At 45.0% G+C, this 72089-nt stretch overlaps 1 protein-coding gene and 1 long non-coding RNA gene across 2 annotated transcripts; one reads left to right on the top strand and one right to left on the bottom strand.

Moving 5' to 3' along the window:
- Positions 1–40881: 40881 nt before the first annotated feature.
- LOC128348167 (uncharacterized) lies at positions 40882–44358 on the top strand. The gene is made up of 3 exons (XR_008317976.1): positions 40882–41152; positions 43577–43645; positions 44017–44358. It is a non-coding gene; the product is annotated as an uncharacterized LOC128348167 (long non-coding RNA).
- Positions 44359–52860: 8502 nt separating this feature from the next.
- On the bottom strand, positions 52861–65082 carry PGLYRP2 (peptidoglycan recognition protein 2). The gene is made up of 4 exons (XM_053303854.1): positions 64960–65082; positions 58471–59346; positions 55791–56001; positions 52861–53369 (listed from the first exon to the last, which is right to left on the bottom strand). Exons 1-4 carry the CDS (start codon positions 65027–65029, stop codon positions 53033–53035), a joined length of 1494 nt encoding a protein of 497 aa, XP_053159829.1. The 5' UTR covers positions 65030–65082; the 3' UTR covers positions 52861–53032.
- Positions 65083–72089: the final 7007 nt, after the last annotated feature.

The following is a 72089-nucleotide window of genomic DNA, read 5'->3' as shown; positions in this document are numbered from 1 at the left end:
AGACATTGTGTTAGGCAATGTTCTGAGTACTTTTTCATTTCACCCTTTGGCCAAAAGCTTGGGGCAATGTACATCCATCTCTTCCTGTGCTCCCCACTCATGATTTAACCTCACAACTGTCTCATAACGCAGGGAAAGTAGCAAGAGATTGCTCAAGTTTCCCCCATGGACCTTTAGTCTGGGTGAGGATTGGAAGCCAAGTCCTGATCAGATACTGACGCCTGGCACATCGGTTGGGATGCTTTGAATGCTGCAAGGTCAGGGCAAGATGGCAACCCTGAGGGAGGAGAAGACCAGTCATACTGTTCTCCCTGCTCAAACTGGGCCAGGGTTCCAATGCTTACTGTGGCTGATCAAGGCCTGCTTTGAACAGGGTTGGTGGGCCAGTCTGCTCTGGCTTTGGGGCCAGGAAGAGGAGGAGTCATTTTTTACGGCTTGCTCTTTCCCCACTGCATGAGGTGTGTGGCCCAATTTCATGGTGCCTGGGGAAACTAGAGCCTGGTATTTTGCCACATTTGGAAAACTTACTGTGTATCGTTCCGGTCACCAGATTACTAAAAGGGGATACTGTCGAACTGAAGAAGGTGTAGCAGAAGATGGAAACCGAAATGATAAAGGGGCTGATCCTGCTCTTCCCAAAGTTTGTTCTTCCACTGTAGAGTCTCTTCTCTCCTTCTTCTTAGCTTCTCCCAACCTCTGTAAGAGAGTCATTGAGAAATGTTAGACTGCCTTACATTTATTTACTAATTCGGCATCTGTTATGGAAGAAGCCCTACACAGATGGGGCATCATCCAACCAGTCAGGCCCAGTTACTCACCCCATCCTCACCACAGGACTCCTGCCGCCTTTGGTGATCTGCCTTCCTCTCCTTAAGCAGGTGCATTCGCCTCCATTCACTCTGTTGTCAATTTCTCAGGCCGGGCGTTCTCGCAATCCATGTGTGAAGAGTCTTGAATGCTAAAATGCTAAACATCATCTTCAACAAAGACACAACCTGCCAAAAGGCTTTTTGTGTCTGTGCAAGATAGCATGATTTGCACCTAGGCTGCAGCCACCTTTCTTGCTGACAAGGCAATCAAACTATTTCTTTAATCAAGACAGTTCTCAAAACCCTTGCATGACACAACCAATTTAAACATTTGCATGTGAAATGATTCCTTCCATGTTATCAATAGACAGAAAAACATCAGAAGCTTGAGCCCAGCATTCAAAATCAATGCTTTCCTTGAGTAAGGAATAAGGGTCCGAGATGGCCATGAGTGCACTAAACAAGAAGTCATCTCTTCATGGGTCACTCAACACGTGGGACACAGCGCATATAAAACACGCAACGTGATCCATTTGATTCAGACTTGATCAAGAGCATGAATAAAAGTGGGTGGTCAGTCGATCCAAATTTTACACTACACCCCTGGCTGAAAAATATGTCCACAAGGCCCTGACAGAATTTAAAGACACCAATTGTCTTGCCCAATTGAGCCATTGGAGATTCCAAGCTCATGGGACTCCAGTCCACTGGCTTAAAGCTGCCCAGACATGGAATTTTAAAAAAAGATGGTATCGTGCCCTATTCACTCTACGGGAACCTAGAGATTGTGTGCTCAGTCAAGCTGGGGGATGCAATTTAAAAATCGAGGCCCACACGGGCCCTAATCTTGCCCAATTCCTTTCAGAATTTAAAAACCCTAGAGGTCTTGCCCAATCAGAATACAAATGTCAATATCAAGCTGGGGGATGCAATTTAAAAATCGAGGCCCACACAGGCCTTGATCTTGCCCAATTCCATATACAATTTAAAAATCCTAGAGATCTTGCCCAATTCGATCAAGACAGAATTTAAAAACCCTAGAGGTCTTGCCCAATCAGAATGCAAATTTAAATGTCCAGACACACATTGTGGTCCGAACCTTGCCCAATCAGTCTGGGAATATCTCTTGTGCCATAACAGAGGCACCCCAAGATGTGTGCCCTACTGTTCAACATCTCCTGGCATCAATGAAAATTGTGGTGCTTTAACTGTCAAAAAGAGAGAATAAACCCAAGGTGGTATGCAAGCTTACTGGGGTATAACAACAACAACAACAACAACAACAACAACAACATGAAGCCTACCTTGTTTCCAGTTGTAGCTGTTCCTCAGAAGTAACTGTGAATGATACAGACATTGTGTTAGGCAATGTTCTGAGTACTTTTTCATTTCACCCTTTGGCCAAAAGCTTGGGGCAATGTACATCCATCTCTTCCTGTGCTTCCCACTCATGATTTAACCTCACAACTGTCTCATAACGCAGGGAAAGTAGCAAGAGATTGCTCAAGTTTCCCCCATGGACCTTTAGTCTGGGTGAGATTTGGAAGCCAAGTCCTGATCAGATACTGACGCCTGGCACATCGGTTGGGATGCTTTGAATGCTGCAAGGTCAGGGCAAGATGGCAACCCTGAGGGAGGAGAAGACCAGTCATACTGTTCTCCCTGCTCAAACTGGGCCAGGGTTCCAATGCTTACTGTGGCTGATCAAGGCCTGCTTTGAACAGGGTTGGTGGGCCAGTCTGCTCTGGCTTTGGGGCCAGGAAGAGGAGGAGTCATTTTTTACGGCTTGCTCTTTCCCCACTGCATGAGGTGTGTGGCCCAATTTCATGGTGCCTGGGGAAACTAGAGCCTGGTATTTTGCCACATTTGGAAAACTTACTGTGTATCGTTCCGGTCACCAGATTACTAAAAGGGGATACTGTCGAACTGAAGAAGGTGTAGCAGAAGATGGAAACCGAAATGATAAAGGGGCTGATCCTGCTCTTCCCAAAGTTTGTTCTTCCACTGTAGAGTCTCTTCTCTCCTTCTTCTTAGCTTCTCCCAACCTCTGTAAGAGAGTCATTGAGAAATGTTAGACTGCCTTACATTTATTTACTAATTCGGCATCTGTTATGGAAGAAGCCCTACACAGATGGGGCATCATCCAACCAGTCAGGCCCAGTTACTCACCCCATCCTCACCACAGGACTCCTGCCGCCTTTGGTGATCTGCCTTCCTCTCCTTAAGCAGGTGCATTCGCCTCCATTCACTCTGTTGTCAATTTCTCAGGCCGGGCGTTCTCGCAATCCATGTGTGAAGAGTCTTGAATGCTAAAATGCTAAACATCATCTTCAACAAAGACACAACCTGCCAAAAGGCTTTTTGTGTCTGTGCAAGATAGCATGATTTGCACCTAGGCTGCAGCCACCTTTCTTGCTGACAAGGCAATCAAACTATTTCTTTAATCAAGACAGTTCTCAAAACCCTTGCATGACACAACCAATTTAAACATTTGCATGTGAAATGATTCCTTCCATGTTATCAATAGACAGAAAAACATCAGAAGCTTGAGCCCAGCATTCAAAATCAATGCTTTCCTTGAGTAAGGAATAAGGGTCCGAGATGGCCATGAGTGCACTAAACAAGAAGTCATCTCTTCATGGGTCACTCAACACGTGGGACACAGCGCATATAAAACACGCAACGTGATCCATTTGATTCAGACTTGATCAAGAGCATGAATAAAAGTGGGTGGTCAGTCGATCCAAATTTTACACTACACCCCTGGCTGAAAAATATGTCCACAAGGCCCTGACAGAATTTAAAGACACCAATTGTCTTGCCCAATTGAGCCATTGGAGATTCCAAGCTCATGGGACTCCAGTCCACTGGCTTAAAGCTGCCCAGACATGGAATTTTAAAAAAAGATGGTATCGTGCCCTATTCACTCTACGGGAACCTAGAGATTGTGTGCTCAGTCAAGCTGGGGGATGCAATTTAAAAATCGAGGCCCACACAGGCCCTGATCTTGCCCAATTCCTTTCAGAATTTAAAAACCCTAGAGGTCTTGCCCAATCAGAATACAAATGTCAATATCAAGCTGGGGGATGCAATTTAAAAATCGAGGCCCACACAGGCCTTGATCTTGCCCAATTCCATATACAATTTAAAAATCCTAGAGATCTTGCCCAATTCGATCAAGACAGAATTTAAAAACCCTAGAGGTCTTGCCCAATCAGAATGCAAATTTAAATGTCCAGACACACATTGTGGTCCGAACCTTGCCCAATCAGTCTGGGAATATCTCTTGTGCCATAACAGAGGCACCCCAAGATGTGTGCCCTACTGTTCAACATCTCCTGGCATCAATGAAAATGTGGTGCTTTAACTGTCAAAAAGAGAGAATAAACCCAAGGTGGTATGCAAGCTTACTGGGGTATAACAACAACAACAACAACAACATGAAGCTGACCTTGTTTCCAGTTGTAGCTGTTCCTCAGAAGTAACTGTGAATGATGCAGACATTGTGTTAGGCAATGTTCTGAGTACTTTTTCATTTCACCCTTTGGCCAAAAGCTTGGGGCAATGTACATCCATCTCTTCCTGTGCTCCCCACTCATGATTTAACCTCACAACTGTCTCATAACGCAGGGAAAGTAGCAAGAGATTGCTCAAGTTTCCCCCATGGACCTTTAGTCTGGGTGAGGATTGGAAGCCAAGTCCTGATCAGATACTGACGCCTGGCACATCGGTTGGGATGCTTTGAATGCTGCAAGGTCAGGGCAAGATGGCAACCCTGAGGGAGGAGAAGACCAGTCATACTGTTCTCCCTGCTCAAACTGGGCCAGGGTTCCAATGCTTACTGTGGCTGATCAAGGCCTGCTTTGAACAGGGTTGGTGGGCCAGTCTGCTCTGGCTTTGGGGCCAGGAAGAGGAGGAGTCATTTTTTACGGCTTGCTCTTTCCCCACTGCATGAGGTGTGTGGCCCAATTTCATGGTGCCTGGGGAAACTAGAGCCTGGTATTTTGCCACATTTGGAAAACTTACTGTGTATCGTTCCGGTCACCAGATTACTAAAAGGGGATACTGTCGAACTGAAGAAGGTGTAGCAGAAGATGGAAACCGAAATGATAAAGGGGCTGATCCTGCTCTTCCCAAAGTTTGTTCTTCCACTGTAGAGTCTCTTCTCTCCTTCTTCTTAGCTTCTCCCAACCTCTGTAAGAGAGTCATTGAGAAATGTTAGACTGCCTTACATTTATTTACTAATTCGGCATCTGTTATGGAAGAAGCCCTACACAGATGGGGCATCATCCAACCAGTCAGGCCCAGTTACTCACCCCATCCTCACCACAGGACTCCTGCCGCCTTTGGTGATCTGCCTTCCTCTCCTTAAGCAGGTGCATTCGCCTCCATTCACTCTGTTGTCAATTTCTCAGGCCGGGCGTTCTCGCAATCCATGTGTGAAGAGTCTTGAATGCTAAAATGCTAAACATCATCTTCAACAAAGACACAACCTGCCAAAAGGCTTTTTGTGTCTGTGCAAGATAGCATGATTTGCACCTAGGCTGCAGCCACCTTTCTTGCTGACAAGGCAATCAAACTATTTCTTTAATCAAGACAGTTCTCAAAACCCTTGCATGACACAACCAATTTAAACATTTGCATGTGAAATGATTCCTTCCATGTTATCAATAGACAGAAAAACATCAGAAGCTTGAGCCCAGCATTCAAAATCAATGCTTTCCTTGAGTAAGGAATAAGGGTCCGAGATGGCCATGAGTGCACTAAACAAGAAGTCATCTCTTCATGGGTCACTCAACACGTGGGACACAGCGCATATAAAACACGCAACGTGATCCATTTGATTCAGACTTGATCAAGAGCATGAATAAAAGTGGGTGGTCAGTCGATCCAAATTTTACACTACACCCCTGGCTGAAAAATATGTCCACAAGGCCCTGACAGAATTTAAAGACACCAATTGTCTTGCCCAATTGAGCCATTGGAGATTCCAAGCTCATGGGACTCCAGTCCACTGGCTTAAAGCTGCCCAGACATGGAATTTTAAAAAAAGATGGTATCGTGCCCTATTCACTCTACGGGAACCTAGAGATTGTGTGCTCAGTCAAGCTGGGGGATGCAATTTAAAAATCGAGGCCCACACGGGCCCTAATCTTGCCCAATTCCTTTCAGAATTTAAAAACCCTAGAGGTCTTGCCCAATCAGAATACAAATGTCAATATCAAGCTGGGGGATGCAATTTAAAAATCGAGGCCCACACAGGCCTTGATCTTGCCCAATTCCATATACAATTTAAAAATCCTAGAGATCTTGCCCAATTCGATCAAGACAGAATTTAAAAACCCTAGAGGTCTTGCCCAATCAGAATGCAAATTTAAATGTCCAGACACACATTGTGGTCCGAACCTTGCCCAATCAGTCTGGGAATATCTCTTGTGCCATAACAGAGGCACCCCAAGATGTGTGCCCTACTGTTCAACATCTCCTGGCATCAATGAAAATTGTGGTGCTTTAACTGTCAAAAAGAGAGAATAAACCCAAGGTGGTATGCAAGCTTACTGGGGTATAACAACAACAACAACAACAACAACAACAACAACATGAAGCCTACCTTGTTTCCAGTTGTAGCTGTTCCTCAGAAGTAACTGTGAATGATACAGACATTGTGTTAGGCAATGTTCTGAGTACTTTTTCATTTCACCCTTTGGCCAAAAGCTTGGGGCAATGTACATCCATCTCTTCCTGTGCTTCCCACTCATGATTTAACCTCACAACTGTCTCATAACGCAGGGAAAGTAGCAAGAGATTGCTCAAGTTTCCCCCATGGACCTTTAGTCTGGGTGAGATTTGGAAGCCAAGTCCTGATCAGATACTGACGCCTGGCACATCGGTTGGGATGCTTTGAATGCTGCAAGGTCAGGGCAAGATGGCAACCCTGAGGGAGGAGAAGACCAGTCATACTGTTCTCCCTGCTCAAACTGGGCCAGGGTTCCAATGCTTACTGTGGCTGATCAAGGCCTGCTTTGAACAGGGTTGGTGGGCCAGTCTGCTCTGGCTTTGGGGCCAGGAAGAGGAGGAGTCATTTTTTACGGCTTGCTCTTTCCCCACTGCATGAGGTGTGTGGCCCAATTTCATGGTGCCTGGGGAAACTAGAGCCTGGTATTTTGCCACATTTGGAAAACTTACTGTGTATCGTTCCGGTCACCAGATTACTAAAAGGGGATACTGTCGAACTGAAGAAGGTGTAGCAGAAGATGGAAACCGAAATGATAAAGGGGCTGATCCTGCTCTTCCCAAAGTTTGTTCTTCCACTGTAGAGTCTCTTCTCTCCTTCTTCTTAGCTTCTCCCAACCTCTGTAAGAGAGTCATTGAGAAATGTTAGACTGCCTTACATTTATTTACTAATTCGGCATCTGTTATGGAAGAAGCCCTACACAGATGGGGCATCATCCAACCAGTCAGGCCCAGTTACTCACCCCATCCTCACCACAGGACTCCTGCCGCCTTTGGTGATCTGCCTTCCTCTCCTTAAGCAGGTGCATTCGCCTCCATTCACTCTGTTGTCAATTTCTCAGGCCGGGCGTTCTCGCAATCCATGTGTGAAGAGTCTTGAATGCTAAAATGCTAAACATCATCTTCAACAAAGACACAACCTGCCAAAAGGCTTTTTGTGTCTGTGCAAGATAGCATGATTTGCACCTAGGCTGCAGCCACCTTTCTTGCTGACAAGGCAATCAAACTATTTCTTTAATCAAGACAGTTCTCAAAACCCTTGCATGACACAACCAATTTAAACATTTGCATGTGAAATGATTCCTTCCATGTTATCAATAGACAGAAAAACATCAGAAGCTTGAGCCCAGCATTCAAAATCAATGCTTTCCTTGAGTAAGGAATAAGGGTCCGAGATGGCCATGAGTGCACTAAACAAGAAGTCATCTCTTCATGGGTCACTCAACACGTGGGACACAGCGCATATAAAACACGCAACGTGATCCATTTGATTCAGACTTGATCAAGAGCATGAATAAAAGTGGGTGGTCAGTCGATCCAAATTTTACACTACACCCCTGGCTGAAAAATATGTCCACAAGGCCCTGACAGAATTTAAAGACACCAATTGTCTTGCCCGATTGAGCCATTGGAGATTCCAAGCTCATGGGACTCCAGTCCACTGGCTTAAAGCTGCCCAGACATGGAATTTTAAAAAAAGATGGTATCGTGCCCTATTCACTCTACGGGAACCTAGAGATTGTGTGCTCAGTCAAGCTGGGGGATGCAATTTAAAAATCGAGGCCCACACAGGCCCTGATCTTGCCCAATTCCTTTCAGAATTTAAAAACCCTAGAGGTCTTGCCCAATCAGAATACAAATGTCAATATCAAGCTGGGGGATGCAATTTAAAAATCGAGGCCCACACAGGCCTTGATCTTGCCCAATTCCATATACAATTTAAAAATCCTAGAGATCTTGCCCAATTCGATCAAGACAGAATTTAAAAACCCTAGAGGTCTTGCCCAATCAGAATGCAAATTTAAATGTCCAGACACACATTGTGGTCCGAACCTTGCCCAATCAGTCTGGGAATATCTCTTGTGCCATAACAGAGGCACCCCAAGATGTGTGCCCTACTGTTCAACATCTCCTGGCATCAATGAAAATTGTGGTGCTTTAACTGTCAAAAAGAGAGAATAAACCCAAGGTGGTATGGAAGCTTACTGGGGTATAACAACAACAACAACAACAACAACAACAACATGAAGCTGACCTTGTTTCCAGTTGTAGCTGTTCCTCAGAAGTAACTGTGAATGATACAGACATTGTGTTAGGCAATGTTCTGAGTACTTTTTCATTTCACCCTTTGGCCAAAAGCTTGGGGCAATGTACATCCATCTCTTCCTGTGCTCCCCACTCATGATTTAACCTCACAACTGTCTCATAACGCAGGGAAAGTAGCAAGAGATTGCTCAAGTTTCCCCCATGGACCTTTAGTCTGGGTGAGGATTGGAAGCCAAGTCCTGATCAGATACTGACGCCTGGCACATCGGTTGGGATGCTTTGAATGCTGCAAGGTCAGGGCAAGATGGCAACCCTGAGGGAGGAGAAGACCAGTCATACTGTTCTCCCTGCTCAAACTGGGCCAGGGTTCCAATGCTTACTGTGGCTGATCAAGGCCTGCTTTGAACAGGGTTGGTGGGCCAGTCTGCTCTGGCTTTGGGGCCAGGAAGAGGAGGAGTCATTTTTTACGGCTTGCTCTTTCCCCACTGCATGAGGTGTGTGGCCCAATTTCATGGTGCCTGGGGAAACTAGAGCCTGGTATTTTGCCACATTTGGAAAACTTACTGTGTATCGTTCCGGTCACCAGATTACTAAAAGGGGATACTGTCGAACTGAAGAAGGTGTAGCAGAAGATGGAAACCGAAATGATAAAGGGGCTGATCCTGCTCTTCCCAAAGTTTGTTCTTCCACTGTAGAGTCTCTTCTCTCCTTCTTCTTAGCTTCTCCCAACCTCTGTAAGAGAGTCATTGAGAAATGTTAGACTGCCTTACATTTATTTACTAATTCGGCATCTGTTATGGAAGAAGCCCTACACAGATGGGGCATCATCCAACCAGTCAGGCCCAGTTACTCACCCCATCCTCACCACAGGACTCCTGCCGCCTTTGGTGATCTGCCTTCCTCTCCTTAAGCAGGTGCATTCGCCTCCATTCACTCTGTTGTCAATTTCTCAGGCCGGGCGTTCTCGCAATCCATGTGTGAAGAGTCTTGAATGCTAAAATGCTAAACATCATCTTCAACAAAGACACAACCTTCCAAAAGGCTTTTTGTGTCTGTGCAAGATAGCATGATTTGCACCTAGGCTGCAGCCACCTTTCTTGCTGACAAGGCAATCAAACTATTTCTTTAATCAAGACAGTTCTCAAAACCCTTGCATGACACAACCAATTTAAACATTTGCATGTGAAATGATTCCTTCCATGTTATCAATAGACAGAAAAACATCAGAAGCTTGAGCCCAGCATTCAAAATCAATGCTTTCCTTGAGTAAGGAATAAGGGTCCGAGATGGCCATGAGTGCACTAAACAAGAAGTCATCTCTTCATGGGTCACTCAACACGTGGGACACAGCGCATATAAAACACGCAACGTGATCCATTTGATTCAGACTTGATCAAGAGCATGAATAAAAGTGGGTGGTCAGTCGATCCAAATTTTACACTACACCCCTGGCTGAAAAATATGTCCACAAGGCCCTGACAGAATTTAAAGACACCAATTGTCTTGCCCAATTGAGCCATTGGAGATTCCAAGCTCATGGGACTCCAGTCCACTGGCTTAAAGCTGCCCAGACATGGAATTTTAAAAAAAGATGGTATCGTGCCCTATTCACTCTACGGGAACCTAGAGATTGTGTGCTCAGTCAAGCTGGGGGATGCAATTTAAAAATCGAGGCCCACACAGGCCCTGATCTTGCCCAATTCCTTTCAGAATTTAAAAACCCTAGAGGTCTTGCCCAATCAGAATACAAATGTCAATATCAAGCTGGGGGATGCAATTTAAAAATCGAGGCCCACACAGGCCTTGATCTTGCCCAATTCCATATACAATTTAAAAATCCTAGAGATCTTGCCCAATTCGATCAAGACAGAATTTAAAAACCCTAGAGGTCTTGCCCAATCAGAATGCAAATTTAAATGTCCAGACACACATTGTGGTCCGAACCTTGCCCAATCAGTCTGGGAATATCTCTTGTGCCATAACAGAGGCACCCCAAGATGTGTGCCCTACTGTTCAACATCTCCTGGCATCAATGAAAATTGTGGTGCTTTAACTGTCAAAAAGAGAGAATAAACCCAAGGTGGTATGCAAGCTTACTGGGGTATAACAACAACAACAACAACAACAACAACAACAACAACATGAAGCTGACCTTGTTTCCAGTTGTAGCTGTTCCTCAGAAGTAACTGTGAATGATGCAGACATTGTGTTAGGCAATGTTCTGAGTACTTTTTCATTTCACCCTTTGGCCAAAAGCTTGGGGCAATGTACATCCATCTCTTCCTGTGCTCCCCACTCATGATTTAACCTCACAACTGTCTCATAACGCAGGGAAAGTAGCAAGAGATTGCTCAAGTTTCCCCCATGGACCTTTAGTCTGGGTGAGGATTGGAAGCCAAGTCCTGATCAGATACTGACGCCTGGCACATCGGTTGGGATGCTTTGAATGCTGCAAGGTCAGGGCAAGATGGCAACCCTGAGGGAGGAGAAGACCAGTCATACTGTTCTCCCTGCTCAAACTGGGCCAGGGTTCCAATGCTTACTGTGGCTGATCAAGGCCTGCTTTGAACAGGGTTGGTGGGCCAGTCTGCTCTGGCTTTGGGGCCAGGAAGAGGAGGAGTCATTTTTTACGGCTTGCTCTTTCCCCACTGCATGAGGTGTGTGGCCCAATTTCATGGTGCCTGGGGAAACTAGAGCCTGGTATTTTGCCACATTTGGAAAACTTACTGTGTATCGTTCCGGTCACCAGATTACTAAAAGGGGATACTGTCGAACTGAAGAAGGTGTAGCAGAAGATGGAAACCGAAATGATAAAGGGGCTGATCCTGCTCTTCCCAAAGTTTGTTCTTCCACTGTAGAGTCTCTTCTCTCCTTCTTCTTAGCTTCTCCCAACCTCTGTAAGAGAGTCATTGAGAAATGTTAGACTGCCTTACATTTATTTACTAATTCGGCATCTGTTATGGAAGAAGCCCTACACAGATGGGGCATCATCCAACCAGTCAGGCCCAGTTACTCACCCCATCCTCACCACAGGACTCCTGCCGCCTTTGGTGATCTGCCTTCCTCTCCTTAAGCAGGTGCATTCGCCTCCATTCACTCTGTTGTCAATTTCTCAGGCCGGGCGTTCTCGCAATCCATGTGTGAAGAGTCTTGAATGCTAAAATGCTAAACATCATCTTCAACAAAGACACAACCTGCCAAAAGGCTTTTTGTGTCTGTGCAAGATAGCATGATTTGCACCTAGGCTGCAGCCACCTTTCTTGCTGACAAGGCAATCAAACTATTTCTTTAATCAAGACAGTTCTCAAAACCCTTGCATGACACAACCAATTTAAACATTTGCATGTGAAATGATTCCTTCCATGTTATCAATAGACAGAAAAACATCAGAAGCTTGAGCCCAGCATTCAAAATCAATGCTTTCCTTGAGTAAGGAATAAGGGTCCGAGATGGCCATGAGTGCACTAAACAAGAAGTCATCTCTTCATGGGTCACTCAACACGTGGGACACAGCGCATATAAAACACGCAACGTGATCCATTTGATTCAGACTTGATCAAGAGCATGAATAAAAGTGGGTGGTCAGTCGATCCAAATTTTACACTACACCCCTGGCTGAAAAATATGTCCACAAGGCCCTGACAGAATTTAAAGACACCAATTGTCTTGCCCAATTGAGCCATTGGAGATTCCAAGCTCATGGGACTCCAGTCCACTGGCTTAAAGCTGCCCAGACATGGAATTTTAAAAAAAGATGGTATCGTGCCCTATTCACTCTACGGGAACCTAGAGATTGTGTGCTCAGTCAAGCTGGGGGATGCAATTTAAAAATCGAGGCCCACACAGGCCCTGATCTTGCCCAATTCCTTTCAGAATTTAAAAACCCTAGAGGTCTTGCCCAATCAGAATACAAATGTCAATATCAAGCTGGGGGATGCAATTTAAAAATCGAGGCCCACACAGGCCTTGATCTTGCCCAATTCCATATACAATTTAAAAATCCTAGAGATCTTGCCCAATTCGATCAAGACAGAATTTAAAAACCCTAGAGGTCTTGCCCAATCAGAATGCAAATTTAAATGTCCAGACACACATTGTGGTCCGAACCTTGCCCAATCAGTCTGGGAATATCTCTTGTGCCATAACAGAGGCACCCCAAGATGTGTGCCCTACTGTTCAACATCTCCTGGCATCAATGAAAATTGTGGTGCTTTAACTGTCAAAAAGAGAGAATAAACCCAAGGTGGTATGCAAGCTTACTGGGGTATAACAACAACAACAACAACAACAACAACAACAACAACAACAACATGAAGCTGACCTTGTTTCCAGTTGTAGCTGTTCCTCAGAAGTAACTGTGAATGATACAGACATTGTGTTAGGCAATGTTCTGAGTACTTTTTCATTTCACCCTTTGGCCAAAAGCTTGGGGCAATGTACATCCATCTCTTCCTGTGCTTCCCACTCATGATTTAACCTCACAACTGTCTCATAACGCAGGGAAAGTAGCAAGAGATTGCTCAAGTTTCCCCCATGGACCTTTAGTCTGGGTGAGATTTGGAAGCCAAGTCCTGATCAGATACTGACGCCTGGCACATCGGTTGGGATGCTTTGAATGCTGCAAGGTCAGGGCAAGATGGCAACCCTGAGGGAGGAGAAGACCAGTCATACTGTTCTCCCTGCTCAAACTGGGCCAGGGTTCCAATGCTTACTGTGGCTGATGAAGGCCTGCTTTGAACAGGGTTGGTGGGCCAGTCTGCTCTGGCTTTGGGGCCAGGAAGAGGAGGAGTCATTTTTTACGGCTTGCTCTTTCCCCACTGCATGAGGTGTGTGGCCCAATTTCATGGTGCCTGGGGAAACTAGAGCCTGGTATTTTGCCACATTTGGAAAACTTACTGTGTATCGTTCCGGTCACCAGATTACTAAAAGGGGATACTGTCGAACTGAAGAAGGTGTAGCAGAAGATGGAAACCGAAATGATAAAGGGGCTGATCCTGCTCTTCCCAAAGTTTGTTCTTCCACTGTAGAGTCTCTTCTCTCCTTCTTCTTAGCTTCTCCCAACCTCTGTAAGAGAGTCATTGAGAAATGTTAGACTGCCTTACATTTATTTACTAATTCGGCATCTGTTATGGAAGAAGCCCTACACAGATGGGGCATCATCCAACCAGTCAGGCCCAGTTACTCACCCCATCCTCACCACAGGACTCCTGCCGCCTTTGGTGATCTGCCTTCCTCTCCTTAAGCAGGTGCATTCGCCTCCATTCACTCTGTTGTCAATTTCTCAGGCCGGGCGTTCTCGCAATCCATGTGTGAAGAGTCTTGAACGCTAAAATGCTAAACATCATCTTCAACAAAGACACAACCTGCCAAAAGGCTTTTTGTGTCTGTGCAAGATAGCATGATTTGCACCTAGGCTGCAGCCACCTTTCTTGCTGACAAGGCAATCAAACTATTTCTTTAATCAAGACAGTTCTCAAAACCCTTGCATGACACAACCAATTTAAACATTTGCATGTGAAATGATTCCTTCCATGTTATCAATAGACAGAAAAACATCAGAAGCTTGAGCCCAGCATTCAAAATCAATGCTTTCCTTGAGTAAGGAATAAGGGTCCGAGATGGCCATGAGTGCACTAAACAAGAAGTCATCTCTTCATGGGTCACTCAACACGTGGGACACAGCGCATATAAAACACGCAACGTGATCCATTTGATTCAGACTTGATCAAGAGCATGAATAAAAGTGGGTGGTCAGTCGATCCAAATTTTACACTACACCCCTGGCTGAAAAATATGTCCACAAGGCCCTGACAGAATTTAAAGACACCAATTGTCTTGCCCAATTGAGCCATTGGAGATTCCAAGCTCATGGGACTCCAGTCCACTGGCTTAAAGCTGCCCAGACATGGAATTTTAAAAAAAGATGGTATCGTGCCCTATTCACTCTACGGGAACCTAGAGATTGTGTGCTCAGTCAAGCTGGGGGATGCAATTTAAAAATCGAGGCCCACACAGGCCCTGATCTTGCCCAATTCCTTTCAGAATTTAAAAACCCTAGAGGTCTTGCCCAATCAGAATACAAATGTCAATATCAAGCTGGGGGATGCAATTTAAAAATCGAGGCCCACACAGGCCTTGATCTTGCCCAATTCCATATACAATTTAAAAATCCTAGAGATCTTGCCCAATTCGATCAAGACAGAATTTAAAAACCCTAGAGGTCTTGCCCAATCAGAATGCAAATTTAAATGTCCAGACACACATTGTGGTCCGAACCTTGCCCAATCAGTCTGGGAATATCTCTTGTGCCATAACAGAGGCACCCCAAGATGTGTGCCCTACTGTTTAACATCTCCTGGCATCAATGAAAATTGTGGTGCTTTAACTGTCAAAAAGAGAGAATAAACCCAAGGTGGTATGCAAGCTTACTGGGGTATAACAACAACAACAACAACAACAACAACAACAACATGAAGCTGACCTTGTTTCCAGTTGTAGCTGTTCCTCAGAAGTAACTGTGAATGATACAGACATTGTGTTAGGCAATGTTCTGAGTACTTTTTCATTTCACCCTTTGGCCAAAAGCTTGGGGCAATGTACATCCATCTCTTCCTGTGCTCCCCACTCATGATTTAACCTCACAACTGTCTCATAACGCAGGGAAAGTAGCAAGAGATTGCTCAAGTTTCCCCCATGGACCTTTAGTCTGGGTGAGATTTGGAAGCCAAGTCCTGATCAGATACTGACGCCTGGCACATCGGTTGGGATGCTTTGAATGCTGCAAGGTCAGGGCAAGATGGCAACCCTGAGGGAGGAGAAGACCAGTCATACTGTTCTCCCTGCTCAAACTGGGCCAGGGTTCCAATGCTTACTGTGGCTGATCAAGGCCTGCTTTGAACAGGGTTGGTGGGCCAGTCTGCTCTGGCTTTGGGGCCAGGAAGAGGAGGAGTCATTTTTTACGGCTTGCTCTTTCCCCACTGCATGAGGTGTGTGGCCCAATTTCATGGTGCCTGGGGAAACTAGAGCCTGGTATTTTGCCACATTTGGAAAACTTACTGTGTATCGTTCCGGTCACCAGATTACTAAAAGGGGATACTGTCGAACTGAAGAAGGTGTAGCAGAAGATGGAAACCGAAATGATAAAGGGGCTGATCCTGCTCTTCCCAAAGTTTGTTCTTCCACTGTAGAGTCTCTTCTCTCCTTCTTCTTAGCTTCTCCCAACCTCTGTAAGAGAGTCATTGAGAAATGTTAGACTGCCTTACATTTATTTACTAATTCGGCATCTGTTATGGAAGAAGCCCTACACAGATGGGGCATCATCCAACCAGTCAGGCCCAGTTACTCACCCCATCCTCACCACAGGACTCCTGCCGCCTTTGGTGATCTGCCTTCCTCTCCTTAAGCAGGTGCATTCGCCTCCATTCACTCTGTTGTCAATTTCTCAGGCCGGGCGTTCTCGCAATCCATGTGTGAAGAGTCTTGAATGCTAAAATGCTAAACATCATCTTCAACAAAGACACAACCTGCCAAAAGGCTTTTTGTGTCTGTGCAAGATAGCATGATTTGCACCTAGGCTGCAGCCACCTTTCTTGCTGACAAGGCAATCAAACTATTTCTTTAATCAAGACAGTTCTCAAAACCCTTGCATGACACAACCAATTTAAACATTTGCATGTGAAATGATTCCTTCCATGTTATCAATAGACAGAAAAACATCAGAAGCTTGAGCCCAGCATTCAAAATCAATGCTTTCCTTGAGTAAGGAATAAGGGTCCGAGATGGCCATGAGTGCACTAAACAAGAAGTCATCTCTTCATGGGTCACTCAACACGTGGGACACAGCGCATATAAAACACGCAACGTGATCCATTTGATTCAGACTTGATCAAGAGCATGAATAAAAGTGGGTGGTCAGTCGATCCAAATTTTACACTACACCCCTGGCTGAAAAATATGTCCACAAGGCCCTGACAGAATTTAAAGACACCAATTGTCTTGCCCGATTGAGCCATTGGAGATTCCAAGCTCATGGGACTCCAGTCCACTGGCTTAAAGCTGCCCAGACATGGAATTTTAAAAAAAGATGGTATCGTGCCCTATTCACTCTACGGGAACCTAGAGATTGTGTGCTCAGTCAAGCTGGGGGATGCAATTTAAAAATCGAGGCCCACACAGGCCCTGATCTTGCCCAATTCCTTTCAGAATTTAAAAACCCTAGAGGTCTTGCCCAATCAGAATACAAATGTCAATATCAAGCTGGGGGATGCAATTTAAAAATCGAGGCCCACACAGGCCTTGATCTTGCCCAATTCCATATACAATTTAAAAATCCTAGAGATCTTGCCCAATTCGATCAAGACAGAATTTAAAAACCCTAGAGGTCTTGCCCAATCAGAATGCAAATTTAAATGTCCAGACACACATTGTGGTCCGAACCTTGCCCAATCAGTCTGGGAATATCTCTTGTGCCATAACAGAGGCACCCCAAGATGTGTGCCCTACTGTTCAACATCTCCTGGCATCAATGAAAATTGTGGTGCTTTAACTGTCAAAAAGAGAGAATAAACCCAAGGTGGTATGGAAGCTTACTGGGGTATAACAACAACAACAACAACAACAACAACAACATGAAGCTGACCTTGTTTCCAGTTGTAGCTGTTCCTCAGAAGTAACTGTGAATGATACAGACATTGTGTTAGGCAATGTTCTGAGTACTTTTTCATTTCACCCTTTGGCCAAAAGCTTGGGGCAATGTACATCCATCTCTTCCTGTGCTCCCCACTCATGATTTAACCTCACAACTGTCTCATAACGCAGGGAAAGTAGCAAGAGATTGCTCAAGTTTCCCCCATGGACCTTTAGTCTGGGTGAGGATTGGAAGCCAAGTCCTGATCAGATACTGACGCCTGGCACATCGGTTGGGATGCTTTGAATGCTGCAAGGTCAGGGCAAGATGGCAACCCTGAGGGAGGAGAAGACCAGTCATACTGTTCTCCCTGCTCAAACTGGGCCAGGGTTCCAATGCTTACTGTGGCTGATCAAGGCCTGCTTTGAACAGGGTTGGTGGGCCAGTCTGCTCTGGCTTTGGGGCCAGGAAGAGGAGGAGTCATTTTTTACGGCTTGCTCTTTCCCCACTGCATGAGGTGTGTGGCCCAATTTCATGGTGCCTGGGGAAACTAGAGCCTGGTATTTTGCCACATTTGGAAAACTTACTGTGTATCGTTCCGGTCACCAGATTACTAAAAGGGGATACTGTCGAACTGAAGAAGGTGTAGCAGAAGATGGAAACCGAAATGATAAAGGGGCTGATCCTGCTCTTCCCAAAGTTTGTTCTTCCACTGTAGAGTCTCTTCTCTCCTTCTTCTTAGCTTCTCCCAACCTCTGTAAGAGAGTCATTGAGAAATGTTAGACTGCCTTACATTTATTTACTAATTCGGCATCTGTTATGGAAGAAGCCCTACACAGATGGGGCATCATCCAACCAGTCAGGCCCAGTTACTCACCCCATCCTCACCACAGGACTCCTGCCGCCTTTGGTGATCTGCCTTCCTCTCCTTAAGCAGGTGCATTCGCCTCCATTCACTCTGTTGTCAATTTCTCAGGCCGGGCGTTCTCGCAATCCATGTGTGAAGAGTCTTGAATGCTAAAATGCTAAACATCATCTTCAACAAAGACACAACCTGCCAAAAGGCTTTTTGTGTCTGTGCAAGATAGCATGATTTGCACCTAGGCTGCAGCCACCTTTCTTGCTGACAAGGCAATCAAACTATTTCTTTAATCAAGACAGTTCTCAAAACCCTTGCATGACACAACCAATTTAAACATTTGCATGTGAAATGATTCCTTCCATGTTATCAATAGACAGAAAAACATCAGAAGCTTGAGCCCAGCATTCAAAATCAATGCTTTCCTTGAGTAAGGAATAAGGGTCCGAGATGGCCATGAGTGCACTAAACAAGAAGTCATCTCTTCATGGGTCACTCAACACGTGGGACACAGCGCATATAAAACACGCAACGTGATCCATTTGATTCAGACTTGATCAAGAGCATGAATAAAAGTGGGTGGTCAGTCGATCCAAATTTTACACTACACCCCTGGCTGAAAAATATGTCCACAAGGCCCTGACAGAATTTAAAGACACCAATTGTCTTGCCCAATTGAGCCATTGGAGATTCCAAGCTCATGGGACTCCAGTCCACTGGCTTAAAGCTGCCCAGACATGGAATTTTAAAAAAAGATGGTATCGTGCCCTATTCACTCTACGGGAACCTAGAGATTGTGTGCTCAGTCAAGCTGGGGGATGCAATTTAAAAATCGAGGCCCACACAGGCCCTGATCTTGCCCAATTCCTTTCAGAATTTAAAAACCCTAGAGGTCTTGCCCAATCAGAATACAAATGTCAATATCAAGCTGGGGGATGCAATTTAAAAATCGAGGCCCACACAGGCCTTGATCTTGCCCAATTCCATATACAATTTAAAAATCCTAGAGATCTTGCCCAATTCGATCAAGACAGAATTTAAAAACCCTAGAGGTCTTGCCCAATCAGAATGCAAATTTAAATGTCCAGACACACATTGTGGTCCGAACCTTGCCCAATCAGTCTGGGAATATCTCTTGTGCCATAACAGAGGCACCCCAAGATGTGTGCCCTACTGTTCAACATCTCCTGGCATCAATGAAAATTGTGGTGCTTTAACTGTCAAAAAGAGAGAATAAACCCAAGGTGGTATGCAAGCTTACTGGTGTATAACAACAACAACAACAACAACAACATGAAGCTGACCTTGTTTCCAGTTGTAGCTGTTCCTCAGAAGTAACTGTGAATGATACAGACATTGTGTTAGGCAATGTTCTGAGTACTTTTTCATTTCACCCTTTGGCCAAAAGCTTGGGGCAATGTACATCCATCTCTTCCTGTGCTCCCCACTCATGATTTAACCTCACAACTGTCTCATAACGCAGGGAAAGTAGCAAGAGATTGCTCAAGTTTCCCCCATGGACCTTTAGTCTGGGTGAGATTTGGAAGCCAAGTCCTGATCAGATACTGACGCCTGGCACATCGGTTGGGATGCTTTGAATGCTGCAAGGTCAGGGCAAGATGGCAACCCTGAGGGAGGAGAAGACCAGTCATACTGTTCTCCCTGCTCAAACTGGGCCAGGGTTCCAATGCTTACTGTGGCTGATCAAGGCCTGCTTTGAACAGGGTTGGTGGGCCAGTCTGCTCTGGCTTTGGGGCCAGGAAGAGGAGGAGTCATTTTTTACGGCTTGCTCTTTCCCCACTGCATGAGGTGTGTGGCCCAATTTCATGGTGCCTGGGGAAACTAGAGCCTGGTATTTTGCCACATTTGGAAAACTTACTGTGTATCGTTCCGGTCACCAGATTACTAAAAGGGGATACTGTCGAACTGAAGAAGGTGTAGCAGAAGATGGAAACCGAAATGATAAAGGGGCTGATCCTGCTCTTCCCAAAGTTTGTTCTTCCACTGTAGAGTCTCTTCTCTCCTTCTTCTTAGCTTCTCCCAACCTCTGTAAGAGAGTCATTGAGAAATGTTAGACTGCCTTACATTTATTTACCAATTCGGCATCTGTTATGGAAGAAGCCCTACACAGATGGGGCATCATCCAACCAGTCAGGCCCAGTTACTCACCCCATCCTCACCACAGGACTCCTGCCGCCTTTGGTGATCTGCCTTCCTCTCCTTAAGCAGGTGCATTCGCCTCCATTCACTCTGTTGTCAATTTCTCAGGCCGGGCGTTCTCGCAATCCATGTGTGAAGAGTCTTGAATGCTAAAATGCTAAACATCATCTTCAACAAAGACACAACCTGCCAAAAGGCTTTTTGTGTCTGTGCAAGATAGCATGATTTGCACCTAGGCTGCAGCCACCTTTCTTGCTGACAAGGCAATCAAACTATTTCTTTAATCAAGACAGTTCTCAAAACCCTTGCATGACACAACCAATTTAAACATTTGCATGTGAAATGATTCCTTCCATGTTATCAATAGACAGAAAAACATCAGAAGCTTGAGCCCAGCATTCAAAATCAATGCTTTCCTTGAGTAAGGAATAAGGGTCCGAGATGGCCATGAGTGCACTAAACAAGAAGTCATCTCTTCATGGGTCACTCAACACGTGGGACACAGCGCATATAAAACACGCAACGTGATCCATTTGATTCAGACTTGATCAAGAGCATGAATAAAAGTGGGTGGTCAGTCGATCCAAATTTTACACTACACCCCTGGCTGAAAAATATGTCCACAAGGCCCTGACAGAATTTAAAGACACCAATTGTCTTGCCCGATTGAGCCATTGGAGATTCCAAGCTCATGGGACTCCAGTCCACTGGCTTAAAGCTGCCCAGACATGGAATTTTAAAAAAAGATGGTATCGTGCCCTATTCACTCTACGGGAACCTAGAGATTGTGTGCTCAGTCAAGCTGGGGGATGCAATTTAAAAATCGAGGCCCACACAGGCCCTGATCTTGCCCAATTCCTTTCAGAATTTAAAAACCCTAGAGGTCTTGCCCAATCAGAATACAAATGTCAATATCAAGCTGGGGGATGCAATTTAAAAATCGAGGCCCACACAGGCCTTGATCTTGCCCAATTCCATATACAATTTAAAAATCCTAGAGATCTTGCCCAATTCGATCAAGACAGAATTTAAAAACCCTAGAGGTCTTGCCCAATCAGAATGCAAATTTAAATGTCCAGACACACATTGTGGTCCGAACCTTGCCCAATCAGTCTGGGAATATCTCTTGTGCCATAACAGAGGCACCCCAAGATGTGTGCCCTACTGTTCAACATCTCCTGGCATCAATGAAAATTGTGGTGCTTTAACTGTCAAAAAGAGAGAATAAACCCAAGGTGGTATGGAAGCTTACTGGGGTATAACAACAACAACAACAACAACAACAACAACATGAAGCTGACCTTGTTTCCAGTTGTAGCTGTTCCTCAGAAGTAACTGTGAATGATACAGACATTGTGTTAGGCAATGTTCTGAGTACTTTTTCATTTCACCCTTTGGCCAAAAGCTTGGGGCAATGTACATCCATCTCTTCCTGTGCTCCCCACTCATGATTTAACCTCACAACTGTCTCATAACGCAGGGAAAGTAGCAAGAGATTGCTCAAGTTTCCCCCATGGACCTTTAGTCTGGGTGAGGATTGGAAGCCAAGTCCTGATCAGATACTGACGCCTGGCACATCGGTTGGGATGCTTTGAATGCTGCAAGGTCAGGGCAAGATGGCAACCCTGAGGGAGGAGAAGACCAGTCATACTGTTCTCCCTGCTCAAACTGGGCCAGGGTTCCAATGCTTACTGTGGCTGATCAAGGCCTGCTTTGAACAGGGTTGGTGGGCCAGTCTGCTCTGGCTTTGGGGCCAGGAAGAGGAGGAGTCATTTTTTACGGCTTGCTCTTTCCCCACTGCATGAGGTGTGTGGCCCAATTTCATGGTGCCTGGGGAAACTAGAGCCTGGTATTTTGCCACATTTGGAAAACTTACTGTGTATCGTTCCGGTCACCAGATTACTAAAAGGGGATACTGTCGAACTGAAGAAGGTGTAGCAGAAGATGGAAACCGAAATGATAAAGGGGCTGATCCTGCTCTTCCCAAAGTTTGTTCTTCCACTGTAGAGTCTCTTCTCTCCTTCTTCTTAGCTTCTCCCAACCTCTGTAAGAGAGTCATTGAGAAATGTTAGACTGCCTTACATTTATTTACTAATTCGGCATCTGTTATGGAAGAAGCCCTACACAGATGGGGCATCATCCAACCAGTCAGGCCCAGTTACTCACCCCATCCTCACCACAGGACTCCTGCCGCCTTTGGTGATCTGCCTTCCTCTCCTTAAGCAGGTGCATTCGCCTCCATTCACTCTGTTGTCAATTTCTCAGGCCGGGCGTTCTCGCAATCCATGTGTGAAGAGTCTTGAATGCTAAAATGCTAAACATCATCTTCAACAAAGACACAACCTGCCAAAAGGCTTTTTGTGTCTGTGCAAGATAGCATGATTTGCACCTAGGCTGCAGCCACCTTTCTTGCTGACAAGGCAATCAAACTATTTCTTTAATCAAGACAGTTCTCAAAACCCTTGCATGACACAACCAATTTAAACATTTGCATGTGAAATGATTCCTTCCATGTTATCAATAGACAGAAAAACATCAGAAGCTTGAGCCCAGCATTCAAAATCAATGCTTTCCTTGAGTAAGGAATAAGGGTCCGAGATGGCCATGAGTGCACTAAACAAGAAGTCATCTCTTCATGGGTCACTCAACACGTGGGACACAGCGCATATAAAACACGCAACGTGATCCATTTGATTCAGACTTGATCAAGAGCATGAATAAAAGTGGGTGGTCAGTCGATCCAAATTTTACACTACACCCCTGGCTGAAAAATATGTCCACAAGGCCCTGACAGAATTTAAAGACACCAATTGTCTTGCCCGATTGAGCCATTGGAGATTCCAAGCTCATGGGACTCCAGTCCACTGGCTTAAAGCTGCCCAGACATGGAATTTTAAAAAAAGATGGTATCGTGCCCTATTCACTCTACGGGAACCTAGAGATTGTGTGCTCAGTCAAGCTGGGGGATGCAATTTAAAAATCGAGGCCCACACAGGCCCTGATCTTGCCCAATTCCTTTCAGAATTTAAAAACCCTAGAGGTCTTGCCCAATCAGAATACAAATGTCAATATCAAGCTGGGGGATGCAATTTAAAAATCGAGGCCCACACAGGCCTTGATCTTGCCCAATTCCATATACAATTTAAAAATCCTAGAGATCTTGCCCAATTCGATCAAGACAGAATTTAAAAACCCTAGAGGTCTTGCCCAATCAGAATGCAAATTTAAATGTCCAGACACACATTGTGGTCCGAACCTTGCCCAATCAGTCTGGGAATATCTCTTGTGCCATAACAGAGGCACCCCAAGATGTGTGCCCTACTGTTCAACATCTCCTGGCATCAATGAAAATTGTGGTGCTTTAACTGTCAAAAAGAGAGAATAAACCCAAGGTGGTATGCAAGCTTACTGGGGTATAACAACAACAACAACAACAACAACAACAACAACATGAAGCTGACCTTGTTTCCAGTTGTAGCTGTTCCTCAGAAGTAACTGTGAATGATACAGACATTGTGTTAGGCAATGTTCTGAGTACTTTTTCATTTCACCCTTTGGCCAAAAGCTTGGGGCAATGTACATCCATCTCTTCCTGTGCTCCCCACTCATGATTTAACCTCACAACTGTCTCATAACGCAGGGAAAGTAGCAAGAGATTGCTCAAGTTTCCCCCATGGACCTTTAGTCTGGGTGAGGATTGGAAGCCAAGTCCTGATCAGATACTGACGCCTGGCACATCGGTTGGGATGCTTTGAATGCTGCAAGGTCAGGGCAAGATGGCAACCCTGAGGGAGGAGAAGACCAGTCATACTGTTCTCCCTGCTCAAACTGGGCCAGGGTTCCAATGCTTACTGTGGCTGATCAAGGCCTGCTTTGAACAGGGTTGGTGGGCCAGTCTGCTCTGGCTTTGGGGCCAGGAAGAGGAGGAGTCATTTTTTACGGCTTGCTCTTTCCCCACTGCATGAGGTGTGTGGCCCAATTTCATGGTGCCTGGGGAAACTAGAGCCTGGTATTTTGCCACATTTGGAAAACTTACTGTGTATCGTTCCGGTCACCAGATTACTAAAAGGGGATACTGTCGAACTGAAGAAGGTGTAGCAGAAGATGGAAACCGAAATGATAAAGGGGCTGATCCTGCTCTTCCCAAAGTTTGTTCTTCCACTGTAGAGTCTCTTCTCTCCTTCTTCTTAGCTTCTCCCAACCTCTGTAAGAGAGTCATTGAGAAATGTTAGACTGCCTTACATTTATTTACTAATTCGGCATCTGTTATGGAAGAAGCCCTACACAGATGGGGCATCATCCAACCAGTCAGGCCCAGTTACTCACCCCATCCTCACCACAGGACTCCTGCCGCCTTTGGTGATCTGTCTTCCTCTCCTTAAGCAGGTGCATTCGCCTCCATTCACTCTGTTGTCAATTTCTCAGGCCGGGCGTTCTCGCAATCCATGTGTGAAGAGTCTTGAATGCTAAAATGCTAAACATCATCTTCAACAAAGACACAACCTGCCAAAAGGCTTTTTGTGTCTGTGCAAGATAGCATGATTTGCACCTAGGCTGCAGCCACCTTTCTTGCTGACAAGGCAATCAAACTATTTCTTTAATCAAGACAGTTCTCAAAACCCTTGCATGACACAACCAATTTAAACATTTGCATGTGAAATGATTCCTTCCATGTTATCAATAGACAGAAAAACATCAGAAGCTTGAGCCCAGCATTCAAAATCAATGCTTTCCTTGAGTAAGGAATAAGGGTCCGAGATGGCCATGAGTGCACTAAACAAGAAGTCATCTCTTCATGGGTCACTCAACACGTGGGACACAGCGCATATAAAACACGCAACGTGATCCATTTGATTCAGACTTGATCAAGAGCATGAATAAAAGTGGGTGGTCAGTCGATCCAAATTTTACACTACACCCCTGGCTGAAAAATATGTCCACAAGGCCCTGACAGAATTTAAAGACACCAATTGTCTTGCCCAATTGAGCCATTGGAGATTCCAAGCTCATGGGACTCCAGTCCACTGGCTTAAAGCTGCCCAGACATGGAATTTTAAAAAAAGATGGTATCGTGCCCTATTCACTCTACGGGAACCTAGAGATTGTGTGCTCAGTCAAGCTGGGGGATGCAATTTAAAAATCGAGGCCCACACAGGCCCTGATCTTGCCCAATTCCTTTCAGAATTTAAAAACCCTAGAGGTCTTGCCCAATCAGAATACAAATGTCAATATCAAGCTGGGGGATGCAATTTAAAAATCGAGGCCCACACAGGCCTTGATCTTGCCCAATTCCATATACAATTTAAAAATCCTAGAGATCTTGCCCAATTCGATCAAGACAGAATTTAAAAACCCTAGAGGTCTTGCCCAATCAGAATGCAAATTTAAATGTCCAGACACACATTGTGGTCCGAACCTTGCCCAATCAGTCTGGGAATATCTCTTGTGCCATAACAGAGGCACCCCAAGATGTGTGCCCTACTGTTCAACATCTCCTGGCATCAATGAAAATTGTGGTGCTTTAACTGTCAAAAAGAGAGAATAAACCCAAGGTGGTATGGAAGCTTACTGGGGTATAACAACAACAACAACAACAACAACAACAACAACAACAACATGAAGCTGACCTTGTTTCCAGTTGTAGCTGTTCCTCAGAAGTAACTGTGAATGATGCAGACATTGTGTTAGGCAATGTTCTGAGTACTTTTTCATTTCACCCTTTGGCCAAAAGCTTGGGGCAATGTACATCCATCTCTTCCTGTGCTCCCCACTCATGATTTAACCTCACAACTGTCTCATAACGCAGGGAAAGTAGCAAGAGATTGCTCAAGTTTCCCCCATGGACCTTTAGTCTGGGTGAGATTTGGAAGCCAAGTCCTGATCAGATACTGACGCCTGGCACATCGGTTGGGATGCTTTGAATGCTGCAAGGTCAGGGCAAGATGGCAACCCTGAGGGAGGAGAAGACCAGTCATACTGTTCTCCCTGCTCAAACTGGGCCAGGGTTCCAATGCTTACTGTGGCTGATCAAGGCCTGCTTTGAACAGGGTTGGTGGGCCAGTCTGCTCTGGCTTTGGGGCCAGGAAGAGGAGGAGTCATTTTTTACGGCTTGCTCTTTCCCCACTGCATGAGGTGTGTGGCCCAATTTCATGGTGCCTGGGGAAACTAGAGCCTGGTATTTTGCCACATTTGGAAAACTTACTGTGTATCGTTCCGGTCACCAGATTACTAAAAGGGGATACTGTCGAACTGAAGAAGGTGTAGCAGAAGATGGAAACCGAAATGATAAAGGGGCTGATCCTGCTCTTCCCAAAGTTTGTTCTTCCACTGTAGAGTCTCTTCTCTCCTTCTTCTTAGCTTCTCCCAACCTCTGTAAGAGAGTCATTGAGAAATGTTAGACTGCCTTACATTTATTTACTAATTCGGCATCTGTTATGGAAGAAGCCCTACACAGATGGGGCATCATCCAACCAGTCAGGCCCAGTTACTCACCCCATCCTCACCACAGGACTCCTGCCGCCTTTGGTGATCTGCCTTCCTCTCCTTAAGCAGGTGCATTCGCCTCCATTCACTCTGTTGTCAATTTCTCAGGCCGGGCGTTCTCGCAATCCATGTGTGAAGAGTCTTGAATGCTAAAATGCTAAACATCATCTTCAACAAAGACACAACCTGCCAAAAGGCTTTTTGTGTCTGTGCAAGATAGCATGATTTGCACCTAGGCTGCAGCCACCTTTCTTGCTGACAAGGCAATCAAACTATTTCTTTAATCAAGACAGTTCTCAAAACCCTTGCATGACACAACCAATTTAAACATTTGCATGTGAAATGATTCCTTCCATGTTATCAATAGACAGAAAAACATCAGAAGCTTGAGCCCAGCATTCAAAATCAATGCTTTCCTTGAGTAAGGAATAAGGGTCCGAGATGGCCATGAGTGCACTAAACAAGAAGTCATCTCTTCATGGGTCACTCAACACGTGGGACACAGCGCATATAAAACACGCAACGTGATCCATTTGATTCAGACTTGATCAAGAGCATGAATAAAAGTGGGTGGTCAGTCGATCCAAATTTTACACTACACCCCTGGCTGAAAAATATGTCCACAAGGCCCTGACAGAATTTAAAGACACCAATTGTCTTGCCCAATTGAGCCATTGGAGATTCCAAGCTCATGGGACTCCAGTCCACTGGCTTAAAGCTGCCCAGACATGGAATTTTAAAAAAAGATGGTATCGTGCCCTATTCACTCTACGGGAACCTAGAGATTGTGTGCTCAGTCAAGCTGGGGGATGCAATTTAAAAATCGAGGCCCACACAGGCCCTGATCTTGCCCAATTCCTTTCAGAATTTAAAAACCCTAGAGGTCTTGCCCAATCAGAATACAAATGTCAATATCAAGCTGGGGGATGCAATTTAAAAATCGAGGCCCACACAGGCCTTGATCTTGCCCAATTCCATATACAATTTAAAAATCCTAGAGATCTTGCCCAATTCGATCAAGACAGAATTTAAAAACCCTAGAGGTCTTGCCCAATCAGAATGCAAATTTAAATGTCCAGACACACATTGTGGTCCGAACCTTGCCCAATCAGTCTGGGAATATCTCTTGTGCCATAACAGAGGCACCCCAAGATGTGTGCCCTACTGTTCAACATCTCCTGGCATCAATGAAAATGTGGTGCTTTAACTGTCAAAAAGAGAGAATAAACCCAAGGTGGTATGCAAGCTTACTGGGGTATAACAACAACAACAACAACAACATGAAGCTGACCTTGTTTCCAGTTGTAGCTGTTCCTCAGAAGTAACTGTGAATGATACAGACATTGTGTTAGGCAATGTTCTGAGTACTTTTTCATTTCACCCTTTGGCCAAAAGCTTGGGGCAATGTACATCCATCTCTTCCTGTGCTCCCCACTCATGATTTAACCTCACAACTGTCTCATAACGCAGGGAAAGTAGCAAGAGATTGCTCAAGTTTCCCCCATGGACCTTTAGTCTGGGTGAGATTTGGAAGCCAAGTCCTGATCAGATACTGACGCCTGGCACATCGGTTGGGATGCTTTGAATGCTGCAAGGTCAGGGCAAGATGGCAACCCTGAGGGAGGAGAAGACCAGTCATACTGTTCTCCCTGCTCAAACTGGGCCAGGGTTCCAATGCTTACTGTGGCTGATCAAGGCCTGCTTTGAACAGGGTTGGTGGGCCAGTCTGCTCTGGCTTTGGGGCCAGGAAGAGGAGGAGTCATTTTTTACGGCTTGCTCTTTCCCCACTGCATGAGGTGTGTGGCCCAATTTCATGGTGCCTGGGGAAACTAGAGCCTGGTATTTTGCCACATTTGGAAAACTTACTGTGTATCGTTCCGGTCACCAGATTACTAAAAGGGGATACTGTCGAACTGAAGAAGGTGTAGCAGAAGATGGAAACCGAAATGATAAAGGGGCTGATCCTGCTCTTCCCAAAGTTTGTTCTTCCACTGTAGAGTCTCTTCTCTCCTTCTTCTTAGCTTCTCCCAACCTCTGTAAGAGAGTCATTGAGAAATGGTAGACTGCCTTACATTTATTTACTAATTCGGCATCTGTTATGGAAGAAGCCCTACACAGATGGGGCATCATCCAACCAGTCAGGCCCAGTTACTCACCCCATCCTCACCACAGGACTCCTGCCGCCTTTGGTGATCTGCCTTCCTCTCCTTAAGCAGGTGCATTCGCCTCCATTCACTCTGTTGTCAATTTCTCAGGCCGGGCGTTCTCGCAATCCATGTGTGAAGAGTCTTGAACGCTAAAATGCTAAACATCATCTTCAACAAAGACACAACCTGCCAAAAGGCTTTTTGTGTCTGTGCAAGATAGCATGATTTGCACCTAGGCTGCAGCCACCTTTCTTGCTGACAAGGCAATCAAACTATTTCTTTAATCAAGACAGTTCTCAAAACCCTTGCATGACACAACCAATTTAAACATTTGCATGTGAAATGATTCCTTCCATGTTATCAATAGACAGAAAAACATCAGAAGCTTGAGCCCAGCATTCAAAATCAATGCTTTCCTTGAGTAAGGAATAAGGGTCCGAGATGGCCATGAGTGCACTAAACAAGAAGTCATCTCTTCATGGGTCACTCAACACGTGGGACACAGCGCATATAAAACACGCAACGTGATCCATTTGATTCAGACTTGATCAAGAGCATGAATAAAAGTGGGTGGTCAGTCGATCCAAATTTTACACTACACCCCTGGCTGAAAAATATGTCCACAAGGCCCTGACAGAATTTAAAGACACCAATTGTCTTGCCCAATTGAGCCATTGGAGATTCCAAGCTCATGGGACTCCAGTCCACTGGCTTAAAGCTGCCCAGACATGGAATTTTAAAAAAAGATGGTATCGTGCCCTATTCACTCTACGGGAACCTAGAGATTGTGTGCTCAGTCAAGCTGGGGGATGCAATTTAAAAATCGAGGCCCACACAGGCCCTGATCTTGCCCAATTCCTTTCAGAATTTAAAAACCCTAGAGGTCTTGCCCAATCAGAATACAAATGTCAATATCAAGCTGGGGGATGCAATTTAAAAATCGAGGCCCACACAGGCCTTGATCTTGCCCAATTCCATATACAATTTAAAAATCCTAGAGATCTTGCCCAATTCGATCAAGACAGAATTTAAAAACCCTAGAGGTCTTGCCCAATCAGAATGCAAATTTAAATGTCCAGACACACATTGTGGTCCGAACCTTGCCCAATCAGTCTGGGAATATCTCTTGTGCCATAACAGAGGCACCCCAAGATGTGTGCCCTACTGTTCAACATCTCCTGGCATCAATGAAAATTGTGGTGCTTTAACTGTCAAAAAGAGAAAATAAACCCAAGGTGGTATGCAAGCTTACTGGGGTATAACAACAACAACAACAACAACAACAACAACAACAACATGAAGCTGACCTTGTTTCCAGTTGTAGCTGTTCCTCAGAAGTAACTGTGAATGATACAGACATTGTGTTAGGCAATGTTCTGAGTACTTTTTCATTTCACCCTTTGGCCAAAAGCTTGGGGCAATGTACATCCATCTCTTCCTGTGCTCCCCACTCATGATTTAACCTCACAACTGTCTCATAACGCAGGGAAAGTAGCAAGAGATTGCTCAAGTTTCCCCCATGGACCTTTAGTCTGGGTGAGATTTGGAAGCCAAGTCCTGATCAGATACTGACGCCTGGCACATCGGTTGGGATGCTTTGAATGCTGCAAGGTCAGGGCAAGATGGCAACCCTGAGGGAGGAGAAGACCAGTCATACTGTTCTCCCTGCTCAAACTGGGCCAGGGTTCCAATGCTTACTGTGGCTGATCAAGGCCTGCTTTGAACAGGGTTGGTGGGCCAGTCTGCTCTGGCTTTGGGGCCAGGAAGAGGAGGAGTCATTTTTTACGGCTTGCTCTTTCCCCACTGCATGAGGTGTGTGGCCCAATTTCATGGTGCCTGGGGAAACTAGAGCCTGGTATTTTGCCACATTTGGAAAACTTACTGTGTATCGTTCCGGTCACCAGATTACTAAAAGGGGATACTGTCGAACTGAAGAAGGTGTAGCAGAAGATGGAAACCGAAATGATAAAGGGGCTGATCCTGCTCTTCCCAAAGTTTGTTCTTCCACTGTAGAGTCTCTTCTCTCCTTCTTCTTAGCTTCTCCCAACCTCTGTAAGAGAGTCATTGAGAAATGTTAGACTGCCTTACATTTATTTACTAATTCGGCATCTGTTATGGAAGAAGCCCTACACAGATGGGGCATCATCCAACCAGTCAGGCCCAGTTACTCACCCCATCCTCACCACAGGACTCCTGCCGCCTTTGGTGATCTGCCTTCCTCTCCTTAAGCAGGTGCATTCGCCTCCATTCACTCTGTTGTCAATTTCTCAGGCCGGGCGTTCTCGCAATCCATGTGTGAAGAGTCTTGAATGCTAAAATGCTAAACATCATCTTCAACAAAGACACAACCTTCCAAAAGGCTTTTTGTGTCTGTGCAAGATAGCATGATTTGCACCTAGGCTGCAGCCACCTTTCTTGCTGACAAGGCAATCAAACTATTTCTTTAATCAAGACAGTTCTCAAAACCCTTGCATGACACAACCAATTTAAACATTTGCATGTGAAATGATTCCTTCCATGTTATCAATAGACAGAAAAACATCAGAAGCTTGAGCCCAGCATTCAAAATCAATGCTTTCCTTGAGTAAGGAATAAGGGTCCGAGATGGCCATGAGTGCACTAAACAAGAAGTCATCTCTTCATGGGTCACTCAACACGTGGGACACAGCGCATATAAAACACGCAACGTGATCCATTTGATTCAGACTTGATCAAGAGCATGAATAAAAGTGGGTGGTCAGTCGATCCAAATTTTACACTACACCCCTGGCTGAAAAATATGTCCACAAGGCCCTGACAGAATTTAAAGACACCAATTGTCTTGCCCAATTGAGCCATTGGAGATTCCAAGCTCATGGGACTCCAGTCCACTGGCTTAAAGCTGCCCAGACATGGAATTTTAAAAAAAGATGGTATCGTGCCCTATTCACTCTACGGGAACCTAGAGATTGTGTGCTCAGTCAAGCTGGGGGATGCAATTTAAAAATCGAGGCCCACACAGGCCCTGATCTTGCCCAATTCCTTTCAGAATTTAAAAACCCTAGAGGTCTTGCCCAATCAGAATACAAATGTCAATATCAAGCTGGGGGATGCAATTTAAAAATCGAGGCCCACACAGGCCTTGATCTTGCCCAATTCCATATACAATTTAAAAATCCTAGAGATCTTGCCCAATTCGATCAAGACAGAATTTAAAAACCCTAGAGGTCTTGCCCAATCAGAATGCAAATTTAAATGTCCAGACACACATTGTGGTCCGAACCTTGCCCAATCAGTCTGGGAATATCTCTTGTGCCATAACAGAGGCACCCCAAGATGTGTGCCCTACTGTTCAACATCTCCTGGCATCAATGAAAATGTGGTGCTTTAACTGTCAAAAAGAGAGAATAAACCCAAGGTGGTATGCAAGCTTACTGGGGTATAACAACAACAACAACAACAACATGAAGCTGACCTTGTTTCCAGTTGTAGCTGTTCCTCAGAAGTAACTGTGAATGATACAGACATTGTGTTAGGCAATGTTCTGAGTACTTTTTCATTTCACCCTTTGGCCAAAAGCTTGGGGCAATGTACATCCATCTCTTCCTGTGCTCCCCACTCATGATTTAACCTCACAACTGTCTCATAACGCAGGGAAAGTAGCAAGAGATTGCTCAAGTTTCCCCCATGGACCTTTAGTCTGGGTGAGATTTGGAAGCCAAGTCCTGATCAGATACTGACGCCTGGCACATCGGTTGGGATGCTTTGAATGCTGCAAGGTCAGGGCAAGATGGCAACCCTGAGGGAGGAGAAGACCAGTCATACTGTTCTCCCTGCTCAAACTGGGCCAGGGTTCCAATGCTTACTGTGGCTGATCAAGGCCTGCTTTGAACAGGGTTGGTGGGCCAGTCTGCTCTGGCTTTGGGGCCAGGAAGAGGAGGAGTCATTTTTTACGGCTTGCTCTTCATCATCATCTTCAACAAAGACACAATCTTCCAAAAGTCAAGTAATTATTAGCCCGGTCTGCTTGGAGAGGCAAGGTCCCCCTGTGGACTGAGCAACGGGGCACCCAGCAAAGCGGTGATGCCCTTTCGGTTAAGCAGGGGGAGATCATCTGGCCCTGTTCAGCCCCACCACAGCATCCCTCCAGCGGCTCTTGCTGGGGTCTTTCTTCTTTCTACATGGACTGTGAGCCTCTGGGGACAGCAAACCTTTCCCCTGTGCAAACTGCTCTGAGAAGAGTTAGCTTTTTGTTGAAAAGCAGTATACAGATAATCCTCTCCAATAAAATGCTTGGTGTCCGTCCGTGGACGGACACAAGCGTGCGTTTGTGCCTGGCCTGTTCTGGGCATGCGCGCAGCGCATGCCCAGAATAGAGCAAGAGACGCACGAATGGCAGGACCATGTTGGGGCCGGGAGATGGAGAAGTGGCCGCCGCCCACGCCGGGAGGAGAGTGCGGGGGAGGCGGCGGTGCAGGCGGCGGGGGAGGCGGCGGCACAGCACATGCCCAGAATACAGCAAGAGAGGCATGAACAGCAGGCCATGTTGGGGCCGGGAGATGGAGAAGTGGCCGCCGCCCACGCTGGGAGGAGAGTGCGGGGGAGGCGGCAGTGGCCGCGGCAGGGCAACTGGAGGTGGGAGTGCAGGTGAGGCGGGGGCAGGGCCAGAAGTGGCCACCGCAAACAAATGAGAGAGGCGCCGGGGGAAGAGGCGGTGGGGAAGCCAGTCGAGGTGGCGGCGGAGCCGCCGCCAAGACCTGGGACCACCAGTAAAGCCGGGCGGGAGGGAAACCTTGGGGCCCTAGCCCGATCGCACAATTCCCGCCCCCCCCCCAAATTACTAAGGGCCAAATTGGCCCTAAAAAATGCTGCCACGGACGCCGACGCCGCCGAACCGCCCTCCCAGCTGCCCGATCCCACCATTACTAGAGGAAAGAGGAGCTCGCTAGCAGAGCTCCTCTCTCTGCAAAGGCTCTTCTCAAACTGGCGCTTTGAGCGGAAAGGATGCCCTTTCCGCTCAAAGCGCCAGTTTGAAAAGAGCCTTTGCAGAGAGAGGAGCTCTGCTAGCAAGCTCCTCTTTCCTGTACAAATGGTGGGATCGGGCAGCTGGGAGAGCGGTTCGGCGGCGGGGGCGAAGGCATTACTAGCGCCCATTTTTCAACGGGCTAAAATTCACTTGTAGTAACAATAAAGAAACAAGAACTGAGGACCATGGTGCTTTATATCTTCTAAATAAAGATATATATTTTATATTTATATTTATTATTATTATTATTATTATTATTATTATTATTATTATTACAATCTAGTAGATGTTGTTGACTGCATTTGATATCATCATCATCATCATCATCATCATCATCATCGTCATTGCTACTACTAGTGTCCCAGCTAAAAGAGCAAAGAGACAACTTTTAAAAATGCTGATTCTCTTATATTTAGCAGGGGGAGAGCAACTGGCCCTATCCATCTCCATCACAGCATCCCTCCAGTGGCTGTTGCTGGTGTCTATCTTATGTTTCTTTTTTAGATTCTGAGCCCTTTGGGGGACAGGGAGCCATTTTTAAAATTTATTCATATTTATGTAAACTACTTAAGAGGACTTTTGTTGGAAAGTGGTATAGAAATATTATGAGTATCAGCTTGCTTTCTTGCTTGTCCCTGTTTTTCCTGCTTGTGCCACTTTCTAGTTCCCAAGCTACTGCTGAGTGTTTCCCAATATAGTTTTTACTGGGGAGGGCTAATCCAGTCCTGGGCTAAGCTATAATTAAGCAGATGGACTAATAGCACAGCAGGAAAACGACTAGACTAGGGAGTCAGAGGTTGCCAGTTCCAATCCCCGCTGGTACTATGGGAAAAACCTCTATCGGGCAGCAGTGATATAGGAAGATGCTGAAAGGCATCATCTCACACTGTGCAGGAGATAGCAATGGTCAACCCCTCCTGTATTCTACCAAAGAAAACCACAGGGCTCTGTAGTCGCCAGGAGTTGACATGACTTGATGGCACACCTCACCTTTTCCAGTGGTTACCGAGGAATACAGGAAGGTCCTCAATGCTTTGCCTTCTCAGCGGGATGCTGCTGTTCCTCCGTCGCTCCCACAGTCCCTGGCTGCTCTGGCTAGTAGCTTCTTTCCTTGGTCAGCTTGGCTTTTTGTATCCATGGCGCCACACACCCTGGAAGCTGCCATATACTGAGTCAGACCCTTGGTCCATCTAGCTCCAGATTGTCTCCTCGGACGGGCAGCAGCTTCTCCAAGATTGCAGGCAGGAGCCTCTCTCAGCCCTATCTTGGAGATGCGGCCAGGGAGGGAATCTGGAACCTTCTGCATGCAAGCCTGCAGATGCACTTCCCGGAGCGGCCCCTCCATCCCCTGAGGGGGGAATATCTTACAGGGCTCACATGATGTAGTCTCCCCTTCAGATGTAAACCAGGATGGATCCTGCTTAGCAAAGGGGACCATTCAGGCTTGCTACCAGCTCTCCTCCCCTTCCTCTCCAAGAACCCAAGCCGCCCAGCTGCCTAGGAGCCACCTTGAACCAAGAAGACCTCCAGCTGACAACAAAGCCAGCTAGGGAAAGAGCTCCAGAGGGCCACCTGGGCCCTTCCAGCTTATGGCCACGCCCCCCCATGTGATGTCACACACAGGTTTATGTGGCTGGCATGCAGGAGGGCTCCCCAGGGAGACGGGTGCACCTGACTGAGCTCACTGTCCCCTGACTCCAGTGGCAGCAGATGAGTCGGGCAAAAACTGTTGCTTTGGGATTCCCCCCTTCATGGAAGCCTCTTTCGAGGTCTAATTTGGGCTGTTGGTGGTTGTGGTCTCCCAGGCAACACTGCCTCCAGGGTGGTGTCATGGTTAGCGTGTTGGACTAGGACTGGGGAGAACGGAGCTCTAATCCCCGTTCAGCCATGACATTCCCTGGCGGACTCTGGGCCAGTCACATCTCTCTCAGCCTCGCCCACCTCACAGGGTTGTTGTGAGGATAAACACAACCACACACACTGCTCTGGGGTCCTTGGAGGAAAAGCGGGATATTACATACATACATACATACATACATACATACATACATATATACTCCACTGTGCCCCCTGGAGCTGTGGGGGGCAAGTCATTCAAGTCAGGGCATCACTTCTAGGGTCAAGGGATCCACTTTCCACTGCTCAATCTATAGCTGTTGCTTGAAGGGAGAGATCCCTTTGGTTCTCCACAGGAGTCCCCCAAACGTTGGTTGGCCGATAGAAGCCAGGAACAGAAGGGGTCTCTTCTGCCAGTGGAGGCTGGTGGGCAGGGCAGTGAATGGGGCACAGCTGCGGGTAACCACAGGCTAACCCGGGACTGAGAATTCACACACACACACACACACACACACACACACACACCTTTATCACTGTTTGCTCCCAGAGGTCCTCAACCGGTGGTCCTCTAGATATTGCTGGACTAGAACTCGAGTTCATTGTTGGCCTTCGAGAGAGCCCTTAACACCTCTCTGTTTGGCTTGAGGGCTTTACAGAAAGGGCTGTTACCCTGAATCTCCTCCGGAGGAGAGAGTGTGCGTTCATACACCAGCTGAATGCACTTCAAAGTCCATTCAAGGTCCTTACAGCAATGATGTGGACTTGGGGATTTTTATTCCAGACTATAAGACAGATATGATTCCAGCATTTCAGAAGGCAGGATTACCACCAAAGCACAAGTCTGGCAAGGTTGGTGGATAGTATACTCATGTTTGTCTGTAGTGCTTTGCCCCTCTTGGGTAAGCCCTCCTTTCAAAGTGTCTGCAATACAGATTTACCACAAGGTTTTACAGGGAGAATGTTTTCTGTCCACTCATGCGCGCACACACACCAGGGAAGCCCTATTCAGACATTATGTTGTACTAGTGTACAGATATCTGTCCACTTGTCCATGTTTTTCTGTGAATGACAGGATGGGGTTCATTTTTAAAGGGAACCTGGGTACTGGCCCCACAAGTGTTTGATACAGATCTAAGATGGGTACTGCTGCACTTGTCTTCAACATAACATGTGAATCACTCTACTTGTGTACAGAGCGGTATCTGTGGACAACGTACCCTCATTGTGCAAGTGTTGAACATAACATGTGAATCAGGCTACTGAGTTCTCAACCTTGTGTTGCACTGTAGCATGCTAAGAAGCAGAAGCCCTGATGGGGCCATGCAGACAGGAGCAGACTTGCTTTTGGTTTAGCTGCCACCCCACTGATGTGCCTGAGTGCACCTCCTCACTTTCCCCCATATCACTCACCACCTCTGTCCATTCCATCGGGGAAACCTCCAGTGCATCACTTGGAAATGTGGTTGCCTACCTTCCGCTCTGATGCTTCATGTCCCAGCCCTCACTGACAAGGATCCTTTTACGTGTGTCCATCTACTATCAATGTTGGGGATTTTGTTCGTCTCTAACACTATGCTCAGTGTGTGCCTGAATCGTCTTCTCGGAAAGGAGTGCTGGTGAGTGTTGCCGCAGGGTCTCTCAAGAATTCCAGTGGCATAAGCATTATGATATACAGACACTAGGCAAAAGAAACATTCCCTAAAGCCTGATTTTAGACGTTTACTGTGCAATGAATTCCCTTTCAATAGGATCTGGGCCCGGCAGGAGCCGCTTTTCGGTGGGTTCTTGGCACAGCTCTACAGTCATGTTCAATGGCCTGCAGCCACCTGGACAGTTCAGTTGTGTAGTTCCTGTAGGCACAATTGCTGCCCGACTGAGATCGGGGCAAGAGTTTGGGGTGAAACTGTTGTGCAATTCGCCCTGCCCATTGGTTGCGGGCCTTTAAGCATTCCATTCAGAATCCCGTCTCTTCCTGTTAGAATCTCATCTCTACCAGCTGTTTCTAAGTTAACCTGCTAACTCAGAAACAGCAAGCTATTACCATTAGTGTATTTTTGTCTCCCTTACAGGTGGAAGACAGCTTTGAGCTTTTCTTTCAGGGAGAAGACGATGTGAACGTGTGGAATGGAGGAATACAGGCCAAATCGGGCAAGATATTCTAGTATGATTTGTGTTCCATGTCTGGGGGGAAGAAAATGAGCTACCTGACCACCCTAAGATGAAATGCTCCTCCCAGGAAGCACAGAGCATCTGTCTTGGTGGAGGGAGCGTAAACAAGAAAGAGCCCACCAGGCATCAAGCAATTGCATCGTCTGCAGCTGGGTTTTCAAACTGTGTTTTGGGGGACCCTGGGATCCCACAGAGGCATCTCAAGGGCTCCTCAATGAGAAGGTCAGGAATGGTGGGCATGTTCTTCCTGAAAGACAACCTGCTCTCTTCTTTTTAACCAACCTTGTGTTGGAGCTAGAAGAAAGAGTTAACTGTGTTTCAAACCACAGTCAAAGTCCAGTTGAGGAAACAGTGAGGCCCCTCATTTTGTGTTTCTTTTTCTATGTAAACTGCTTTGGAAAACATTTGTGGAAAAGCAGTCTATAAATAGTAGTAGTCCATAGTAAGAACAAGCTTCCCCCAGGAAGGCTGAAAGCAGGATGCCATCCATCCTCAGGCAGTCAAGCTCCACATTATTGACCCTTCCAAGAGAATCTACAATTCCTGGGGAATATCATCTGTATGTATGAGGGCCAGCTTGGTTCCAGCATTTTTCAAAAATGGTGCGGCATGCTTACAGCCAGAGCAGCGTTCTAGAGAGTGTGCTACACTTGGACTAAGACCACCTGTGACAAATGCTTGCTTTCCCATGAAACTGACTGAGTAATATTCCCCAGGAAGTGTTAATTCTCCTGGAAGGGTCAATAATGTAGAGCTATGACTGCCTGAGGATGGATGGCATCCTGCTGTCAGCCTTCCTGGAGGAAGCAGAATGTTCTTATTATTCGCTACTACCACCACCACTACTACTATATAGATCTTGCTTTTCCACAAAGGTTGTGCTCCAGTTCATGGCAAGGCTTTTTCAAAAAATGCATTCCATTAACCCTCCTGTCCTTTATGTTACACAGGTCCCTGTTTTCCAAATTCACACTCTGTTGGACTGAGTTCATAGAACTCAGGGTACGTGTACTGTGTGAAGCCCTCCAGTACATCAAAGCCAACCATGGAAGATACCTGTGAAGGCATGAGACTGGAAGACTTCACTACCCAATGTACAGCCCAATGGGATCTGGCCCGTTGATGAATGGGAAGATGTCATTCAGCTCGACTGACCTGTCTATAAGACACAACCACCTGTTGCGGCCATTATCCAGCCCTTCTTTCCCCCACCAGGAAGTCATGGCCAGAAGAAGTTTTCAGTTCTGAGATGCTCTCTTCATTTTGCCAGAAAGACCCAATAAAGGATGTATTAATTGCGGGATTTTGTTTTCAGTATCATACAAAAATTGATGTCTTTCACATTTTCATACCAAGGACAATACATTATTTTAAAGTTTTATTTTTATATAATGTGTACTGTTTATTGTAAGCCTCCCAGAGACATATGTTTTGGGTGGTACATAAATACGTTAAATAAAATCAATCAATCAATAATGTAATTCTGCTCTTGGAATCTTATTTTCTCTCTCTCAGAGTAGTTCTTCAAACGGGCCACCATGCAAGCACATCACTTGGAGCATGTGCAGACAAGGCGTCAGCCTGGGCACTGCTGCCTCCGCTCCTTCCATAAAGATCAACTTTCAACATTTTAATGGGTGGGGAGCAGGCCGTGCCCTTCCTTCTAGATGCCCTGATTGACTGGGCTGTGTCTCTCCAGTGGTGTTTCTGCCTTTCCCACTCTTGCAAATGTCAGGGGAACGTCACTTTTCTAGCCTTCATACATTTTCTGCAGGGAAGAGAAATAAACCAGGCAAAAGAGGAAGCAATTTAGGACATAGACGTCAGTGATTGTTGTTGGGGGTTGTTAATTTTCACCCCCAGTCGGTAAAACAGGAGAGCACTAAGCAATGAGCACACACTCCATTTCCAGAGTAAGTAGCAGAGGATGGTCTAGTTGTTGCAGCTCTTTAGAGAAAACGCATGGAGATTCTTGTAGAACTAAATACTAAGCATTGATTGGTGAAGTACACTTGGATAGGAAAGCCTAACCCTAATCTAAAGGACGACATAATGAATAGGTAAGGAGGGAGACAGACATTACCATCCGTTCTCTAAGAGGAAAGGAAGGATTGTGACTCATCAGCACAGGAAGTGCTGAAGAGTCAGATCAGGGGTCACAGAGTAGAGGCAGGTAGATCAGTTGAGGGAGACCCCCACGCACTACCTCTACTCCCAATGCCCCAAGTGGTCATCATGAGGATAGTTGGTGCAAGAGGTCGATGCACTGGAACTCCATCTCCAACAATTCATTCATTCGTTCATTCATTCAATTTCTAAATTCAATTTTTCATTCCTTCCAAAAATGGCTCAGGGTGGTTTACACAGAGAAATAATAAACAAACAAGATGGCTCCCTGTCTCCAAAGGGCTCAGAAGCTAAAAGAAACATAAGACAAACACCAGCAACAGTTACTGGAGGTACTATGCATGGGGTGGTTAAGGCCAGTTACTCTCCTCCTGCTAAATAAAGAGAATCACCGCGTTAAAAGGTGCCTCTTTGCCAAGTTAGCAGGGGTGACCGTGTGATTGGAAAGGCTGGTGCTACACAACCCAGGCTTTTATATAATCGTTTTTACTGCTGCTTCTGTGTGTTTTTACCTGTTGTATTGTTTTTATGCCTGTATTTTATATGTTTTTATATTTTTTAGCTTGATGTTTTTATTGCTTTTTTATTGTATGTTTTAACTTTTGTAAACCGCCTTGGGGTTGTCTTTTAACGAAAGGCGGTATATAAATGTAACAATAAATAAAAAATAAATAAATAAAACCAAACAAAATCTCCCTCCTCTCTCTGGATTAGCTGTTATGGCACCCTTTCCCTCTTCCCAGGAGGCTTGCTGGCCAGCTAATTGCTCAGCTAGGGAGGCATCTGCAGTAAGTCAGATCTAAGGCAATGAGGACAAGTCATCCTGAAGAGGTGATAACGCACAATGTAGCATTACAGTGTAAGGACTGGAGGGAGGACTAGGCCCCGCTTAGAGCCAAATCAAAGGGACCAGATCAGAGGACTGGGCAGGATTCCTGGCTCCACCCCCAGCAGAAGCTCTGGTCTCCTGGTGAGACTGTCCCAGGAGGAGGAGGAGGAGGAGGAGGACCCCGAGGAAGAAGCAGGCCGAGAGCTGCTGGGGAGCTGGGAAGAAGGCCGCAGCCTGTGAGGAAGAAGGACCAGGACATCCGTGCAAGGCCTCCGGAGGGAAGTGGCTCTTCTGTACGGATCGCTGGGGATCTGCATTGCCAGGTTACTGAGACCTCTCTCTGGTCATCTCTTTGATGAAAAGTTCTTGCTGCACCGCTTTTCCTTGGAATCCGAAACGAAATCCTGGCTGCTCTGGGTCTGCCTTCGGCACCTGCCTTTGGAGGCCGAGGACTGCTCAGCCCTTTGGGGAGGGTTGGGCCCCTTAATCCCCCACCCCCAGGCACCATATATGGGGAGCGTGTTTCCCCACATCAAAATAATAAAGTGGATGGTGGCAGCAGCCTCCTGGGAACCCCTTCCGGACAGGGATCCCACCCCAGTGAGGGAACTCCTCCCCGCTCCCCCTGGGCCTCTGGCAGGAGTCCTGACACACACACAGGAGGAAAGGGATCTGGCTTGGAAAGACCGGCTTCTTCCTGCCTGAGGGATGGTGAGTCCTCCTTGCTGCCTCTCTCTGTGGGCACCAGCCAGAACTGTGGGCAGCGAATGCCTTGTGCTGAATACGTGTTGCCGTCCTGGTATGTTTCAAAGGGTTTCTTAGGGGGGTGGGGACAAACCATCCATCCCAGAGGGAGATAACTAGGAGGAGGATGGAAGGCACAGAAAAGACCGAAGATCTGAAGTCTCCGTGAATCCCGAGCTGTCCATTGATTGAAGTTACCACATCTCGACTTCTGCAAGACTTTTAGACTAACACTAGTGTCATCCGAATCTTGATTCTGAGATTGCCCTGGATGGAAAAATGTTTCTAGGAGTCCAGATCTGCAGGGTTTGTGCCACCCCCACCCCCCATAGCCCACCAGCTATGCAGCCACCTCCCTGACGAGAGCTGCTTTCTGTCAGTTTGGTTTGCCTTTTGGGGGCTTGATCAAAAGGGAAGGTGGATTCTTCATTGCTTCCTGTGTTTGAAGTGGTGTATGTGGTTAGGTTTACCCTCACAGCAAGCCTGTGAGGTAGGTTAGACTGAGAAATAAGTGACTGGCCCAGAGTCACCCAATGAGCTTCATGGCTGAACAGGGATTTGAACTCGGGGCTCCCCAGTCCTAGTCCAACTCTACACCACATTGGCTCCAGTGTGGACAGATATAGGATGCAGAAGTTGGCCATTCCTTGTCACCTATGTGAGGAGGTGTGTCAAGCTGCACCTTTTCAGTCACTTCCCCATTGCAGACTTCTTGTTAGTCTTGTACTGCACGGTCTCAACACTCAGTCCCAGTTTGTATGTTTCTGGAAGCGTGTGCTTGTCACTTGTCTGTGGCTGGATCCCATACCTCTCAAGGAAGGGACAGATAGGCGGACCTCAGTATCCGGGAGGGTTCCATTCTCCGCTACAACTGCCGATACTGAAACTGCATATACCAAAGCATTAAGTCAATGAAAAAATCGCTGGGGAAATGGCCAAAGAACGTTTAAAAGAGTGAAATAAAGCACCCTACGGTGCTCTGTAGGAACTCAGCTAGCCATTCATCCCCCGCCCCGCAGAAGTCCAATTTGTTCCATTATTGAGAGATTTTTTTCTGTAGAAAGACGTGTTTTTAAAAACTAAATAAACTCCCTTTTACAAAATAGCAGCTGGAAATGTTGTTGGAGGATATATTCGGAGATCTCCATACTGTGGATACACAAAAATTAACCATTTGTTTTCCATGTATGCTGAGGTCAGGTGTCAGTTATCCGACCACAGATAAGCTAAACCGCAGATTTAGGCTACATGGATAACTGGGTTTGAATTCAACCTGAGGACAACTTCAGCCATGCCCTTTTAATTCCACAATGCTCCCATGATATCTGTAAAGAAGATCCAAAGCCGGCCCAGGGAATGAAGGGGTTTCCTTTCATATCACCATCTCTGGGAGGGCTAAAACGGGTTCTGCGTTACAGGCAAGCCCTGTTCTCCATGGATCCTCCTACTTAATGGCCAGGAGGCACGTTGGTGCTGGCCCTTTCTGGCCCTCTTCATGCCACCTCACTTAGCGACTTGGACAACTACGGAGCAAGAGAGGGTGGAGGGGGAGAAAAATGACACAGCACCGACAAATTGAAGGCGGAAAGCGGGGGGGAGGAAGAATTCCTCAGGTGCTGGTAGATTTCTCTCAATGCTTTTATTGGTATAATTTCACAAAATTGTTTTGGTGTTGCCTATGTGCTAACAACAAAAAACCCAGCTCACTGACTTCTATCAGAGATTTTTACTTTTAAATGACATGTTAGATAGATAGATAGATAGATAGATAGATAGATAGATAGATATTTTATTTACGACCCATGGTCAGATTACAAAACAACTAAAAATGGCAGAATAAATCTACAAAAGCTTAATGGTTGCTAGAAAATTATAAAACATCAGTCACATACAGTACCAATCAAAGACTTAACTAGCAATTGCTAACAAGAAAGATAAATATAAACTAAAAATTCAGGAAGAACATATGCATGGGAAAAAAATGTCCGTCTCTATCTCTGCAGCTGGCCACATGGAAGGTTCTGTTTTGCAAGAGGAGTTGGCTCAACATGACATCCAGAGCACCATCAAAGGTAATGCCAGTTTCCAGGGAATTGGGGAGGTCAAAACTGTCTCCTTGGAATCCCAGAATGGGCCTGAGTGACAAAGGTCATCGTTTGTCCAAGAAACACCAGTTTTGCTCTGACTTCTCTGTGGCAGGCCTCCCAAGAGGGCATGTCTCAAACTCCCAACCCCTCTCACATGGGCAAACACGGTTCTCCTTGGGAAAGTCCTTGCAGCTAAACTGCGAGGTCTGGAAGCCATGCTTGTCTTCCGCTTTGGAAGCCTAGTGCAAAAAGTGACCCATTAGACCCTCCTCCATTTATTCAAGATGTACAAGTCCCTCCTTAACTAAGTCAATTAACATCAGAATATTACATCTTTTCTTATCTCTTCTCTTCAGATGGCCTCATCTTAGAGGATTTCCATGAAAAGGAGGAGTTTGTCGTATCCCCCATTTCCTTCCTCTTCTTTTTCATGCTAGCAGCCTAAAGCTAGGAGAATAGCTGCCTGGAGGAATTATATGTTTTTTAAAATACATAATATACATATTACATAATTGTTTTTAATAATGACTTTTAAATGGTTCTGTATTGTATTTTAACTTTTCTTTGCCCCTCCCCCTTTTGATCTGTTATGATTTAATTTGTTGTTTCTTTTTATCTCCTGTTTTAACGTCATGTTTTCAGCCACTCAGAGAACAATTTGTGATGGGGCGGTTAAGGAATAAAGTTTATTGTTCTTATTCTTATTTGTATTCTTATTCTTACTATTAGTGAAACTGCTATATATCTGGAATTTCTGCCCAGACATTTACAAAGCGACATAACAACTGGGGGAAGCACCGTGCCTTGTAGAGGTGCACCAGGCAGAAATTCATCTGGGGCATCTCTAGGAAGTGATTGGGGGAGCTGCAATTCTGGAATGTCTGCCTAGACACATCCCTCCCCAGCCCAATGTCCAGCTGAGAGTTCAAGGCAAAGTGTGGCTGCATGAAGCCTCCTTGGGAAAGCCATCATAATCTCCCAGACTGCACAAAGTCTTGACAGCTTCTATGGTGTGGAAGTTAAAATGGGCACCTTTGCTTGGAATTTCCGTGCTTTTTAGAGTAGAACTGGAAATGGAAAGCATCTTAACTCTCCTCTGAAAGAAGAGGTTTTTAGATTACTGAAGAACATTGAAGCCCTCTTGAGTTGCTGTATCTAAACCTTTTCTGATCAGATCAGCTTAAAGTTAAAACACGAGGCCACCTGAAAAGATGACACTACTTCCAAATGACAGTCAGGAGAGTGCTGAAGACTAATGCTTTCACAACTCTTCCTTTTTAATGAAACTCCTACCTTCAGCATAATTTATCTCAACTAGAAATTAAAATGTGTTACTCTTTGAAGCATATCACACCATCTATAGATGGCAGAAGTAAGATTAAAGCAGCAATCCTAAACATAGCTGCTTGGAAGTAAATCCCTTTGAAATCAATAGGGCTTACGTTGAGTAAGCATAGTTCACTACAGGGCTGTAAGATCCGAAATATTCCAATTCACAGACTAGCCCAGTGGAGCAGAACTTCTCAATGATTCTATTGACAAGCTTTTGATCTTGCTTGATTTTGGGCTGTGTTGCGTGGAATCCGATCTAATAGTTTGGAAGTGTGGTATATTGCATAAGTCTATATACACTGACGTTAATAAGGCTCCTGGTTGTTTTGAGCCTAGGTCACCTCGCAGTTAATAGCCCTCAATTAGTTTTGAGCCTAGGTTGCCGTGTACAGTAATTAATATCCCTTCATTGTCTTTCAATTCATACCCACAATTACAGACAAGAGGTTTCACTTACAGCCTACAGGGTGTGAGCGTGGTGGAGAGGTAGGAAAATCTACTTCTGTGATAGTTCTACCATAGCTGCAGAGAGAGACACTCTTTCCTTCCACTGCCACCACCCCCAGGGTAGTCACCATTGGCCTTTTCCTGAGTTTCCTAAAATAGCCCTCCCTTTCAATAATAATTGAAATGTTACATGTAATGTGACATATCACATGTAAAGGGAGCGTGGCCTCAAGCTCCAAAGAGCCCGAGCGAGCTCTTCAGTCACATTTCAGGTTGCACAATTTAAAAGGTAAGAGGAAAGCAGAGCGCGTAGTTGCGAAATGGTAAGAAGCTGAGAAGATAAAACAACGAACCAAGCTGAGATCAGAAGACAAAAGACTGTAAATACTAAGAGCTCTCTCAACTGCCGTCTAGTCCCGAACGAGACAGAACTGGAACTGGAAGGCAGCTATGCCTACAAAGAGTCACATGTCCAGTTCTGTCTCGAGCACGCGCACTCCATAACCCGTTCTGAGGATCTCCTACCACCGGGGAAAAGGGGAATAGAGGCTTTTAGGCAGCAAAAGCTGCCTGAAAAGCATTGGCAAGTACTCGCTAGGGCGGGGCTCCTAGTAGCCTGGGGTGTGCGGGCGCCGCGTGCTAGTCTCCACAGCCAATGGGAGAGCGCCCGCCTGCCCCTAGGCGAGTGGGGAGTGGAGCGCAACTGTGGTGGTTGGGGCGGGGGGCAGGGCATGGTAGGCACTTGGGGAAGCACCAGTGGGGAAGACCAGTTGGACTTCCATGGAGACCCTGACCTGGATGAAGCCGGCTCAGTTAACAATATCATGGCTTGAGTTGCACTCCAAACAACTTGAGTTGCCCCCCATGACGTCACGGGCATGCAACGATCTCTAAACTGCACAGGTGTGCATCTCAGTTGCTTAAAGACGCTGGCCCAAACGGATGGGGCCAGCGTCACTCCTGCTACCACCCCACCACTGCCGGCGGAGGGGGGAGAAGGGAGAAGGACTGCTCCGTCCCGTCTCCACCCCTCAGCCACGGTAAGAGTTTTTTGTTTGGTTTTTTAATGGAGCTTTGGTGGGGTGGGGGCCCCAAAGGAGGTTTCGGGGGGCCTCTAGTGGGGGGGGGGGGCGGGGGCTCCTGGCTGGGCGGTCCAGATTCCCAAATTACCTTGATGCGCCCCTGGGAGGATCCGCTCTGCTGCTAACACGAGACACGGATCTCCCGGCCAATTACCCGTTTAACCACTGCCACCAAGTCAACTTGTGTGTTCTAGACTGAGTCTACCACAATGGCCTTCCAACCTTCTGTTGCAAAAGCAAACTTTTTAAAAGGTGGTAAAGCCTATGGGCGTGGGGTGGAGTCAACAGAAGCTATAATTTTCCTTTAGCTATAACAAGAAATGTTACTTTGTAATTCGTTCAATTAAAAGTTGTTTCACACGTTCAGTAAGTACAAAACAACAACAACATCAACCAAAAGAGCAAAAGGAACAGAAAAAATGTGGTCAAAAACGCATCCACTCACTAGCATTTGTTGCAAGATTTTCATGTCCACTCCTGAGATAGATAGATAGATAGATAGATAGATAGATAGATAGATAGATAGATCCCTGTCTTCTCAGCATGTGGTTATGAAATGCCTTGGTTTGATGTCCGGTCACAACATACCTATGCATCATATTGATCCATTGCTTCTGAGATTGATTCATGTGGACGTGGAGCAGCTCAGGATCTCCCCTGATGGCAGCAACTCAGAAAGCACGTACTTCTGTGCTCTCCGGGACTTCACTACTTTCTGCACTGTTGGACAAAACCAGGAAACTATCCGTTGTATGTGAGGATGACTGGAAATAACCTCTGAGATCATAACACTCATGGTCTAATTTTTTTGCTCTGTCCATGTATAACCTTGTTCTTCGCATTTTCGTTCCCCCCCTCGCCCCCGCCAACAGCTTCCCTTCTGAGTAATGGCACTATCTAAAAATACATTGGCTTAAAACGTTGTGCCATCTCCAGATTCTAGCGACTCTACTGAGACCTTCCACCACAGATCGCTTAGTGTTGCAGGTAAGAGATCTGTTACTGTGGGGACTGTTGCACTCTTTATCTGCATCGCTGTGTGGTCAGATCTCGTCTGAAGAGTAACTGGGAAATGCACTAGAGACCTTGGAACCTCTCAGTAGTTTTAACCATAAATTTATGTTCTTAAATAGCTCTTAAGCTCATCGTGGTTGGGCAAGGTTGGACAACATGATCTTGTCTCAAGCTTACAGTCATCCTCATACTGCGGATAGGCAGAAATTAACCATTTGTTTCCCGTGGATGCTGAGGCTGGGTGTCAATTACCTGAGCACGGATACGCAAAAGGGTGGATATCAGATTCACTGATAATAGGCTTTGCCTGTAAAGCAGATCCCTTTCTAGCCCATCCAGAGATGCTGATGTGAAAGGAAACCCCTTCATCCTCTGGTCCTAATTTGGTTCTTCTTTACAGATATTATTGAGGCATTGCGGAATTCAAGTTCAGGAAAACATCAGCTGTGTCCTTTGAATACTGTGTGAATTGGCTCTCACTAGCATTTGTTGAAAGATTTTCCTTTCCCATTTCCTAACTAGGAGCTCAAATATTCTGCTTTCAGTCATTGCATTAAGATCCATTGGAAATGTGGATTTGTCCCATCCCTTATTATGGGCAGCTGGGCAAGAAGCTGTACCCACTACTGAAAAGCAATTCCTCTCTGGCTGGAAGGGAGGTGGGGTGATGGCACATGCCCACGTGGAAACTTAAATTGTGCATGGCATGCTGGATGCACAGCGTCCAGAAACAAGAGGCAATGTTCCTGCCAGGGAGGGGACTTGTCATCTGTGTGCCCTGCCCAGGGCATGCTTGCAGGCAGTGGTTTGTGCTGGCTGCTCTTCCTTCTATTGAATGGCCATGAGGTACATAGTGTTTTTGGCCCTTTCTGGCCCTCTTCATGCAACCTCACCTAGGTTCCTGGACAACTCCAGCCCAGCCATGGCTGAATGTGTGTGTGCCCCCCTCCTGCAAGGCCTCAGTTCCCTGCCCATCCATTTCCTCCTTGCCCGAAGAGCTTCTGCAGGCTGGATAGGAAGCAACAGAGAGTCTGTCTGCCTTCTTTATTTGATCCCTTACTCCTTATATAACAAAATGGAGGTGTCCATGTGCCCCTGTCCCCGAGGTGGGCCTATGCTGTTAGTTCAGCACCTGCACACAGTATGGCAGAAAGCAAAGGGCTTATCCACAGGATAGTGCCGGCCAAGACAGCCATTCATGGGGGCAGAGACGTATCTAGGGAAAATAGCGCCTAGGGCAAGCACTGAAATTGCGCCCCTGTCCAAACAGGAATGATGGGACTTGTAGTCAACAATATCTGGAAATCCCTGTTAAAAGGAACACTGTACCATCTAGGCATGGTTGTTGATCAAAACCTGAAAACATGAGCCATCTCTGTAAAAGACTTAGAACAACAGTCCGGAGTTATGTGAGGATTCCAAGTGTCATTTTCTCTGTCTCATATCATGCTTTTTAAAAAACATGACTTTGTCCTAGACTAGAGGATCACCTGCCCAAATAGCCACTAGCAAAATAGGGGAAGAAGAAGGTGGTGGTGTGTGTGTGTGTGTGTGTGTGTGTGTCTATAAACCAGTGAATGATTCCTCCCAGCCTTTGTCTTATGATGACTGTTGGCTCATGATAGGGTATATGTGCATTCACCACACTAGTGCTTACTTTGACACCAGGAAGGAGGAGGATACATTAGTTTGCCACACTAGACAGAGGCATTTGCAACAGGAACAGACAGTCAAGTTCTGCCAGGGCCAAAACCAGCCCCTGCCCAACTAAGAAATCATTGTAATTTGCCCCTTCCCATCACAAGCAGTCTGCTGTTCTTTTATTATTGACTCTAACTCTCAGATATCCCAGTCATGGATGGAAAATTCAAGGTCAGTTTACAAGAGACACATTTTCTACATGGAAGTTTCTTCTGTGCAGGTGTTGTGCAGAAACCCATGTCTAGTGACTGCCAGGGGCATAGCAAGGTTGGAATGGGCCAAGATGAGATTTTAAAATGGGCCACCAGCCCCTCAATGTCCAGGGCCTCCACGCACCCCAGACCCCCAAGGATTTAAGTCTGATATTTCAAAATAAGTATGCTGCCTGGAAATACATTTCACTGAATACACACATGGACACTTCACAATTTATAGTGATATACATTGAGTACTATATATTTGTGCTACCTTTAATGCCTAGAACACATCAGAAACACTAATTATGAAAATGGCCTCCTCGCTGCAGATTAGCAAAGGAGACTTTCAACCATGCAGGGTGAGCCTATGTTTGTTTTCTCAGAATTCTTGAACAAATTCAGTAAAGTTTGATTCCAGGAGGTTTTTCACATGAGGCTTTTAAAGCCCTTTAACACACATCTCCTCTGGAATGGAGGTTCTGCATTCACATGTTGGCCAGATGTACCCTGAAGTCCTGTGAGTTATTGGAGAGCAGTTCACACACAAGAAAAATAAAATAAAAGCACCACACATGCTTCACAGTTCTCACTCAGACCTTCTGGGTTGCAAAACAACTTGAACATAAGTGCATTTATACATGAATGAATGAATATAATATTGTTTGTTCCAGAAGTTTTTGTAATCTTCTGCCATGAAACAAGCAACAGGCCTTTTTAGATAGTAAAAAGCCAGAAATTTAAAGCCAGAAATTTTTCAATCTGTTTTAAATTAAATATTCAGAGACTTCTCAGTCTCCCCCCCCCCATATCAAAGTCCTATGGCAAGCAGATCCCTATATACCTGGGGTGGGGGGAGGGTAACCACAAAAAGGAATTCACAGTCTGCCTTGCAAAAGCTGTGTTGGATGGTCTGGGCAGAGAGTCTGCTGCAGAGAACTCTTCCATCCTGCCTCCTTCCTGGCTTGTGGGGGAATGCCAAGTCCAGGCTTCAGGGAGGCCTACACGGAGGCCTCTCTGGAAGCCCCGCCCACCTGCCAATCAGCTGAGAGGCGGGGAGAGAAGAAGAGCTCTCTGCAGTTTGCAGGCCGCTCGGATCCTAGGCCAGAGCCGGAGGGCAAGGCAAGCAGGATGGCAAGTGGCTGAGGGGCCCTGGGGCTGGGCCGGTGGGCAATGGGGTGGGGGTGGCAGGAACTGGTGTGGTGCCCCCTCCTCAGTGGCGCCTAGGGCACGTGCCCTGGCTGCCCCCCCAAGCTCCACCCTTGAATGCAGGTGGTGTGCCTTTCTCTTGACAAGATGCATCCTTTCTTGCCTCGTTGCAGGCACTGTCATGGTTAGGTGTGCAGTGGCTTGTGATATCCATGTTGAGATCTGATTTGGCAATTTTGCTGAGCCAAGACAAAGGGATGTGTATTAGTTGCTAGGCAACATCAAGGGACTTTCAGCTGCTGTTTTGTTGGCTCCCCGACCCCTGGGCCAAATATCCCATTGACTTTTGGAGTTGGCCCTAGGCCGTCATATATCGATACAGATATGAACTATTCTCTATCAGAAGAAAAGAAAGAGAGAGAGAGAGAGAAACTATTTGCTAAATGTGCTTTCAAAATTCAGCCATCTGGTTTTGGCAAAATAAGGACATTCTATAAAAGTAGTTCCATTTTTATTAAGGGGCATCCAAAACAGTCATATCTCCTGGAGCTGTTTATTTCTCTTAAGTTAAAACAATTAGTAGACTAAATGTTGGTCACTCTGGCCAGGAAATTGAATCCTTTTAAGAAAATCAATGTATGACCATCCAGTTAGCATAATGTTAATAAAATGTAATAATGGTGTCAGGATTACAGAAACTCTCTCTTCACTTTTAAAAGGAAACTGACCTTGAAGATTGGATGATATTCCTGAATCATTGCCAGAGTATCAAGCTTGTTGCCTAGAGCTGTCTGAATCAGGCGCACCATTTGTCTGAAACATCACCTCTTTGCATTACTGCATTCATGGGCACAGCACTCCCATGGTGATGTGTTGTTCTAGGTGCAAACACTCAGCCCAATGTATCCCATGAAGAAGGCATCTTCTGTTGATTCTAATGATTCTTCTCAGTGCATGCACAATGAGCCTCAAGAGCAAACATATTCTTGTCCTTACAACTGACCATCTTTAAGGGCTGTTAGAGATGGTCAAGGACAGGCATTTGACCACTGAGTTGTGTAGCTAATGCAGTGGTCCCTGCATTGCTGTCTTATTTCATTGTCATATCAAATCTAACATCTGCAGTGACAAGTCTAGGTCATTCAAAACAAGGTGGGGGTTTCTGCATGTGTGTGTTTTTAAAATGTTGCATGTGTTCAGAGTTTTTCACTAGGAATAGAAACTTAAAAGACCTGGCATTGATGAAAACAGGAAGGAGGGGATTGTGGTCCCCTCGCCTTCAACTAGGGATTCTTCCAGACAGAGCAGAAAGGGGAGTAACTCTCCTGCTGAACTGCTCAGCTTGGGGCTGGCTATGCAGCCTGCCAGCTCTGAAATATGCCCTGCCACCTCTGATCTACAGCACTATCACGCTCTCTCATCCAATGTTTAAGTCTTAGACTGTTACTTCTCTCTCTACACTATACTACTCAGTTTAGGAGCTTGCTGGACAAGCTTCTTGAACTCTTCCCCTCATTTCACTTGGCTTCAGGTCTAGTGGTACCGTGTGGGGGAGTGATCTATTTCTTTCAGGCCAATCATCTTGTGGGGTTTTTGTTTTTATTTTTAAGGGAGTGCACCCGACTAACTGTTGTTTTATTTTTAGTAGAGGGAGAACAACTGCCCCATCTGGCCCCAGCACAGTGTCCCTCCAGTGGCTGTTGTTGGTGTCTACCTTCTTTTTAGATTGTGAGCCCTTTTGGGACAGGGAACCATTTTATTTCTTTTTTGTATGTAAACCGTTTTGAGAACTTCTTAACTGAAAAGTGGTATATAAATATTTGTAATAATAGTAATAAGTGCACGAATGCGTGAGCCTCTTATATTTTGTGACTCGATAGCCTTTACATATATTCTGTCCGACAAAGTGATGCATGGAAAGCTGCCCTCATGGAGGACCAGACTGTCGATGCCTCTTGGCCAGATGCTGGGGCACCTTTTGCTGTACTTCTCCATTCTTCCAGTCCTTGTCCTCCACACTAATGTACCCCACAGCAGTGTTCTCTAAGTTTTTTCATCGTTGTGCAGAATGAGCTTTGTTCTGGGTGGCAGTATCAAGGCAGTGTGTGCATATGTGCATTCAGAGTGGGGCCTTCCTGATTCAACCTGAGCAGGATCTGAAATGAACTGAGCAGACATCCAAAAACATGTGAGCGGATGCACGTGCACACACCTTAGAGGGAACAGTGCCCCCAGTGTCTAATAGTTGCATTGCTTCATATTTGCAAATCAAAATCTATAATTGTCTGATGTTCATAATTTATTTTGTCAAATAATTGCAATGTGAGTGCTCATTGCGAATGTTGAGGGTCTCGGCTATTGACGATGCACTATACCGCTTTCATTATTTCATTTTGTAGGGCAGTGGGTTCGTGAAGACTTCAGGCTTGTGTGAAGGAGCCCCGTGCTGTGGATTAGATGCACTGACGAATACCCTCCCTCATCTCACACCTGTGCTTGAAACCTTTCCATGTTTCTATCTCTTTAAAGAGTTTGTCTCCTGGGCATAAGGTGGGCCCCATCTGCCGGTGCCCATAAACAGTGTAGTTGCCCTGCAGCCTGGAGCCCCTCACCGCACACTTCATGAAGTTGTCCTTCACAAGGTCCATGGCCCAAGGATCTGGGAGAGCCTGCATGTAGTCCCCAATGAAACTGATGCCATAGCCTTTGCTGTTGTAGCCCCTGGTGTGAGCACCTACCCAATGCCAGCCCCGTCCTTGGTAGAGGTAGCCATCACTTCCTGCAACAAAGCTGGCAAGAACAAAAGATTAGTGTTAGATACTGAGACAAAGGAACAAACTATTCTGTTTGAACTGGTGGCCATACTACTGGAACCAGTGGAGACAGAGGAAACTGGAAGCTGCTAGCTGAGGCTAAATGATTATTGGCAAAATATTGGGAAAATAAACAGGTTCCAGTTCAAATAGACTGACTTCTGACAATATGAAGTTTACAGTATCTGAATAACACATATTGCATGTATTACAAGGTTAAAACCTGCCACCCAAACATTTATGGTTTTGATGTGCAGTTCGAGTCTATAGGTTTATGTGTTCTTTTTTCAGTTATGTTATTCAGCAAAAATGTCAACTTACAAACCTGTCTTGGTTCAACCCACCGTTTCAGTGCTTTCAAGAATGGGAAGTCATGGTTTTGAACCATTTCGAAAATTTATTCAACAAGTGTAAATCTACTGAGTTATCTCCAGCTTCACATAAAAATATCATGGGGATCACCATTTAGACCCAAGGAGGGGAACAAAGCCCATGCGCCGAGTCTCCTCAAGAGAAAAGTGCAGCGCATTTGTTGTCATTGTGTCATCCACCGTGTTCATGACACAACTATCTGATTCTATGTATCAGTGGTTGCTTCTTGGCTCATGACATGTTTCCATTGTGCACCAGTGATTGATCTGAGTATGATGTGGAGAAACAAGGTCTCTCCCATGATATGGAAAGGGCAGAGTATGTTTGGGGAGCCTAGGCAATTTTCTAGTTCTAGTTCCCACCCTCCCATCTCTACATTATTAGCTTTGCCTGCTAACTTGGCAAAGAGGCACCTTTTAACGTGGTGTTTCTCTTTATTTAGCAGGGGGAGAGTAATTGGCCCTATCAGCACTAGCACAGTACCTCCAGTGACTGTTGCTGGTGTCTATTTTATGTTTCTTTTTAGATTGTGAGCCTTTTGGGGACAGGGATCCATCTTATTTATTTGTTATTTCTCTGTGTAAACCGCCCTGAGCCATTTTTGAAAGGGCGGTATAGAAATTGAATAAATGCATACAAATACAATACATTATTGACTATTATTATTAGCCTTGTTGACTATTATTATGTTCATTGTGTATACAATCTGTGTACACATGATTCTTCTGTACATGCATACAACTACGCATGTGTAAAATTTAACACGTTCTGTATTATACATTTTCAAGAGATCCAGCCTCTAAGCTGGATTTTAAAATGAATACATGTTCAGTTATTCACATGGAAATGTGTACTACATTCAGACACCTGTACATGTGTACAATGTAACATGTGAATAGCCCTGTGATTCCGAACTTAGGGGAATAGAGTTTTGTTCTATTCAGGACTAGCAAGTCTGTATCAGGAGTCCTGTGTTCAGTTCTGGACATCACAGTTCAAAAGTGAGGAATAAGTTGAGGAAATTCAGGGGCTAAAAGGCCAATTCTATGAATTGCTGCAATTCACTCTCCTGTCCATCAAACACCATACAGGGAGCAATAATTTAACCATTGTATTAAGGTTACTTTCTAATGGTAAAGGCAGGCCAGAACTAGAAGAAGCTGCCCAAAGAGGTTTGAACCCAAGGAGGCTGTGGAATCTCCTTCCTTGGAGGATTTTTGAGGTTGAAAAATTGTCAGGGAAGCTTTAAGCCCAGAATATCATCTCTAGGGCCAGAAGTTGGCACTCTTTCAGCTTTATGGTTTCATCTCTTATGTTATCACTGCTGGACTTGGGCATAATTCTCACTGAGGTGCTAACAGTTTGCAAGTGGAGGCTCATTTGATGGAATGTTTGACCTCTGTACAAAAATAGCTCCATACAAAGAAAACTAGAGGCCAGGGAGAGGGGTTCTTCTCCTCAACATGCTAGTTTTCTTTGTGCAGGTAGGGGATTTTGTATGGAGGAGCATTAGTCATGTGAGCTGCTACCTGCAATCTGAAGTGACATAGCCTAAACACAGATTTACTACCTCAGTGGAAGCTAGGTCTTATACATTCCGTTTTAGCCAGGATTGTGATATGACAGGATGGACATCCAACTACAATGTCACTCCAGCTTTCTCCCACCCTTCTCACAAGATGATAGCAACATAGGAAGCTGCCTTATACCAAGACTATTGGTCCATCTAACTCAGTACTGTCTACATAGACTGGCAGTGGTTCCCCAAGGTTCCAGGAAGAAGTCTCTCCCCAGATGCAGGCAGTGAACCTGGGACCTTCTGCATACAAGCATGCAGATGCTGTTCTACTGAGCTGTGTCATCCCCTAGGCAAAATATCTTACAGTGCCCACATGTAGTCATCCATCCAAATGCAAACTGAAGTGGACCCTGCTTAGCAAAAGGGACAGTTCATGCTTGCTATGACAAGACCAGCTCTCCTCCCCATTTTGGGAAATGTTTTCCTACCCGGCTGGGTCCTGCTCACCTGTAGCCAATGTCATCCCAGCCACGGTCATCTTGGTGGAAACGCTGCATGGAGCGCATGTCTGCTGCGCATGCTGGAAACGTTAGGCATGGCTTTCTAGGGGAATGGGTATGGTGGATGTATACAAAGCCCAGGGGCAGCTTAAGCTGGGTTGGTGTTCCTTTATAGGGCCGGGCCCTCCACATGCACCGGGGAATGATTGCAGGACACTCTGTGCAGGAAGTGCAAAAAGACAAAAATTGAGAAACAGGACAAAGGATGCAGCTGATGGCAAAAGGAGCACAGTGCAGAATCAAGGCACTGCTGACATACAGATCACACAGCACAAGAGTGGTTGCAGGAGCCCACAGAAGACACAAGCTGTCCAGGTGATTAGGGCCACAATGTGATTTTATCCTAAACCTCTGTGGAAATGTCCCACATGAGGCTTAAACTGGCTTTCTTTTAAATGTATCCTGAATATAAAATCTGCATTGGTGAGAATGCAGGTTTCTTTTTGGTATTCTGTCCTGCATGAGCAACATCCGATGCAAGAGATGATCAAAGAAAGTGTTAGTCAATGCCTCAGGTGAAATTGGTAATCTGTGACCCAGGGATACTCCTGGGCACTGCCTGTCCCAAATGCCACTTTCCCAAGTCTGCGACACTTGCCATGTATTGTGTCCCCATACAATACAACTCCTTGTCCTGTGTTGTGTCCCTATACAACACAACACGATGCATGGACCTTTGGACAGCTGAAGTCAGTGCGACTTTCACAAAGCTGAAGTGCAGGGCAGAAACTTGGCAGGGCAAAATCGGGTCTAGGTAGGAGGCAAAACAAGATGAGGTCCAGGGCAGATGGAAACAAGATGGGGCTGGCAGGCAGTAGCCAGACTTGGGGCAGGTGGCAAGTTCAGAAAAAGAAAAGAAAAACAGCCTTCACTGGATCCAAGAGAAGGTTGTTGTCCCCACACCCCTTGTATTAAGGGAGTGCTTTCTGTGCAGCAACCAATTTGCCTAATCATACACCTGGCCCCAGCTGTGCCTTGTGTCTGGTGCAGCTGGGGGTTAGCCCTAACAAATGGGCATGGTCTACACTGAGAGCACCATGCTCTCTCATTCGGTGTCTGCAAGTGATTGTGCACTGCCTTTGAGGGCATCTTATGGGGGGCATCTCTCTTATTGAATAGGATGCAGTAAAGGATGGCCATGGGGCACAGGAAGGAGAAAGATGTGTGGCAGTAAAAGGGAACAAGTTGTTCTAGTAAGAACTAATCTGCCTACTTTCTTTTCACTATCCCTACAACTGGACTAAATTTGGTCCAAATCGGTTCACAAGTTAGCCCACTTGCACCTCAAACGTTCATGTGTTCATTCCCACTTGCACCTCAAACATTCATATGGCTGCCATTGTGAATCAGGGTGGATGACATCATTACAAACTTTGCCCTTGAGGTGTCCCTATGTGTCCCTACATCTGTAGCAAATTTGGTTCAAATAGGTAAGGTGGTTCACAAGTTAAACCAATTGCACCTCAAATGTTCACATGTCTGACATCTTGAATTGGGGTGGATGACATCATCATAAACTACGCCACTGAGATGTCCCTGTGTGTCACTCACTACAACTGTACCAAATTTGGTTCAAATCAGTTAGACAGTCCACAAATTAGCCCACTTGTGCCTCAAACATTTATATGTCAGGGAGATTTGAGTTCAAATCCCCACTCAACCATAAAACTCACTGGGTAACTCTGAGCCAATTGCATATCTCACAGTCTAACCTACCTCACACGGTTGTTGTGAGGACAAACATAACCACGTACACTGCTCTGGGCTCCTTGGAGGAAGAGCGCGATATAAATGTAAGAAAATAAATAGAAATGTCCACCATCTTGAATCAGGGTGGATCACAAACTTGAATTGGGATGGATCACAAACTATGTCATTGAGGTGTCCCTATGTGTCCCTACAATTGTACCCGATTTGGTTTATAATGGTCCAGGCATTGCGAAGTTGATGGGGCGGGGGAGGGAGGGAACACACACATAGAGACACATAACCAGAATGTCGGGTGTTCTTATAAGCTTACTGGAATGTAGGCTAAAAAGGAGAATTGTTCTTTCTGCCAGGAGATGATTTGGTTGAGGACAGGGTTATAGTGGCTGTTGAACTGTTGGTTTGAGCCATAATGTAGGGGGAGAGGAATGAGTTAGGGCTGCTGTGAAGGATGGTGCTAGGGCTGGAGAGCAGAATGGTGCAAAGGATACTATTATATTTGTTGCATCATCATTTACTGATCAGTTTATCACACTTCTGCCTTTGTGCCGTCTCTTTCATCTTTCACTTATTCCCCCATGTCCTATTTGATTTGGATTTAAAGCTCATGGAGACAAGTACTCAGCTGTGTATCCACTGTACTACTGCTGTCACCTGTCTACCCAAGTCCTTTGCATAGAGTGGACTACATTTCTATATAAATAAATGAGCCCATTTGGATTGATTAGCAGCAAAATCAATCCAAGGCTGTTTTTTGTGAACTGCCCAGAGCCTTTGGTGTCAGGCGGTATATTAAACAAACAAACAAACACATAAATAAATACAAATAAAACGACAAGGCATATACCTAGCAGGCCAGGCAGCAATAAATCAAATGGTCCTGTCAGGACAGAAAGTTTCCCAACCCACGTGTGACGTACCTACATACAATGCCATGAACTCTTCTACAGCCTGGTTTGTAAGGGATATCAGTTCCTGGTTCCCAATGCCTTCAAAAAGAGAACTGTGTTTATCCATATGCTGGAGCTGGTGGAGGGAGCTCTTTACTTGCTCCCATAATGTTTCCTCGCTCACCAGACCTGCAAATTTCCTTCTCCGGAAATTGCTTCGAAGCCGACTCTTTCCCTCCAGACCCTCTCCACCATAGTAATCGCTCAGGAGAGTACTGATGTTGGGTAGTGGGCCAGCTTTCTCTGCCAAGTAAGTGCCCAGAATCAGGCCATCCATGGCACCATTGATGAAAGCATCAGGAATGGGTGAAGGAGGGCTCATCAAAGTGAATGTATGGGGTGCAGAGATACTGTCCCAGCAGCCATTTGGCCCCAGGGCTGATTCGCTCATATTCCTGTGAAAGAGAATAAAGGCGATGCCAAGGTCCCTAGCAATGGTTGCAAGGAAGGAAGCCACATCCGTCCTGTTTGAGTAATCAGTGCGCAAAGGTGTGATAGGCAGAGCCACCTCATGTCTCTTCTTGAGTCCAGCAGCTATGCCAAGAACAACAGGGCTGAATGAAACTGTGGTCCCATCAGGAGTCAACACCACCCCATGTTCTACTAAGGAGTCATCAACCTTGTGATTCACCAGGCGTTTGAGGAAAGCCTCCTGCTTCTCATTCAAATAAGTCCAGTTCGAGGGCACAGAAGCTGCTGGGTTGAGGAAGCTCTGGCAGAACTCGCGTTTAGAACAGCTCAGATCCCAGAGGAGGTCTATCACGGGCGAATTCAGGGTCTCATTCAGATGGGATTCCAAGACTTCCAGAATTTGAATCACAGTGTCAGTGTGGAATGTCAAGTTATCTGTGGGGGGAAACAGTATTGACAGAATTAGAGCTGGCAAGTAGACCAAAGGTCAAAGATTAAGTGGGCTATGGTGCAGAAAGAAATGTACCCAACTCTTGTGAAACTCTCATTTGTTTGAATGAGGTGTGTGCTGCAGGGATTCCTGGTGACTTTCACCTCAGCAGGACAGAGCTCAAACCTACGCAGGGAGGTTTCACTCCAGCAGGTTCCTGAAAGTGAGCATTTCTGCCTAGAGACATAGCTTTTTCAAAATGAATATTTAAAAACCGGATTTCCCTGTTTGGTCACATTAATCAACATGAATCAGACTGTAAAATGTCAGCTGCCCAAATATGAACATGTTCAGGGCTGAGGAATTGGCAAAGAAAACATCATGTAAAAGAAACTGAGCTCATTCTCACAATTGGCAACGTTAAGGTAGAAGGCACCAAATCCAGCTTTTGCTGCTCATGAGAACTCACAAGGAGCCCTCCAATGCGGCTCACTCAAATGGGGTTAGACTGACTTTTTAACCTTAATTTTAACCAAAGTAAGACAAAAGCACCTGCTGCCCTACTTCAGAATTTGATCACATGTTAAATTTGCTATTTAAAACTGTTCCCAGCTGCCAGTGGCTATGTTTATCATAGAGTTCTGTGGCTAGAGAGGCCAGTTGGAGGATAGCCACTGCTGTACTGAGGGCTGTTTCTTTTCTCTGTACAATGCATCATGGGATGCTTAGAGGACCTAGTTCCCTTTTTCTCCTCATGGGCAAAGAACTTTCTGCAGTTGTCTGTGTGATGAGTGACCAGAGTCAAACAGAAGCTCTGATTGTCTGTGGGAATCAGGGTAGGGGTTCTTCCCTCCCCAAAGACACCCCCAGATGGTCATGTGTAAGACCACATAAATCAGACTATAAAATGTCAGCTGCCAAAATATAAACATGTCCAAGGCTGAGGAATTGGCAAAGAAAACATTATTTAAAAGAAACTGAGCTCATTCTCACAATTGGCAACATTAAGGTAGAAGGTAGCAAATCCAGCTATTAGCCATATTTTCAATTGTTTAAAATAGAAGCCATGATGGTTTCATATGATGAGACACAAAGAGGATTGTTTTCTCCCACATACCTATCGATAGACTGAGGTTGTGATCCCTAAACATGTTAAACTATACTACTTGGTTAAAAATGTCTGTTGTTCCATTGACATTAATGGGACTAAGCCAATGGCCCTGGTTTAACTAGGTCATGAACTAGCTAGCCTTGTAGCAAATACGGCTGGGCCCATAAAAATTATGTGTCTGTTTCCTTTGCATTTCTCACTTACTGAGACCAATATCTTGTATGTGTGTTGGGGGGGGGGGGATGCGACCAACTATTTCAGAGCACAATTCCTTGTTGTTGTTGTTGTTGTTGTTGTTGTTGTTGTTGTTGTTTTAAGTATTTGTACCAATGATGTTATTGACAATGTCCCATGATGGAAATATTCCTCCCAACTGACCTCCTCCCACAGCAGCTGCAGCTGGGTTGAAATGGTCCAGAAGGGATGGGGGAAACCAGCCACAGAGCAGCTCTCAAAAACTCTCCAGTTCCAAATTTTAAGCTATACCACCACCTTGGACCTTAGCAGCCTGATCTGCATATCCACTGTTAATGAAACTGTTCCGGAGTGCTGGCTAAACACTCCAGTGGTACTTTTGGACTAATGTGGGGAATCAGCATGACTATATGGAACAATTCATTACAGTATCAATTTGTGCAAAGTTTTGGTCTGGAAATGATGAGAAAGCAGAAATATGGTTCAATCAGATTTATTTAAGGATAATAGGGGTACAGAAAAATAAAAAAGATTGATTAGGCAAGGTAAGGAGGCAATACAATCTTAACTGATGGTATTAACTAGGGTCTCCGGTAGAGGCATTTTAGCATAAGGTCCAAATTGTCAATTAATCAACATAATGCTTTTATTTGAGAAAGGACCCAAAATGCAGGAAAGAGAAGGAAGCGAGGAATTTTAAAGGGATGGGAAGTTAGTATTACTGGTTTCAATCCATTGGTGTGTTTGCTCTACTTGCAGAGAAATATTGTGAACCACCCAGGGACCTTTTTGTATGGGGCGGTATATAAATGTATTAAATAAATAAATAATAAATATCCAGGCAGACTTCCTTGCAGGGGTAGAGCATGGTATAGATCTTTCTAAGTGTGGAAGCAGGGTACTTTCTCCTTGGATCTGGAGTAGGTTCTGAGTGTTCTCTGTGAGTCCTGAGTACTCTGAGCACTCTGAACATGTGTTTGGGTCTGGGGTACAAATAGGTTAATTCATGCCCTGGGGCAATGTCTCACTCCCTGACTGCAGGGGCTGAAACCCGCATGTAACAAAGAAGTTCATGTTTGCATGAACCAATCAAGAAGGTGTAATCTTTAAAGAACAAAAGATGGAATGGCTGGTCAAGAAGTGTGTGTGGAGTACTGAATGGGTGAACCCAAAAGTTTTATCTGAAACCAGGACATTTCTTCCTGGGAGAGAGAGAGAAGTTTGTGTTCCTGTTAATGATCCAATCTCTGGGTCCTTGCCAGCTCATTAACGTTGGGATAGGAGGCTGGGGGTGTGCCTTGCTTATCTGGTTTGTTGTAGGAGTGATTAGTGAGGTTAATCCCATTGCCAAAAAAGGGAGTTACCTATTTCTCTTGTGTGGGTCTCTTTGACTTGGTCTGTTCGCTAGCTTCCTCCTTTTTACAGGAGAGGCCAGGAGGACCCCCTACAGTCATCTGTTCTTCTGACTTTGGGCAGTGTAGCTCCATGTTTGCTTGTGCCAAGCGACCAAATTGAATAGTGTGCCAAATATGGGCATGTGCAGAGTTTACGATCCCATGAGCTCAGGTATCCAAGATGGACGTCGCAAACTTGCAGCTTCAAATCACATAGAAGGGTGCTGTTTGCAAGCCCCAAACTAGGGATGTGTGAACCAGCTTGACCTCGAGCCAGTTTGCCATCAACTGGTGCAACTTGAGGGCTTGCCCTCGAGCCAGACCAGGCCTGGTTCAGCTTGAAGTTGAGCCAGAAACTCTCCCACCCCTGCCAGCTTGGGGACTGTTTGGTGGTTCTACAGTTTTTAAAAAATTAAACAACTCACCGCCTCCAGGGGGTGCTGCCGCAGCCACGGGAGGAGTCTCTAGCGGTTCCCCCTCCCCCACCCCACCCAGCATTTTAAGGGCCTCCTGTCCTTTTCTGACATGGCAGCAACCATTTTGGAGGCTGCCGCACATGTGCCCTGGCCATTTGCTTGGCCGGGTCTGTTGGGGCACATGCACCCCAACCTTAGACTCAGAGGTACCAACCCAGAAGTATGTTGAATTCAGGCCTGTGTCTGAATTCATTTTATATTAAGAAATGAATTAATACCTGGTCTCAGGGTGAATTGACACCCCAGATCTCAACTGGTCTGTGAGGGAAGAGGCGATTCAGCATTGTATTGTGAGATGGGTACTCAAGGAAGCACAAAAGCCAGGCCAGAACAATCCAAATGCTAAAATGTGACTCACTATCAGATAATGTCTGTGGAAGAGGCCAGAGGCTGATCTCCCCTTTCCTGTTGCAAGAAGTCTATGTTAATCCTTGTCAATGATTGACTCAATTGCTCTCTATAGAAATTCAACATAGATAAATGCACACAAATAAAACACCTATAGACCTTAATTCTTACTTTACTAACACTTTAACACCTTTTGGGATCAGGCTAGCAAATCTGGGACAAGAGACGATGCCCATTTGCAGCTCAGAGATGCAGATTTTCTTTGGGCAATGTCCCCCCCTTCTAAGCTCACAGTTTACAGAAGAGGGGATTTAGATCTCTCTGGACTGGCCAATATCCTGAATAATTAAAAGACATTATCCAGAAGGTAACAGCATTGTCACCCTTTTGGGGACCCAGGAAAAGATGAGGAGATTTGAATAGACTCTATAAGAGATCAAAGGAAAATACAACTATAAAGAACAGGCTTACTGGACAGAGAGCTAGCAGTCTTGTGCCTACACACAATCTTCTGCCTACAAGCAAGACTTGCTCATGAGTAATCCAAGAGTTTGCTGCCCAAGCCGTGGGGCTAGAGGCAGGAACTCTGTCCATGGACAGGAACTGTCTGTGACTTCCACTGCGCAGTGAGAAGTCAAGACTTCCCCAGGCATGGTCCTCTTACTCTCAGCCGTGCTCTGAGCAAACTGCATGCTTGATCTAAAAGCTCCTGTCCCCAGCCAAAAGCCTCTCTCCTTCAGCTGAAAGATCCATCGTTCTCAAGCCTCTGATCTGGGTAATATGCTGCCTCCACAAGCCTTGGATCCCTCCATCCTTTCCCCTTCTTCTCCTTTCCCATCGTCCCTCTACTAATTCCTGATCTCCCCAAACCATGTCAGCCCTCAGCCTTCCTTACTCCCCCCCTTTTTCCGTCTATATCTGCATTGTATTAGGCTCTAGGAGGATTTAATACACACACATATGTTAGTTAGGAACACTGGGTGAATATTGTTGCTGGTTAGGGTTGAAATACTGTTAGTAATATTGATAGAATGTTCTGCTTTCTGCTCAGCTAGACTGATGTTGTCATTCTTTTATACTCAATAAAGCCCATTGAATCATTTAAGATTGGTTTGATCTCCTTTCTTCCTTGCGCCCAGATCCTACATGGTCACTATATAAAAGAACTTGATCACTTGGTGACACTATGAGACAGGCCTAATTTTGTATGCTAGCTAATGAGCATATTTAGTATATAAATCAGGCCTGGACCACAACAGGTCATGCGCTGCAAAATGACTGCCACCATATCAGAAAGGGCCGAAATGGCTACAAAACAGGCCGAAATGGCCTGCGGGAGACTGGAGGGAGACCAGTGGGGGGAGGGGGAACCGCTGGAGATGCCTCAGCAGCTGCAGCAGCACCCCTGGAGACAGTGAGTTGTTCAAAAAAAAATTTTTTTTAACCCTGTAGAACCCCAAACCACCTCAAATTAGAGCTGAGCCTGTGTGTGTGTGTGTGTGTGTGTGTGTGTGTGTGTGTGTGTGTTCAGTGGGCATAACCGAATGTGTCCGGTTCGGTTCAAACAAACCAGGCAAACCGATGTTGTGCACACCCCTACCCAAAACAAGCTGTTTCAGCGACACCACCAGCTGAAGAGGCAACATCCTCCAGCAGCACTAGAATGGTGATACTGTCCTGTGCCTGAAGAGCCAATCATGAAGACTACCTAGCCCATGCTAATGCTGCACCAGACTCTGTCAGATGTGGGCACCAGTGCAGGCTGAAGCAGCCTGCATATCTAGCCAGGAACAGTGGAGGCAATAAAACCACCACCCACATACAGACTACCTGGCTTCAAAGAAAGAACAAAAAAGAAAACAATGCCACTCATAAAACATCACCAGTGTGTTATCATGCAAAGCCCTGTGGGGATTGTGGCATTTCTCAAACAGTTCTGGGACTAGATTCCTCAGCATTAATCCCCCTCCCCGCTCCTCTGCCCCTCTCAGGCTCTTCAGTGCATCACCCAGGAGGCCTGATGAAAACTGTGCTAGTCCCACAGATTAGCTGGTTCCACTGGCAATAAAATGGTCCCGGAAGATCAGGACTTACCTGCACTGCTCTGTGATTTTACAGTGACACAAAGAAATACAGGCACAAGTCCCAGCCACATCAGAAACATCTTGTCCACAGGGTGAACAGCAGCCTATGGAAGCAAATGGAGCCAGCTGGCACCTGCATGCAATAAAGAGAGAGGGAGGGGGGGAAATCAATAACAAGGGGCTGGGCCTCTCTCCCTCCTTGTAGTACATGGAGTGTCCGGTTCGGTTCAAGGCCAGTGGGGAAGGGCAGCCTGTGCTCTGCTCACAGCATCCTCAGACTGTGTCCCTCGATATACTGAATGGGCCTGCTAGTAACCAACTATGCCGGAAATAGTCGTCTCTTCACATGGGTGACTATCTACAGACAATTGCTTTTCAGTGAGTTGGAGATGGTATTTCAGATAGAGCCATTATTATGTGCAGTGTCTGTTTTTCTCCTGCCATGGTCAAACCAATTTTCATGGTTTTAACAATATTCAAGCTGTAGCCTAGAAAAGCTGAAATGAACCCCTCCTCAGACACACAGCCTGTTCTGCTACTGTAGATTTAGGTGTGACTGCAGCCCTACTTAGACATTATGTTGTACTTTACAAGTGTACACTCCTACATGTTTTTCTGTGAATGATTATACCTGCACTCATTTTAAAAGTGAACTTGGGTACAGGCCTCTTAAATACATGGTACAAATATGAAGTGTTATGCATTCAGCATAACATGTGAATAACTGTACCTGTGTGGATTGTACACTCCTACAAATGTTCAACGTAATGTCTGAGTAAGGCTTGTTACAGACCTTATACAATACCTCAGATAATATCTAGGAATACAACATGCATAGAGTGGTCTTAGAACTGTTCTTCAACCTTTTTTTAAAAAATTGCTTTGTGAAAAGATGAGTGCTTATCCATGGATTATATCATCTGGATATCCCTTGGATGTAGGCTTGCTCCTGGATAGTCAGGGGGCAGCTGTGACCAAGAAGACAACAAAATTTCCTAGAGAAGAAAGAACTAGCCACTGTCATACACAAGTGATGCCTTCCAGATTGGATTACTGTTACATGAAGTACGTGGAGCTGGCCTTGAAAAGCCCTGAAAATTACAGGTGTTCCAGGATGTGGCTGCCAGGTGCATATGTGACTGCTAGGTGCATATATTTTCTCTGATTTTCTCTTCCAGGTGCATATATTTTCTCCAGTAACATTTCATACACATGCAAACTTCCTCAGCATATGCAATTCTCTTCTTGAGCTGTTTAATTTGCGTGATCCTATAAGCCTTTCCATAATCAAGCTATAAGGTTTAACACCATGAGTTGAATTTTGCTTTTTTGTTTGCTTCTTTAAGATTTGCTTTTTAATTTATGTTGTATTATTAGCAAGTGTTCTTTCCTTTGTGTGTGTGTGTGTGTGTGTGTTACCTGCTGTATATTCTACTACTTTTTTTAAAAAGTTAAAACAAAAAAATCGCCAGGTCAAATCACATGGAACATATAAATTCAACTCCCAAACAACTTATCTGGCTCCCAGCTCCTGTCCAATTCCTATTCAAAGGTCTATGTTTGGCCTTGAAAGCCCTAAATATTCTGGGACCTGCATACCAAAAGGACCATGTTCTCTTACATGTAGCTGCCCACATACTTAGGTCATCCTCCATGTCTTCCTTCTGTCTGGGGCACATGTAGCAAAGCCTTCTTGTTGTGGAACTTGCTTCCCAGAGATCACATGATGTTTTTGCCACCATTTTTAGGTGCCAAGTCGACACAGTTTTATTTCAGAGAGTGTTCAGAACAAACTGCATTATGGTGATTTATTTACCTGCTGCTGGTTTCGCTATTCGATTTTTGTCATTTTAACTTGTTCATTGTTTATTATTTTTCCATATGTTCATGATAGCCCCAATGCTCACACCGTTATGAATTAAGAGGAGGTTTCTGGTTTTAATTTTTATATGCCACATTGTGAACCCATTTGGGTCAAAAAGTGAGAAAGAAATGTGCCAAATAGCTCAATGGTAGAGCCCTTTGAAAAGAAAAATAGTGCAAGATAATCAGGGCTCCCCTCCGTCTGCTTCGGCAGTGTCCAGCCATTTCAAGAACAGTGGCTGCCATGCTCAGGAAAATTACTCGAAGTAGTTCCACTGAAATTAAAAGGACAAATTGGGCACTGTCCTTTTAATTTAAATGGGACTACTTTGAGTAAAAATTCTCTCACCCTATCAGCTACTGTTTTCTAAACATTTTCCTTCAAGAGTGTGCTTTTCCTGTACAGCTCTAGAGAGAACATCTCTTGGTATTGTTTTTATTTTAGAGAAGCAAGCAAGTTTTCCTCAAAGAAGCAAGACTCATCCTGTTCTTCAAGTACTGAAGCAAGATCAAAAGCAGAGCCATCTTGTTGCATTTTGTCTAGCAATCTTTTATGTTTTGTTAATTAGAAGTTTGTCCCAGCGGGGATCCTTTAGAGAGTGAAGGGGTTATACTTAGAAAAGAAAAGGGAGAAAAAGGAGAAGGAGAAAAATGGAGTTGCTTCTGAATAAAGTTTAGTTAAACAAACCTACGGTTGCTTTGCTAAGGAAGCAGCTATAAAATACATTTTGCCTATTATTAGGGATAATAGGGACAATTGCCTGTTAGCTAAACTCAGGAAGTATCTTGAATATGAATGAATATTAATTTAAAATCAGATTATAGGTTGCTGAAGTTTTATTATCATCAAGAAAGCGGCACATCCGATTATAAACTGTTGTAAACCGCCCAGAGACGTAAGTTTTGGGCGATATAAAAATATGTTAAATAAATAAATAAACAAAAAATAAACTCAATTTTAATCAAATATTGTGCTTAGATGTAGACTAAAATATAGAAAAATATCATTACAGGGAAATAATGGAGACTAGTAAAACAAAGTTATGACAGATAGATAGATAGATAGATAGATAGATAGATAGATAGATAGTTCAAGTGTCTGCAACTGAGATATGAAGACACCAGTCTAGTGGAAAGTAATATAAGCAAGCATTGCTCAGGATATCAACTAGTCTACTTGTCTGTGACAGTGAAAAATGATGCCCGATGAGTGAAAAAAAATCCTGATGAGTAAAGTACCAACACACCTCAACAAGTAACATTCTGGTCTGGCTGGTGAACAGAGCCAACATTTCTTAACCCATTCATATAAGATTGCCATGTACCAAAATGTTATGTGCATAACCATGATAACCATGTACCCATGTTATATGCAATGCATGTACAATCTGTGTACAGTGTGCACAAGTACAGTTATTCACATGAATGTACAATGGTATAGTCCCTCTTTGTACCTTGTCAATACCCAGGTTCCTTTTGAAGTGATGTACAGTAATTCACACAAAAATGTGCATGTATACAGACATCTGTACACGTCTATAACATAATATTTGAATAGGGCTAAATTTGAGGCGCTATATGAAAGATATAGCTCCAAAAAAATTTCTGTCTAGAATATATGAGAAGTTGGAATCAGAAGATAATGTGAATAATTAATATAAGATGGGAAACAATTCTAAAGACTCAACCATTAAAGAAAAGCAGGAAAATATCGCATTAGCCTTGGCTTCTTTCCCATGTGATAATTTCAAAAGGAATAATTGTGCAATTTTTTGACCATTGGTATAGAATATATGAAAGTGTGCTATATACATTGAGAAATGTACAATTCCGGAGGTGTGGTAATGGCAACATTGATTAGATCAGCATCTGATGGGACTGCCAAAATGTTAAGGTGTATGTTAACTGATATAATTAATGCTAACTGATATAATTAATCATATCAAACATATAACTGGGTGTACTATCCCACTGAATTCTGGTTGCGCAGTTATATTAAAGATATTGCTGGAAAGTTGAAACAACAGATAGTAGATATTTTTAATTGCAAAAATTCTAATTGCTGGGAAATGGAAATTGAAAATTGGATGGGGATGAGGTTCCGTCAGTTACAGAGGGGCTCAATAACATGTAGCATATGGTAAAGTAGTTAGTTAATAAATGTGCAATTATAGAATCCCCTGTGGAGTTCTGTAGTCAGTGATTAGGTGGAACAATCAGTAATAAAATAAAAGAAAGAGCCAGCGTGGTGTAGTGGCTAGAGTGCTGGACTAGGACTGGGGAGACCCGAGTTCAAATTCCCCATTAAGCCATGATACTTGCTGGGTGACTCTGAGCCAGTCACTTCTCTCTCAGCCTAACCTACTTCACAGGGTTGTTGTGAGGAGAAATTAAGTATGTAATACACTGCTCTGAGCTCCTTGGAGGAAGAGCGGGATATAAAATGTAAAATCATCATCATCATCCCCCAGTGAGGCACTACCTTGGCGTGGTTGTGGGGCTTGTGTGCTCTGAGGAAGGTGAGAGCTATGCCAGAGGTCCAACCATATTGGACAGGTCTCACCAGAGGAGAAGAAACAGTGCAATTCTGCGGGAAATTATGGGACAATCCTATAGATTATAATAAAAAAGCAGGCTGGATGAAAGAGGTCAAAAAATGTAACCAACAAATGCAAGATCTAATAATAACACCAGAATTAATAAGTGAAAGAGCAAAGAAAATTAAAAATTGGACTGCGCCAGGCGACAATGAACTGCATGGCTTTTGGCTTAAACACCTAACAAGCCTTCATAAACAACTATCAAAACAGTTCAATCACATTTTGCAAGGCGGTAATATTGAACAATGGCTAACAACTGGGAAAACTCATCTCATCATGAAAGACCCAGCAAAGGGTGCAGTTCCAAGTAATTATAGACCAATAACCTGCCTGCCAACCATGTTCAAATTATTAATTGGAATAATAGCAGATGAAGCGATGCAACACTTATTAACTAACAAACAGCTTCCAGTTGAACAGAAAGGAAATTGCCCAAACACCAGAGGCACAAAAACCAGCTGCTGATTGACAAAATGATTTTAGAAAATTGCAAGAGAAGAAAAACAAATTTAAGTGTTGCGTGGACTGACTACAAGAAAGCCTTCAATTCATTGCCTCACACATGGAAACTAAACTGTTTAGAAACAACTGGTGTCAGCAAAAACATTCAGATATTTATTTTAAAAAGCAATGAGCATGTGGAGTACACAGTTAATAATCAATGGCGAGACACTTCGACAGGTTAGCATTAGAAGAGGCATTTTCCAAGGGGACTCACTATCCCCTCTGTTGTTTGTAATCGCCATGACCTCACTTTCACAAACACTAAACAAAACAGGCCTCGGATACCAAACATCTAAAACATCATGTAAAATAAACCATCTGCTGTACATGGACAATCTGAAGTTGTATGGAAATTCCCAGTCAGAAATTGAATCACTGCTAAACACTGTCCGTATATTCAGTAGCGATATAGCAATGGAGTTTGGACTAGACAAGTGTGCTGCATTAATAATGAACAGAGGAAAAATAAGAAAAACAGAGGTACTAGAACTGCCCAATGGAAGCAAGATCAAGAACCTGGAAGAGAAAGAACATTACAAATACTTGGGCATTCTCCAGGCTGATAACATTGCACACACTGAAGTTAAAAGAAAAATTGGAAGTGAATACATCAGGAGAGTTAGAAAAATCCTCAAGTCCAAACTCAATGGCGGGAACACCATACAAGCCATAAACACCTGGGCTATACCTGTTATCAGATACACTGATAACAGGATATACGCAGGAATAATAGACTGGACCCAAGCAGAGCTAGAGATGCTAGATCGTAAGACCATGAAAATCATGACCGTCAACCATGCTCTGCACCCCCGCAGTGATGTAGATAGGCTATACCTCCCTCGCAGCTCAGGTGGAAGAGGAATGCTGCAAGTCCATCAAACAGTAGAGCAGGAGAAAAGAGGCCTTGAAGAATATATAAAGGACAGTGAAGAAGATGCAATTCAAATGGTCAATAACGAGAAACTATTCAACACCAATGAAACAAAGCGGGCCTACAAGAAAGAACAAGTCAAGAACCTTGCAGAAAAATGGAAAAATAAGCCCCTGCATGGTCAATATTTGCACAATATAAGTGGAAAATCAGACATCACCAAGACCTGGCAATGGCTTAAGAATGGTTGCTTGAAGAAAGAAACAGAGGGTTTAATACTGGCTGTGCAAGAACAGGCACTAAGAACAAATGCAATAAGAGCAAAAGTAGAAAAATCCACCACAAACAGCAAGTGCCGCCTTTGTAAAGAAGCAGATGAAACAGTGGACCACCTAATCAGCTGTTGTAAAAAGATCGCACAGACTGACCACAAACAAAGGCATGACAAGGTAGCACTGGAACATCTGCAAAAAATACAAGCTACCTGCAGCCAATACAATACACTGGAACATCTGCAAAAAATACAAGCTACCTGCAGCCAAAGATTGGTGGGACCATAAAATTGAAACAGTGGTAGAAAATGAAGATGTAAAAATATTATGGGACTTCCATAAAATATTATGGGACTTGCATAAAAATATTATGGGACAAACAGACAAACATCTGCCACACAATACACCAGATATAACTGTAGTTGAGAAGAAAGAAAAACAAGTCAAAATAATTGACATAGCAATACCAGGGGATAGCTAATAGAAGAAAAAGGAATAGAAAAAAATCACCAAATACAAAGATCTACAAATTGAAATTGAAAGGCTGTGGCACAAAAAGACCCAAATAATCCCAGTGGTAATTGGCACCCTGGGTGCAGTTCCAAAAGACCTTGAAGAGCACCTCAACACCATAGGGGCCACAGAAATCACCATCAGTCAATTACAAAAAGCAGCTTTACTGGGAACAGCCTATATTCTGTGACGATATCTATAACAACTGACAATAAAATTCTGGCATTCCTGGTCCTTGGGAAGGACTCGATGTCTGGATAAAACAAACCAGTCAATAACACCTGTCTGACTGTGTAAACAAGAAATAATAATAAATACTGAATCTTGTTTACTACCATAGGCCATGGCAGGCATCCCCAACAGGGTACCATATACCATATTTTATGGACTATAAGACTCACTTTTTTCCTCGAAAAATATCCACCAAAATTCAGGAGCGTCTTATATGTTTTAACAGTTTAATATGTTAAAACTCTGAAAAACTGGATTAAAATTAAGGTGCGTCTTATAGTCTGTA

The sequence above is a fragment of the Hemicordylus capensis genome, chromosome 2 (assembly GCF_027244095.1).
Source record: "Hemicordylus capensis ecotype Gifberg chromosome 2, rHemCap1.1.pri, whole genome shotgun sequence".
Classification (NCBI taxonomy): domain Eukaryota; kingdom Metazoa; phylum Chordata; class Lepidosauria; order Squamata; family Cordylidae; genus Hemicordylus; species Hemicordylus capensis.
The sequence above is the reverse complement of the archived record's forward strand: the minus strand, read 5'-3'. Positions and strand labels throughout refer to the sequence as shown.

Coding starts and splice junctions, on each gene's coding strand:
- PGLYRP2 (XM_053303854.1), bottom strand. CDS start 65,029: ATGTTTCTGATGTGGCTGGGACTTGTGCCTGTATTTCTTTGTGTCACT. Junction 59,347..64,959: donor AAAATCACAGAGCAGTGCAG/GTAAGTCCTGAT, acceptor TTCCCCCCACAG/ATAACTTGACATTCCACACT. Junction 56,002..58,470: donor GTTCATGGCATTGTATGTAG/GTACGTCACACG, acceptor CTTCCTGCACAG/AGTGTCCTGCAATCATTCCC.